At 35.2% G+C, this 72089-nt stretch overlaps 4 protein-coding genes across 4 annotated transcripts; 2 read left to right on the top strand and 2 right to left on the bottom strand.

Annotated features, from left to right (window-relative positions):
* Window positions 1–19803: 19803 nt before the first annotated feature.
* Window positions 19804–21654, top strand: K441DRAFT_537157 (uncharacterized protein; the record flags this gene model as incomplete). The annotated part of the gene is made up of 2 exons (XM_067642459.1): window positions 19804–19869; window positions 21487–21654. Coding segments are annotated over 2 exons (234 nt in total), but the record flags the coding sequence as incomplete, so codon positions are not given.
* A 19076-nt stretch (window positions 21655–40730) lies between these two features.
* Window positions 40731–40892, bottom strand: K441DRAFT_535797 (uncharacterized protein; the record flags this gene model as incomplete). Its single annotated transcript, XM_067642389.1, has 1 exon — window positions 40731–40892. A coding segment is annotated over one exon (162 nt), but the record flags the coding sequence as incomplete, so codon positions are not given.
* Window positions 40893–58200: 17308 nt separating this feature from the next.
* K441DRAFT_651884 (cytochrome P450) lies at window positions 58201–60682 on the bottom strand. The gene is made up of 7 exons (XM_067647273.1): window positions 60391–60682; window positions 60086–60341; window positions 59938–60014; window positions 59242–59771; window positions 59043–59176; window positions 58714–58986; window positions 58201–58658 (listed from the first exon to the last, which is right to left on the bottom strand). The coding sequence occupies exons 1-7, from the start codon at window positions 60499–60501 to the stop codon at window positions 58492–58494; spliced, it is 1548 nt and encodes a 515-aa protein (XP_067509209.1). The 5' UTR covers window positions 60502–60682; the 3' UTR covers window positions 58201–58491.
* Window positions 60683–65944: 5262 nt separating this feature from the next.
* On the top strand, window positions 65945–69718 carry K441DRAFT_692519 (uncharacterized protein). The gene is made up of 4 exons (XM_067652577.1): window positions 65945–66459; window positions 66510–66645; window positions 66705–66955; window positions 67009–69718. The coding sequence occupies exons 1-4, from the start codon at window positions 65990–65992 to the stop codon at window positions 69437–69439; spliced, it is 3288 nt and encodes a 1095-aa protein (XP_067509208.1). The 5' UTR covers window positions 65945–65989; the 3' UTR covers window positions 69440–69718.
* Window positions 69719–72089: the final 2371 nt, after the last annotated feature.

The following is a 72089-nucleotide window of genomic DNA, read 5'->3' as shown; positions in this document are numbered from 1 at the left end:
AAAGCGTAAAGCAAAAGATCTAACCCCGTTTAATAGTAAGGGATCACTAACTAAAAAGTAAGAAAAATTCAAAATATAGGAAATAAAGGTCTAAGGCGTCTTCTAAAGGGATATAAAATGCTTTAAAACCCTAATAGACAAAGTTCTCTATATATTAGATATGCTAACAAACAAGGCTTATAACTATATTAAGCATAGCCTTAATACGCTACGTATACACCCAAACAACTTAAGTAAATAGATCTTCTCCAACTAAGAGTTTATGCTTATATATATAAGGAAGCACTATAAGACTATAAACACAACCCAAGCAGTAAAAAATAAGTTAGATACCCTAAACTAGGGCGAGCGTAACTACTAGTCCTAAAAAGCAGAGCTTAATAAGTTAATAATTAAAGCAAATAAGACTAAGAAACAAAAAGTAGATTTACTTAAAAAGAATATTTCCTTAAAAATAAAGAACCTAGCCCTAACCCTTAGCCGCAAAATTAGTAATACTAACTATATAGAATAGAGTAAGCAGATAGATGTGTTCGCTTATAACTTACAGAACTATACTTACCACACTAAGCTAAATACTACTAAACTAAGCACCGCTAGCGGCTATTAACCTATATTACTATAGAATAATCTAATAAACCTTAACGCCGCTAAATTCGGTAGCGGTAGCGGTAGTCTCCCTAACAACGTCTAAAGATATCGCATAGATAACAGACTCTGCATAGCATATAGTCAACCTAGCCACTAAAAAGACGCTCACAACCCTAGTAAGAACCCAAATCCCCTTCTAATACCATAGCGCCAACCCCTTTCTAGCCGCGGCGGATTTTTTAATAGAGGGGATAGTAACTAAGGCAGTAACTATAGACGGGAACGTAGGTCCGGACACAGAGACCTACCCCTATAATTTCCTTCCCTAATATAGCCCTAGTTAATAGCCCTATACGGGAACTATGGATAAATACTCTATACTAGTATAAACCGTAAGACCGGCCATATCCTTAGTAAAGTACCCCCTAGTATATATACACTATTAGAAACTAACACGTTAGAACATACCAGCCAAGACTATAGCCACTAGCTAAGCCCTATAATCTAGTTATTAAAAGGCCAACCCTTAGACTAAGTCGCCTCTAAGGGTTAGAACCATATAGGGAGGAGGATAAAAGGATTAGATCTATACTATTAGATTAATTAAACATTATTTTAAGCTAGTAGCTACTTAACCTTAAAACAGCAAATAATAATAGAAATACTATCCTTATTTAAACCTATTTCTTCTTACTACGCAACCCACTCCTAGAAGTTTTCATTAAAATAATAAGCCTTATTAATAGTGGTAGTATAACACCAGCGTTTACAGACGAAGACTTACTTATAAAAAAGCACAATATTATAATAAAAAGACTCCTAGTTCTAAAACCACTCCGCCTTACCAACGGACTCCTATCCAGCTTTATTACCTATTACTTTATAGCAAAAATAACAATCGGCCACTATACAGAATCTATACTTTTCTACGTTATAAAGTTATTACCCCCAACACCAGTAATCCTTAAAATGCCCTAGCTTAAAAAGCATAACCTAAGCATAAACTTCCCCGCCCTAAAGCTTAAGTTTAACTCTAATTACTATACCTATAACTATCTCCTATAGCATATTCCTAACTATAACCGAGCAGCACTACGCGGACGCATTATATAGCTAACACTTAAATACCATTAACTAATAGTAGAAGAGGTACCTAATACTAGTAAACCAATATATATAATAAACAAGGCGGAGATCCTAGAAAACTAGACCACTACCCCATCTCTAAAAAAACAAATTCTACTAAATTCTACTACAACTATCCACTAAGTCCTACCGCAACTTTCTACTAAGTTCCACCGCAAATATCTACCAAGCTCCACCGTAAATGTCCACTAAACCCCACCACAACTTTCCACTAAGTCCCACCATAACTATCTACTAAGTTCCACCGCAACTATCCACCAAGTTCCACTATAGCTATCTACTAAATCCTACTATAATCTACCGTCTCCTGCCTATACCATAACACTACTAAAACCATAAGTCCCCCACATACACCCTCTTAACCTAGGTTAGGTAATAAAACACCTAACTTTAAGACATTTACTATACGCATATACAACCGCATATATAACAGTTAAGGGCGTTATAGCTAAGGCCAAAACCAGAGCAATTAAGACCTCCCCCCTATAACGCCCAACCTTATACCTATCTCCCGCGCGTACCATATAGAGCCGCCGCCTTATTTCCGTCTCCCTAGGCTAACTAAGTTATACTAGCCTAGCCGTAGTACCAGAGAACTAGATACGCCCTAACCTAGACAACATTAAATACATTTATGCCGTTAATTTCACCCAGTTCTATAAACAAAAAGGCGTAAAGGTAATAAGGATCCATATAGCGGAGCTAGTAGAACTAGTTAAATAAGAAGAACACTAATAGCTGCTTAAAGAGCTGCCTATAGGCCTAATAGAAGTACCGAACCTATTAAAAAGGTCTTTCCGCTAGCTAGTAGAAGGCGACTATATAATAAAGGAAGCCCGTAAAGCGCTACCCCCTTATTTCTATAACTTCCTTAAAATAAACCTAAAAACTAAGTCCAAGTTTCTACGCCAGAAGATAGTTAATACTAATATTAAGAAATTCCTAAAAAGTAAACTAGGATTAACCCACAAAAATATTTTATAACGCTTATTAAAGGAGCTTCACAAATATATTAAATACTTCCTCCCTAAAAATATAGATAAGCTGCCCCTTTACTAACTATAGGACTATAAAATTAAGATTATACCCAGAAAGCAGGCCCTATATTACAAAAACAGACCACTCTTACCCGCTAAACTTAGTTATATAAAAAAGTGGATTAACAAGATACTAGATAAGGGCTTTATCCGCAAATTAACCTCACTAGCCGCTGTATTACTCCTCCTTACTATAAAACCTAGCGGTAGTATACGAATCTACTATAACTACTAAAGTCTAAACACAGTTACTATTAAGAATTAGTACCTATTACCACTAGTCTATAAGACACTTAATACACTCTATAATACTAAGTACTTTACTAAGCTTAACGTAATTACTACGTTTAACCAGATCCGGATTACGGAAGGCCATAAATAGCTTACAGCATTTATCACCCGGTTTAAACTCTACGAGATATTAGTTACACCATTTAGTCTCTATAACACACCCGCTACATTTTAAAACTATATTAATTATATTTTATACAACGCCCTTAATAACTACTATACTGCATACCTTAATAATATCCTTATCTTCTTAAAAACACGCGCCAAATATATAAAATATATAAATGAAGTTATCTAAAGACTTAGTAATGCTAAACTCCAGATTAATATTAATAAGTCTAAGTTTTATGCCACTAAAACAAAATACCTCGGCTTAATTATCTTAACTAAAGGCATAACCATAGACCCTAAGAAGGTGCAAGCCTTACAGAAATAAAAGGACCTAACGTTAGTTAAGGAACTATAGCAATTCCTTAGCTTCGCGAATTTCTACTAATAATTTATCTAAGGCTACTCTAAGGTAGTTAAGCCTATAACTAGGCTACTAAAAAAGAGCACTAGCTGGTTATAAGGCCCTAATTAAGCACAGGCGTTCCAAACCCTAAAAATAGCGTTTACTATAGCACCAGTCTTAGCATACTATAACTATATAAAGAAAACCGTAGTAAAGATAAACGCCTTAAACTAGGCTTTAGAAGGAGTGCTTTACCAAGCCAACAAAGACGGCAAACTTAAGCTAGTTATATTCTTCTTTACTAAGCACTCCACCCCTAAATATAACTATAAAATATATAATAAGGAGCTCTTAGCAATTATAAAGGCATTAAAAAAATAGTACCCTAAACTATAAGAAACCGAGCAACTATTTAAGATTATTACAGACTATAAGAACCTCTAAACCTTTATAATAATAAAACAACTAAACTAACGCCAAGTCTGCTAGGCCAAGTTCCTCTCCCAGTTTAACTTTATTATTACCTATAAGCCTAGCACTAAAGCCATAATCCTAGACACTCTTAGCCGCCTTTTAGGCGTTATGCCTGCTAATGCTAATAATAAATACCTATAACACCGAGACCGCGTTATCTTACCACTAAAGAAAATTAACCCTATTATCCTAGAAGAGCTACTAAGTAAATCCCAAGATTAAAGCATTAAAGACTTTATTACAGTAATAGACCCAAAACCTAAGAAAAAACCCCTTAAGAAGCTTATTAAGAATACCTATAAAGAAAACGAACTCGCTAGGGATATATTAGCTGCGCTATATAAACAGGACGGCCCTAAAGTACGTCGTTAGCCTAAGTAGATTAGGAAGCTGCTCCGCTATAATAAATTTAAATGCTTAATTATTAACGGCTTAATCTACTATAGGAATCAAGTATTTATCCCTAATTTACCTAAACTTAGACTAGAAGTTATACACTACATATATAGTTTAGGCCCTATAGGCCACCCAGGCCGTATAAAAACCCTAAACCTCCTTAATCGAACCTATTAATAGCCAGGCATTTCACAGTTTACAGCTACCTTTATAAAAGATTACGCTCTCTACTTCCGTATAAAAACCCTATACTTAATACCGCCCGGTTTCCTAAAACTACTAAAACTACTAATCCGCCCGTAAATCAATATCTCTATTAACCACATCATTAACCTACCTAAGTGCCTTTATAACAGTAAAATATATAAACATATCTTTATTATTATTAACCGCCTAATAAAGATAAGATATTTTATTCCTGTTACTAGCCTAAATACTAAAAAACTTATTAAAGCATTTACCTATACTATCTATAAGTTATATAGTACTCTAAGTACTATTATTTCTAATAAAGGCTCTTTATTCATTTCTAACCTCTAGCGCCGCCTAAACTAGCGCCTAAAGGTAACCCTAAGCCCTAGTTCCGCATAGCACCCTAAAATAGATAGTTAGACCAAGATTATTAATACAGCGATAAATAAGTACCTACATACCTTTATAAGCTTCACCTAAGATAACTAGGTAGATTAGCTTCCCCTAGCTAAGTTTACTATAAATAACTAAGTTAATAAGACTACAGAAATCTCACCATTCTTTACCAACTATGGCTATAACCTATATCTAGGCGTCGAACCAGCGAGCCCCTAGCCATTAGCCCTATCCATATATATAAAAAAGGAGTACCTATAAGCTAATACTATTACTAACCGCTTTAAGCGTATCTTAACTTAGCTTAAGGCCCTAGCTCGCATCTCCTAATAACGCTATAAAAATAATACTAACATAAAGCGGGATAAAGGTATAATATTTAAAAAGGATAATATAGTTATAGTTAGCCTTAAAAATATAAAGACTAACTAACCTAAGAGGAAATAGGATAACAACTAGGACGGACCTTAGCCCGTCTTAGCTACATATAAAGGAGCAGTTATAGTAGACCTTCTAAACCATATTTATGTTAATAAGTCTTTCTATACTTTAAAAGTCCGCCTCTAGTTCCCTAAAGAGATCCCTGGCCAAGCATATATTAACAAAAAAAACGTTATAATATTATAGGCAGAATAGCCAAAAAGAATAATAACGGTAATATCACAAATAAGTGGGAATTTAAGAAGATTCTTAATATATACGATAAATAAATAGATAAGCATAGCCTAATATACTATATTAAGTGGAAGTATTATAATAAGGAAACCTAGGAACCCAAAAAATCTCTAAAAGGGTGCGAGCGCATACTACTAAAGTTCTATAAGCAATACCCTAAGAAGCTAGGACCCCCAGACTGGGTATAAGATAAGAGAGAGTTATTATATTAAGGCCGTGGCCAAACATATAATAGTTAAAATATTATAAAACTTTAACCGCCAGTTAAAGTTATCTAATTAGTTAGATTCTTGCTAAAGGCGTAGCGCTAAATTAATTTGGGTAGCGGTATAGAATCCTGCCAACTCTATTTATTAAACCAACTAATTAGGATTTTCCATCCCCAGGATAAAAAATCGCCATTAGCTCGGCTAAGGGCGGTAAGCGGAACTAACATATTCGCGACGAAAATCAGACTGCCCCCACGCATTACCTATTTTCAAAGTCACCTATTTAGTATAGGAGTTAGTTACTCAATTTAGGGACTAAACCTTTTTTAAAAGGGGAGTACTATCACAGCACTAACCTATCGCATACTATTTTCATACTATCTTATACTATTTCCTACCGTTAGCTAGCCCACCACTAGCACCTTAGCGGCTAGCCCTACTATCTATGCATAATACCCCTTTCTACCTCCCTCTCCTCTTTATACTATAACGTAGTTATTTAGTCTACTTTATTACAGCACTATAACATCCTTCTTTATTAATGCTACCTAACCTTTTTTCTTTTAATACTCCTATACCTTTTTTATAGCATTCTTTAAATTTTCTAGTAGCTCCTAGGTAGTCTCATTATAGCCTATCTACTTTACTTTATACTATATTTTATTGTTAATATCTTTATAACTAATAATCTTTAAAACTTACTATTTATCCTCTTTTTACCCTTTATAGGTGTCTACTTTATAAACTAGTGGCTTAATATTCCTATATACTAGCTCTAGCATCGCAATATACTATATAGGGTAGATCTTTATTTTAGCTAGTAGGTTTAACTTAAATATAACCGGTAAAATCCTTTTTATAATTTTAAAAGGTCCTAGTCTAATATAGTCTAACTTCTTACTTAGTTATTAACTTTTAAAACCTTTATATAGTAGCTATACTTTATTCCCCCCCTTAAGATCTAGTCCCTTAGATCTTTTAGCATTATAGTACTTTTTTATTCTTTACTATACTACCCTTACTATTTCTATAAGGTTTATATAAAGATTTATTAATATCTCTATTTTTTACTTAGCTGTACTACTTATTTTCTTTACTTAACGTAGTAATAATAATACTCTTAGCTTATATCTATAAATTACCTTAAATAGTAATATTCCTATTCCTTCTTAGGGTATTATATTATATATAAACTATATAACTGGTAATAATAATACCCAATTATTCTATACGTAATTAATATAGTGTCTTAGATACTATTTTAGTATCTAATTTAATCTTTCCATTTAACCGTCTGTCTGCGGATAATATACAGTAGAAGTTACTGCTTAAACTCCTTATTCCGCTAAAAAATACCTCCTAAAATACTGCTATAAATCTTAGATCTCTATCCAATATAATTTTACTTAGTGCTCTATATCTTANAAACACTTCTTTAATATAAATTTTAGCGATATCTTCTACTAAGATTTCTTCTATATATGCTATAAAGTATCCCTACTTTATTAGCTTATCCACTATTACTAAAATTACGTTATAATCTTGCCCAATAATAGGATCTCTTAATTTTAGCAACTTTATAATAAAGTCCTATAATATAACCTCCTATAGTCTCTCTAGTATTTTAATAGGTTATAGCTCTCTATATAGCTTATACCTTATTAGTTTATTTCTTTAGCAATTTAAATATTCCTTTATAACTTGTCTTACTAATTCCTAGATTTTATTAATAATATACTCTTTTTAGAGTCTTAATACTAAGCCTATAGCTCTATTATATCCTTAAGTTAGTCCCTTATAGAATAACTTAATAAATTCTCTTATAATGTTTCTAGGTATATACGTTACTTCTCTATTTTTATACTACTCTAAATCTAGATCCTCTACCTATACGTCTTAGATCTTTTATATTTAATTACTTTCTAGTAATTTATAGATTTAACTAATTTCTCTTATTGCTATAATTTTCGGATAATTATACCTAATTAATCCGTCTATATCTTTTTGCAGTAAAGCCCCTAATAGCTTTTTATTATTCTATAGTTTAGCTTTTCTACTTAAAGCATCTACTTATACGTTATATATACCCTTAATATACTAAATCTTAAAATAGTATTCTATAAGTATCTCTGTGTATCTAACCTATTTTTAGTTAAGTTCTTTTATTATTAGGAACCCCATTAGGTTTTTATAATCTATCTTAACTATAAATAGCTTCTCTATACCTTATAAGAATGCTCTCTATTTTTAAAGTACTATAACTATACTTAACAACTTCTTGTTATAGATATTATAGTTTAGTTTTAGTAGTGTTATCTTCCAACTATAGTATGCTATTGGGTGCTATCCGTCTTTATACTTTTATAGAAAGTATACCCTTAGTATAAAGTTTAATGCATCTATTTTAACCACTGTCTCTAGTTTTAATTAGTAGATTTTAAGAATTAGGTCCTAAGTAAATAACTCCTTAACCTCTTTAAATAGTTTCCTCTGTTCTTTTCCTTATACCTAAGGTTCTTCTTTCTTTATTAACCTTATAAATGGCTTAATATCCTTTAACTATTAAGCTATAACCCTTTTATAGTAATTGCAAAACCCTTAAAATAACCTTAATTACGTAACATTCTCTAGTTCTTACTAATTTACTATAGCCTTAATCTTCTTTAGATCTATACTAAGTTAGCCTAGTTTAATAATAAATTTAACAAAATCTATCTTCCTAGCAAAGAACTCGTATTTCTTAATTGCTACTAGCATCTATTCTTCTTATAGTCTTTTTAAAACCCATTTAACGTGTTCTCTATGCTCTTCCTTACTTATTAAGTAGATAATAATATTATTAAGGTATACTATAACAAATTTATCTAAGTGCTCTCTTAATACATTATTAATACGCTTCTAAAATATTACTAGTGCATTTATAAGCCTAAACTATATTACTAATAGTTTATATAGTCCTTCCTTTAACCTAAAGGCTGCCTTTTATTCGTTGCCTTCCTTAATTCTAATCTAATAGTACGCCTATCTTAGATCTATCTTTATAAAGATTTATACATTACTAATCCTATCTTATATTTTACTAATTAAGGGTAAAGGATACTTATCCTTTCTAGTAATGCTATTTAACTGTTTATAGTTAATGCATAACCTAAGTTTTTTATTTTTCTTTAGTACGAATAGTACTAGATATCCTACTAATAACTATAATAGTCTAATATATCCTTTTTATAAGTTCTCCTAAATAAACTCTTTTAGTACTCTCCCTTCTTCTTTAGTAAGCTTATAAATTGGAAAAAACCTTAAACTTATTCCTAGTTCTAATTCTATCTTATAGTCCTATACTATATACTCTAATAGCTTCTTACTTTTTAGTAACTATAGTTTCTTGCCGTACTTATAGTATCTTTTTAGTATATAACTTAATCCTTTATCTATTTCTTTATAGGTCGCCCCTACTTAGTACTATATTATCTTAGCCTATTATTATATTTTATGGTGTTAAGTATTCTTAATATTAACCTAACCTATAATCTAATTAATCTTTAGATTATATTCCTATAACTAAGGTATTCCTAATACTGCCTTATTATTCCCTAATAGTAATATATCAAAAGATATCTTAATTTATCTCTCTTTAATGGTTATCTAAATAGGTCCTATTTTAAGATTAATAATGCCTCCTCTATAGGCTATTGGATCTCCTAAAATTGTAACTAATAAATAAGGGTGCTCTTTCTATCTATACGGTAGCCCCATCCTTTTAACTACTATTAGTGAGATATAGTTCCTTATTACTTTACTATTTATTAATACTTTAAACTGTTAATCTTGCCATTTAACTTACAAATTTAGGTGTTGTCCTTAAATTCCTTTAAGGGTCTAAGGCTCTACTACTAGCTCCCTCTAGTCCTGTAGGCCTTTACTTTTTCTAACTATTAGCTGCTAGATCCTTATATACTTAACTTACTCTTTAGCTAATGCCTAGTTCGCTTTTTATCCTTAATATACTATAGATATATATTTTCTATGTATTTCTACTACTGTTGTCTATCTAAGCATTCTTCTATAAGGAATCTTTTTGGTTAAAGTACTAAACTTCCTTCTCTTAAGTTTCCGTTAGATGCTATTTATATATATACTTTATATTTTAGAACTCTTTTTTGTTTATTATTTAATGTATTCTTACTAAATATTTCTAATTCTTCTCTTTTAAATTCTTATGCATCTCGTATATATTATCTATATATATAATCCATGCCAATATATAATGCGCTAGATGTCTTAGGTTAACTCTTAATTTATCTATATCTGTAAGTTTAAACCTCTATTATATTAATCTAAATATTGCGACTTTATTCGCGGGTATTAAGATTCGCCTTTTACTTCTTTAGTCCTTTAATTGTTCCTCTAAATCCTTTAATATTATAATTAAGGCTCCCTTAATATAACTTATAGCTTTTTTAGTAATTAGCTAATTTTAAACTATTTATTTAGCTAGCCACATATAGAAATCTTCCCACTTATTGTTGTGTCGCTGCCTATACCACTTTTAGTATAGCTATTAGGGTGTATACGGTTTATTTATAAGGAAGTATCTCTTTATTACTATATTATAACAGCCCTTTATATGTCATTCTTTAAATCTAGTTAGAATCCCTAGATCCTCTTCTTATTCTAATTTATCTAATCATTTTACCCTTGGCGTGCCTATCTTTAGCCTATTAGTAATTCTTTATACCAGTGCTCTGTCTCGTATACAACCTAGCGTGCTAGATTTTATATCTAGTTTCTTTTCTTACCATAAAATAATTTTTGCTCTAAATTTATTTATTATCTCTTTAACTGCTCGCCTTATAAGTAGATCCTTAAAGTCTTCTTACTTCTTAATTGTGGTATTAACTCTTTAATCTTTAGTCTAAACATTATATTTTACTAGTAAGTCTTCTAAGTCTATATATCTGTCTCCTAGTCTAGTTACTATTTATATTGCAGATTCTCTAATCTATAAAGAAGCCTCTTACCGCTTATTTATAGGTGTCCTTATTTATACTCCGAATTCTTAGTCCCTTAGATTCTTTAATCCTAAGCTTACTTCTTTCTTAAGCTGCGCTCCAGCCTTAGTCTAACTAGGCTTTACTAGTATTCTTATTTTATTTTAAAAGTCTTAAATCTTACTTATCTTACTTTAAGAATCTTATGCCTTTAGGAAACTTTATTTTAAGCTTATTTGTATATTACTAAACTAAGCTATTACTCTACTCCATTGGTTATCGTCTATTATGGGTCTCTAAGCATGCCTTATCTTAAGAATCTTAAGCCTTTAGCCTTTTGCCTTTATTAAGTAGTAAGCTAGCACTAGCAGTCGTTTGCTTACTTAATCGTCTCTAAATATTACTCCTTCCGTCTTATAAAGCAATAAATGCCGTATTTAATGGTATTATAATACCCGTTACTAAACCTTACTCTATAGCGGTTTTAGTCTCTACTTTTATTATATTATTAAGGTTTAAATACCCCTAGTTAGTTCCTCCTTTTACCTTATTGCTGTTAATTAATAAGTACTTTAACTCTATTATTATTATTACTAATCTTTATCTATATATTACTGTAATATCTTAATCTAGCTTATAGAGTTAATTTTATTTTTTATCTAACTCTCTATTTTCTTTAAGTCCTCTTAACTCTGGCTTTTATGGCTAATAGCTTATACTATACTTAGCGTCTTTATAAATTTAGTATACGTTATTATAACAAAATATAAAACTTTTAATTAAATATTCTTTTATTCCTTACAGTATACTATTATCCCTCTATACGTATGTGTTATATACTATTAGTTTAGTTCCCTTTACTATATAGTAATTCTAACCACTTTTATAGTCTCTAGTAAAATAACCCTATTTTCTATAATTTATATAAGCTCTATCTCTAAACTATTACTTTTACTGTAGAGTCCGCTTAAACGTCTTCTACTATTAAGATCCTTGGTTTAGCCTATGCTCTTTAGTCTTATAATTACTTAATCCTTAACTTCTAGGTTTCTATAGTTGTTTTCTCTATTTTTTATAGGTTTTTTTAGTACTACTTAGGTCTATTAGCTCTGCGCTATACCATAGTTTCTAATTTAGCTTTAGTTATTGCGTACTCTACGCCTTATATAACTATAAAACTCTGTCCTAGCCTCTCTTAGCCTATTCCCTTTAAAAGATCCTATTGTTAATCTTAATTGCTTAATCTATTAAATCCCTAAGGGTGTCCGTATCTTCTATTAGAATAATTACATCCTAGACTTTAGCCTTAAGTCCCTATTTATACTATACTATAAGCGCCCTATTGTTTTATTTAACCTATATAGCTAACGTCTAAAACTGCGTTATATACTTAATTACTAAAGTTCGCTATACTAGGTCCTAAAGCTTTTTCTTTACTATAGTTATTACTTCTAGGTCCCTAAATATTTGTATTAATCGTTCCGCGAATTTTATCTAGCTTGCAAACATATATTATATATCTTAATTAGTGGTTATTATACTATTATTCTGCATTTCTATAAGGTAGGGTTCGAACTATTTAAGCGCTCTTTCCGTTAGGAATAATCCTGCGTACGCTACTTAATCTATAGGTATTGCTAACTTTGCTCCTTTCTGTATAACTTTAAAGTGTATTTACGTAAGAAATCCTTTAAGCTTTAATCTCTCTCCTAAGAATTATTTAATTAAAGGTAACTTAACCTTAGCTACTCTTATTCCGTTAACCCTATTTTTAAGTGCTTTATTATTATCTATTAACTAATTAACTATTATCTATAACTGTTTAACTGTAACTAGTTACGAGTTAGTATTTACTATACTAGTGTCGTTACCTAACCCTAAGGTCGTTGCTACCGTTAATAGCGTTATTATAGCTACTTTTAGTAGCATGTTGTTTAACTTCTAAGACTATAACTATAGTAGTAATTGTGTAACGGAGTCTTGTAGCAAGAACTATAGTGGACTTATTAATAGGCTAGGTATATAGGTAATACAGAAAGTTAATAACGTAATAATAACTAGTAGAGTGGTTGCCTAACAGATTAACTTTAATTATATTCTAAGAATTACTATAAGGAAAGAACTATCTAGGTAGGGACTAAGGGTCCTTAAATATATAACTATACTCCTATAAAATCCTTACTCCGTCTACTCTATTATAGATTATATAGATCCTATAGATTATATAGATTACATTATATAACCTTAGCTACTATTCCTCGTCACATAGTTCTATTGGTTCTATCCTAGACCGTGCTCTAATTAACTAACTAGCTTCTTCCGACTCCTCTCTAAGTAGTTATAATATCGTACTTAAAGCGTCCGTAACACCTATAATGGCTAAGACGTAGTTATTTGCTGCGAATTTACCTAGCGGAAGGTGGTTTACCTAGTTGTTCTAACTATAGGCAACTACCTATTATAAGTACGCCTTTATACTAGCGTTAGCGTTTTTTAGTTATCCCGCAGTTTTATAGTAAAAGGATATAGATATCTTAACGGAGATACTAAGGCGTTAGTAGATCCGCCTCTATATATCAGAGTTAAATTATGTGCCTTAGTTGGACGTAATAGAGTTAGGTAACCCGTGTAGTTAGTAAACTTTATAGAGGAAGGTATTAGCAACGTCGCTTATAGCTACGCCTTTAGTTAGGATATAGTGGCGTTCTTTTATAAGTTGGTATATTATTATAAGGATGTTCTTATAAGTTCGGCTATATCGTTTATAAGGCGGTAGGTTAATAACGAAATCTATAGCGATATCTGCCTATTATTGTATAGGTACTAGTAGAGGGTGTAGTAGTCCTTAGTGCTTTATATAAAATGCTTTAGTACGTTTATAGCCATAATAGGCGCTTATAAAGCGTTTAACTAAGTCTATTATTTTAGGCTAGAAGTAGTATCGGCTGAGGAGCTTATAGGTTCCTTCTTTACCTAAGTAGCTGCTTAATCGGAGGTTATAGGCCATTTAAATTAGTTGCTGTTATAGGTCTTCTAAGTTAGGGATAAATAGACGGCCTTTATAATAGAGCCTATTTTTTTTACTTTTAAGGCTGTTATATTAATCTAGCCTAAGCTTTAGAGGTTAGTAAGCAGTATATAGGTGCCGGCGATCTTTCTAGTAATTAGTTAATATAATAATAGGTTAGTAGAGGTGTTATATACTACGGTAATAAGTTTATTAATTTTAGGGGGTAACTTTAGTTCTATGGTATAAAGCTAAGGGGCGGTTGGTTCTGTTTTGGGTAGTATGCCTAGGGCTAAGTTTTATGCTTTTAGGATTATTTATCATTAGAATTAATTATAAGGGTTATCTTTTAACTAAGGAAGGTCTTGTAAATGGTATGTTAGGCTATTAGGCTTAGTACCTTATACTTCTAGCCTATATATAATTTTAAAGTTAAAACTGGAGAGGAACTTATTCTAACGTACTTAGCGTTAGTTTAGTTATTTTATAGGTATAAAGTACTTAAGGTTGCGATAATCCGTAAGGACCTTAGTTAGTTAGTTAGGTTCTACTAAGGAGAGTTCCAGTTAAAATTCCTTAAATACTTATATAATTGCGAGGAGTTCCTTATTATAGATCTTATAGTTATATTCTTATAGTATAAGCTTAGACGAGTAAAATGTAACTAGGTAGAGGAAACCGTTATTACCTATCTAGGAGAGGACGCCCGCGTTAACGTGGTCTAAGGAGTTAGTCTTAAGATAGAGTTATTATCCTGGTATAAAATAAGCTAGAATAGGTGCTTTAGTAAATATATCTTTTAAGTCTTAAAACGCCTTTTTATATTTAGGTATCTAGATAAAACGTAAATATATTTTTCTTCCTTTTATAAAAAGGCCCTTTATTCGCATTATTGCTATAAGTGGTGCTATAATACCTAAGAAGTTGTATATAAATTTCCAATAGAAGTTAGTAAAACTAAGGAAGGCTTGTACGTCCTTAATATAGATAGGGGTTTACCATCTAGTAATTATATATACTTTTTTAGGGTCTATACAGACACCCTTAGTAGTAACAATTAGTTTAAGGTATTTTACTTCTATAACTAAGAATTCGCACTTCTTTAAATTAATATAAAGTCCTACGTCTCTAAGGCGCTATAGGACCTTTTAAACATGCTTAGTATGCTTAAAAGGATTATTGCTATAAATAAGTATATTATCCAGGTACGCAGAGTAGAAGTCATTAAGGTAGTCCTATAAGGCGTTATTAATATAGCTTTAAAAGCTGCCTAGGCCGTTATATACGCTAAAAGGTATAACGGTATATTTAAATTGGCCGAAGCGTGATATAAATGCGGTTTTCTATTTATCACCTTTCCGTATTTAGAGGCGGTTAAAGGCGGCGATAATATTAAGCTTAGTATAGATTTTGGCTTAGCTAAGCCGTTTAAGGGTCTTACGTATAAGCGGTATAGGGTATTAGTTCTTAATTGTAATAGCGTTAAGTCCTCTATAGTTAATATAGAATTAAATACCTCCTTCTAGCTTTTTAGTAAGGAGGATAGGGGCGGCTGCTAGGGATATACTAGGATAAATAAACCCTTTATTAAGGTGCTTGTTAATATACTTTTTAACAACTAAGAGTTTATCTTTTAATATTAGGTAGGGTCTCTTATAGGGCGGCGTTTTCCTTATTTAATATTAATGGTATAGCCGTTGGGTTAATATAGGGGGGGTATATTTACGCTCTTTTATAGGTATATGTTGATAAAGTTATAGTATCTCTTAGAGAAGAGCTTACGGAGTTCCTTATTAGTAAGTCCTTTTTTAAGCTTTATAAACTTCTTAAAGTCCAAGGGTAAAAGTTCGTGGAGTTCTATAGAGGCATTATTTTTTAGAAGGTTAACTATATCTATTCTATTACTATAAAGGACGTAGTTCTAATCTTTATTAAGCTTATATAGTTGTAATTAGGAGGCTGCGGCAACGGTTTAGCCTTTCCTATGTACTATATAGTAAAAGGCCGCGGCGCTTATATAGTAGTAGTTGGTTATAGGTGGGGTAATAAGGGTTTTCTTAGGTTAATATTCTGGGGAGTAGATAGAGGCGGCTAGGCTATACCCTAGGTAAGTCTCTCTATAGTATTTAGAATTAAAGATTACTTCTCTCTTTTACTAGTTAATGGTGGGGTTATATTATTTAAGCTAGTTTATTCCAAGGATAATAGGGTAGTTTATAAGTGGTATAATATAGGCCTAGAGCTCCTCCTAGTGTCCGTTTATATTTAGGTAGAGTTATACTATATAGGTAATCTTTTATACAGTATAACTACTGTTAGCGAGTTGTAGGGCGTGAGCTTTAGTAAGGGGTAGGGTAGGTAGGTTGTAAGTACGTATAAATTAGATATTTATAAATTTATTAATAGCTTTGCAGTTAATTATAAAACGGGTTTTATATTATTTTTTGGCGGTAGTTCCCTCTATAGGTAAAACTATTTACTTTTATTCTTCTATTTTTACTAAGCTATCTATTAAGCAAGCTACTATATAAATCCCTCTATTATTAGAGTGTCCTAACCTATAACTTAGGGCTAGGACTTTACATTTTCCGCTTCCACGTCTAATTCTACTACTATTACTATATCTTTATTTTATGCGGTAGCGGCGCGTAGCGACATATTTAGTGTCTAGGGCATAGGGCTAGGTGTTTAACGGCGGCTACTAAACCTAGCAATTGGGCAGTTTGGGCTATAGCTATAATAGCCTTCTTAACAGCATTTATAGTAACGCCTTTTAGAGTAGCTTGCGCTCTCTATCTAGTAGCTTCTTTAAAAAGGCTAGTATAGAGAGGTCGATATTAGGACTAGTAGTATTGCTTAGGGTAGTAGGCGTTAGTAGTTTAGTAGGTCCGGAGGGTTTCTATAAGGAGGTCTTTAGGCAGGGGTTTATAGTAGTAATTTAGTTTAGCCGTTGTTTAATCTTTTATAGGGCTGCTACTATATTGTAAACGTTGTTATAGTTATGGCTAGCGGCTGCGTAACTAAGGTAATAAGTAACTTTTTTAAGGAGATCTTCCTAGTCTTTAGTATCGTCTTAAGAGAGGACTTTAGTATATTCCTAGAATTTAACATAAAACTTATTAAATAATTTAATAGGATTTATCTTTAGGGCGCGTAGTTTAGCTTAACTGGTGGCTACTAGGTTATAGTTACAGTATATTTAGTTAAGGTTATTAAGGACTTTTTAGTGGGACTACTATTTCTAGGGACTGCTAGTCTCCTATTAAGCGAAAAGCCTATTAAACAAGATACCCTTTATTTATCTAATAATATAGCTAATCTTAGTATCTTTTATAGGGAAAAGGTAGGCGCTCTAGGTTAATTTTTTGTGGATTTATATCTTCTAGTAGCTATATTCCTTACGGTTACCCTTAAAGATTAGGGGATTAGGGTAGCGTATATTAGACCCTATAGTAGTAGTTTAAGTTTAATTATTATAGCTTTTATTATCGCCGCTACTATAGTAGAGGTTCCCGTTAGGTAAAGCTACTTAGCGCTAACCTTCTATTAAGTATTAAGTAGGTAAGGTTGCCAGGGGCGTAAAGACTTAGGTGGCGTTATATACAGTAAAGAGGTGTCTAGTATTATTATAAATATGCTCATTAAGCTAAGATTATAGGTATTTAATTATACCCTCTCTTTTAGTAACTGTAGTAATAAGTATAATCTTGGTCTTCTTTAATTATTAAATGTCGTATTTAGACGCGCGGAGGTTATCTTTAATCTTTTAGCGTATATTATTAGCGAGCGCCTTATAAGCTTATAGGTCTTAAATAATATTATAATCTTAGGCAGCACGTATCTTAGCTTACATAAGCTTTAAATAGTAGTTCTATAAAAGGTGGTAGTATTTATTAGGTTCTCGTGCTACTATTTTTATAAATATCTTAGCGTCTCGTATCTTAATCTTAATAGGTAGTAGCCCTTTGGCTTATTTATCCGTAGTTATATAGTTAATAAAGAATAAGACATTATTAATGTCCCCCTTATAGTCGTTGTAGTCTTTTAAGCCACTAGGCTTCCCTTTAGGGGTTAAGGCTAGGGCTAATAAATTAAATCCTTTTAGGATTAATTGGTGTCGTGGTTTTAATATAGGTATTAGGTTATTCTTTAAGTTTAATATAGTAGCTAGTAAGGAATTTTATCTTACTATTATTAATTCTTTAGGAGTATAAAGTAAGGTAACTTATAGACACGCTGCTTTTAGTAGCATCTACGGTATTATAGAGACGTAGAATTAGTCGTAGGCTAAGCATTAGTAAAGAAAAAGGCGCAACGTAATGTTATAGAGCGTGGGTAATGGCTACAAAGCGTGTGTATTCGGGGAGTCTACAAGACGTTACGCAATCGATCGTAAGGGTCGAGGGCGTAAGGAGGTGATATACCCTTATATGCTAAGGCCTTTCCTCTTTATAAACCTTTAGTAGTATTAGAGTAATCCTTAATAGCTTACTCTACAAAGTCTGTGTTAAAAGTACTCCCTCTTATAGTAGTATTAGCTTTCTCCGAGGGTCTTCTAAATCCTTCTTACAGCTCCTTTACTACTCTGCGGTATTTGGAAGATCTTAACTTCTACGGGTTATTTAACTTAGTAGTATACTTTATATAATAGGTATTACTAAAAGGTTAAATAACTTCTACTAATTCTTAAAGCTAGATCCTATCAGATATTTAAGGGATCTTATACTTCTCTCCTAGCATTATTATATATTCCCATTAATCTAGCTACTAATTTAATTTTAACAAGTATGTAAACCCCTTAAGAGCTTCTGTGTACTAGTGTTATACCTTCTTTCTAATAAATAACAAGGTAGGTTCTATATTCTCCTTTAATTAAGATAGCCATTCTTTAACTATAAGGAAAGGGTTAAGCAGTAGCTTCTTCTAAATTAATACTATAGACGTAATCTGGGTGCGGATCTGTCAAAGATAATCTTCCTGTCTTAGGAAATACTTTATATCCTAGTCGTAGTATCGTCTACTATTCTCGTACGCTCTCTATTAATTCGTCGAGAGCTGTGCATATAAGGTTGCATTCTCATTAAAATCTGTAACTTCTAGATAGGCTGGTTCTTATAGTAGACCTCGTTAAGGTGCTTCCTTATCTAGGTCAACATAGGCCCAAATTCGCTAATCCACAAGGGCTCGGAGTTGCCATAGCCATTGCTCCCAGTCTTCTGGCTTATTGAGGATGATCATAGTCGATAAGGTAGTCGGTGGAGTCATTTAACTAATAGGCAAAGGAGGAATTGAGATGGTATTTTGTCGTTAGGATCGTCCTTGTCATCAGGATCGTCCTTGTCGTCAGGATCGTCCTGTGACGATTGAGGTGGAATCTCGTGAAATCTCGTGTCAGAATCGTCCTGTAACAATTGAGGTAGGATTTCTGTCAGAGTCTGCGTCCTAAGACGATAAGGTGTCAGTCTAACGATGAGGTAGAATTTCTTCAAATAATTAAGTAATAGCTGAATAGCTTCTTATGTCGGCGGACCGGGCTTATAACTGTCAGATAGTTCATATAAAGCTATTCATTAATGAAATGGGTTAATTAATTGATAATCTTAATCGTGTCTTGATGGTTTAATTAACCTAGGGCCCCTAGGGCTCTATGAAGAGATTTACAATGCACGTGACCCATGCACGTCCTACGCCTCCAAGAATACAGATTATCTGACAAAATAAGATTACTATAAAGAATTGCTACCTATTACTTTTAATAGGGGAGCTTATTAATAGACTATTAGGCGTAAAGATATTTACAAAATTAGATTTAAAAGATATATACTATTAAATCCGGATTAAAGCTAGTAATAAGTGGAAAACAGCGTTCTAAATATAGTACGGCCACTTTAAGTACCTAGTAATGCTATTTAGGCTTACTAACGCACCGGTAATATTTTAAGCCTATATTAATAAGGCATTATTAGGCCTATTAGACACGATATATATAGTCTACCTTAATAATATTATAGTCTACTCTAATAACTATAAAGCATATACGCACTATATATAAATAGTACTAAAAAGACTATAGAAATATAAGCTCTATATGTCGGTATCACCCAAGTGCACTTGATTGGCCTATTAACTGTTGAATTGATTCTTGTCTAATAGGTATCGAAAGCAGAGGATCGTAAGGATCGCGGTGCCTAAATAGGGGGCTGATGAGTCACCCTAAGGGTAACTAATCAGAGACACGACGACGACGCGACGATGACACGACGACGACACGTAACCACGTAACTTCTGTCCATATATTCCGACACTGGCAGTTCTTTCTTTGTGCGTAAAACAGCTATCCTAAGACACGTGACCACGTAACCTTTATCCATACATTCCCACACTGGCAATTCTTTCTTTATGCCATTAATAGTTTGTAGCTGCCGCAGGCGCCAGCAGATTCGAGAGGGAGGAGGATGGGGAGCGCGCTAGCGTTGTAGACGCGCTGTTGACGTGATCTTCGACGTGGCAGATCTGCAAGGAAGGCAGCAGACGGTGTCGGGATTTGTACAAGGCAGCTGTCGAACTATAGCTGCTGATTTTGTAGAGGTAGAATCGACGGGGTGTTGTACGTCGAAGGTAGGTAGGATCTCGTAGGTTTGCTGTCAAGAGGTAGGCAATTTAAGATGTAGTTGACGCGTTTCGGACGTTGACCTGGGACCCTAGGTTTAGTAACACTTCTGACCTAAAGTACTCGACCAAATCTTCGTAAACGTGGTTGTTCTGCGTAATGGACGCAACTTGGTATCTCCTAGTACTTAGTGACACTTCTGTTACTAGTTTTCCGCAAGTCTAAGGTAGCTGGGTGTTTTGGTGCTGCTAATGCTGCTAGGTTGTTGGATGCTGTAAAAGCTGGTATGCTGTGTACGGCTAGAGCGCTGCCGTAGTACTGCTGGGGTAGCTGCTGAGGTAGCTGCTGGGGTACTGCCCGAGGGCTGTTGGATGTTGATTTGTATGCTGAGCACACTAGGTAATGGTTTGCTGCTGAGTTGCGTAGCTACGCTGGGGTACTGCGTAAAGCAGTTAGGTANTTGGATGTTGGGTGCTGTAAAAGCTGGTGTGCTGTGTACGGCTAGAGCGCTGCCGTAGTACTGCTGAGGTAGCTGCTGCTGGGGTACTGCCCGAGGGCTGTTGGACGTTGGGTGCTATTAAGCTGGGGGTACGGCACTTAGTGAAGAGGTCGTACTGGGGGTTGATGCTGTTGAGCTGGGGGTACGGCGCTCAGTAAAGAGGTCGTACTGGGGGTTGATTTGCTGCTGTAGAATGTCTTATGCGTTGCGTATTTGTCGTATATTCTAAGCTGCTAGGGTTGGGTGCTGCCGGAGCTGCTGGTGTGGTTTTACTGCTAGGTACTAGAATACTGCTTGCGATCAAACGAAGCTGCTGGGGCGGCAAGTGAACCTTATTGCTCTATAGCCAACCGGTAAGGTTAACCATTAATCAATGTCAGTATCACCCAAGTGCACTTGTATGGCCTATTAACTGTTGAATTGATTCTTGTCTAATAGGTATCGAAAGCAGAGGATCGTAAGGATCGCGGTGCCTAAATAGGGGGCTGATGAGTCACCCTAAGGGTNACTAATCAGAGACACGACGACGACGCGACGATGACACGACGACGACACGTAACCACGTAACTTCTGTCCATATATTCCGACACTATATAAACCTAAAAAAGTGTATATTCTATACTACTAGCATTAATTTTCTAGGCTTTATTATTAGCGTTAATAAAGTATTAATGGAGAAAAGTTAGGTGGACGCTATTAGGGAATAGCCCTACCCTATAATATTTAGAGAAGTATAGATTTTCTTAGGCACAGCGAACTTCTACTAAACGTTTATTATTTATTATTTATAAGTAATACTCCTAATTACTAATCTACTAAAAGGATCTAAGAATGGTAAGAAGTTAGGACCCTTTATATTTAGGGAAGCTGCTAAGTAGGCTATAGACCGGTTAAAGAATTTATTTATATCGGTGCCTATCTTAATATACTTTTACTAGGAGCTATATATATACCTTAAAACGGATATATCCAGCTTCGCCCTAGGGGCAATTATATCTTAATTAAAAGACGGAAAATAGCATCCTATGGCGTTTTAGTTAAGAAAAATAACCCCTATAAAATAGCGTTATATAACGCATAACTAGGAGTTACTTATAATAGTCGCAATAATAAAGCACTAGCGATATTATTATATAGGAAGTAATTACCCTATTAAAGTCCTTACAGACTATAACAACCTAGAATACTTTATAACTATAAAGGTATTAAGCGGTTAATAAGCTAGATAGGTAAAAGCACTATTATAGTACGACTTTAAAATTATATACTGCCTAAGAAAGACAAATCTTATTAATAGGTTATTAAAATATTTAGATTATAAAATAGGAAGGATCCAGAACAGTATAGAGGAAATAATCCCTATATTATAAAATTTACTCCATTAAAAAAGAAAATGGAGATCTAACTGCCGTTTTAGGAGGGTTCTGTCGCTGTTTTTAGAGGTTACATCGCTAAAATTCCCCGCCGCCCTAAGCCTCTTGCTTACCAGTCTAACGTTAAGCCTCTCGCTTACCGCCCTGTGCCCTATTTTATGAGGAGACTAGTTTATCTAGAAATGTAAACCTTCTACGTGCCTGGCGCTAAAGCTATATATACTCTATAGCTTCTACCTCTGATCCGTTTAACCTAGGCCCTATTTCTCTTATTCTTTACCCTCCTCTCTCCTTAACCTTATATTACTCTCTAGATCCTTCCCGCTATTATTACCCTAAGTTCTCTTTTACCTCTATAGAATGCGGCGCGCTTAACTATTAGATTATAGCTTATTATTTAGCGTTACTAATAATAAGTATATAGACATGGATAGCGATAGTAATAGCTACGGGACAGAACTAACCGTCTTTAATAGTAATACTGACAGTAATACCGATAGTAACGCCAACTGCGACGCCGACAGTAGCATTAACTATAACGCTAATAGTATTGCTAGATCTAACGATGCTTATAAAGCGCCTACTTAAGCATAGCTTTATAAGGATTAAGACTATCCACTAGAATACTACCTTAAATAGTTAAAAGAGTTTAAGGAATCTAATTTTATGACGTAGGACTATACTAATAGTAGTACGAATCTCTTTAACCGCATTAAAGAGCACTAGTATTAGTAAGTAATAACCTATTTAGCGGCTTCCTTTTAGGCCTAACTTAGCGGAGAGCTAATAATTTCTAGATACTGCACCTATATAGGGAAAGACCCTAAGAAAATATACTAAGTCCTCTCGCTTCGGCTCCTTTATAACTTCTTTAACTAATTTCTAAATTAGAAATAAGGGAAAGGGGGTAGGAAATAGTACGGGATAAAGGCTTCTAGCTTGCTTAGCTTATACTAGAAATACTATCGCCTTATATATAAGAAAGCGACTAGTAGGAAAATTTCTAGTAAACTAAACCGCTAAATATATAAGGTAATTATATTCCTAGTTAACCCTTTAACCTAGTAAGGTAGAGCGGAGCTAAGATATCTTTCTTAGGTACTTTGGAAACTGGTAAAGAAATATAGCTTAAGCAAGAAAAAGTAAGAAAAGACTGTTATGGACGCGGAGGATCTCGCCCTAGTTTTTAAGACTAACTTAGTTATAATAAGGAAGAAATATATAGTTAGACGATATCGGATATAAGTCTATTTCTTACTATAGCTAGGCTTTTACATTGCAAGCTGACCTAAAGCTCTTCTTAATCTATGCTACCGACATATAATAGTTACACTTATTTATAACCTAGAAGGCGGGCCTTATAAAATTATGCTTAAGTTTATATTTAAATTCACTAAGGAATATCTTAGCATAAAAGAAGCGTACGTTCTCTTTCTACCCTATTCCTTTTACCTTATACTTATAGAGAACTAGTAATACTTTCCTAATTCCTAAGATTATCTTTAACCCTTTACTTATTCTTAGCCCTTATATCTTTCTCCTAGGCCTTCTCTTTACTAATTAAGCTTTTAAACCCCCTAATCTAACGTCCGCAAAGCAGCTTAGTAAGCTATATATTAAGCCTAGGCGTAACAAGTTACCGCTACCACTCTATTTAGACCTAGATAATATCCCTATATTTTAGCAATTGATTAAAACCCCCTACGGCCACAAGGTCTTACTTAATTAGCCTTTACTATACTTAACTCTTTTGCCCTAGATTAAGGACCTTAGCGCAATTACGGGATTTCGGTAGGTTGCGCGCCCATATAGTCTCCATTACGGCGTAGGCAAGGCATTTAATAAAAATAGTAAGTTCTATTATATAGAGCTAGTTCTACTAAAACCTTTCTAACGCCTATACTACCTAGGTAACGTAAGTAACGCCCTTTAAAACCTAATAATGCAGCACGCCGACGCTCGAATATTCCTAAAGCACTACCTTTTGTGGCGTGTTGGCGTAGATATATAGGTAATCGTTTAAGGCTTAGAGCCTTAAGAAAAGTTAATAAAAGCGGTATACTAAATAAGCCGATTAATTAACCTATAGCGGCCACAGCACCTAATAATAGAATAATTCTTATTAGTAAACGAGAACCTATATATTTATACTTTAATTAAAATTTAAAATAAGCTAAAGCATAGCCTTAAGGGCAAAGCTATAGGGAATATAAAATACTAAAAGCTTAGCCGGGAAATTATAAATGAAAGGTAACGTTAAAGAAATATACTATTAGAAAATATTAAGAAGAATTAGGATAACAAATAAGCTATAATTAATATTAAGCGGCAGCTTTCTGGGGATAAATTTAGCGAGGATATTAAAGCAACCTTAGAATCTAGTAATAATAGATTAGTTAAATACAAACGCCTTATTAAAGTAATTATAACGCTTCCTAGCGTATTACTAGAAGATAAAATACGTAGGCGTAATAATACCATTAATGCGGTTATAGATTACTGTAATATTAAGGAAGGCAGATTATATTGGCAGAATTATTACCAAAAAGAGTTTAGGACAAATGTCGCCCTTAGTAAAGTTAAGATTAAAGAAGATACTAAGATTTTAAAAGCTGTTAAGGCGCTAGAGAGGGCAAAGTCATCCCTATATAAGGAGAAAAGACTAAAAATATACTTTATCTGCCTTGGGAATAAAAAGCTTATAATCAGTAAGCGCATATATAAGTTCTATACTTTAGCTGCTCTTATAAAGCATTTCTAACAAGCGCATCTCTCTAAACTCCTATAGTAGGGTAAGATTAAATGCAACGTTTATAAAGTAACCCTTAAGCACAAAATGCATCTTTAGAACTATGCGCTTAGTATATATAAAACCTTCTCCTAGTTATTACGCGCTTATCTTATTATTCTTTACTACTTTTTTTTATTTTAGTCTGTTATCATCTAATCCTATTCTAGTATTTAATAGAATAGATATAATGACTAGGATTTTGTAATTCGTCTAAGGGGGCAAGGGGTAATAGGTAAGGTAAGGGTAAGGTAAAGGATAAAATAAAGGGTAAAATAAGGGGTAAGGTAAGGGGTAGCTAATTAGGGATAGATAATATAGTTACTATATAATATCTAACGGACCGACTATAGATGAGATATACATTTAAATTTCTTAGATTAACCTAAATAGAGAAAGGGAGGGAAGTATTATATAATAATTCCTACCTAAGCTGATCTTTTAAGCTATACATCTTTACTTATATATAACGCTGGTACTTTTTACAACAAAGTATATAAGGGTGATTAGGGTTGGATAGATAACTGCTGTCCTTAATATAATATATAAACTCGGCGTTGTAACTAATATTATAATAAGTCCTAGTAGAGCAGAGGGTGTAAATAGGGTATTAATAGGTTTAATAACTTTGCGGCTTTGATCCTGCGAGCTAGGCGATTATACGAGCTAGATGCTTGTGGGAGCTAGCTAATCCTACGAGCTAGGTGATTATGCGAGCTAGGTAATCGTGCGAACTAGGTAATTATGCAAGCTAGGTAATCGTGCGAGCTGGGTGATTATGCGAGCTAGGTGATCCTACGAGCTGGATGCTCGTGGGAGCTGGCCGATCCTACGAGCTAGGTGATTGTGCGAGCCTGGTCCTCGTGGGAGCTGGGCAATCCTGCGAGTAGGGCGATCGTGTGAGCAGGGCGATTGTGCGAGCAGGGCGATCGTGCAAGCGGGGTGATCGTGTGAGTAGGGTGATCGCGCGAGCTGAGTGATTGTGTGAGCTGGGCGATCGTGCAAGCGGGGTGGTCGTGCGAGCAGAGTGATCGCGTGAGTAGGGTGATCTGACCTAGCGCCCTAGCTTGTGAATAGGAAGCAAATATTAGGAAAATATTAAAACTATAAAAAAAAAAATATATAAGTCCTAGATCTAGAAATATTGAAGAAGTTCCTATATAAAGACTCCTATGAACTTTGCAACGACTTGAAGCCCCCTTATATATACTTAGAGAAGTTTATACGTGAATAGCCCTATAAGCGTAGCCACTAGTCCAAGCCCCCTCGCGTAACCTAACTACCCCTCCCCACCACACCGGAATAGATGAATAACCGCTGTATACTATAAGTAGAGAAATAATTTAAACAAAAAGAAAATACTATAAAAAAAGTTATATCCCTGCCAAAACTTACAACAGTTTACTAGGAAAAGATTTGAAAGATAAAAAAAGCTAGAAAGATGGACATAGTAAGGTGGCCCTATAAGTGCTAGTGGGGGTACGGAGGAGGTAATAAATATCACGGCAACTAAACATTTAAAAAGAAATTAAAAGAACGATGCGATTTCTGCAAGGAGTTGTATAAGAACTGCGTCGTAATTAAATATTACGACAGCGCTAGCTGTAAGGGAAGATGCCGCTTCTATAGAAGCTAGGATAAGGAGATAGCAGAAGTGGTTATAAATGAAGCCCCTGTTCAACCCGTTACACCGGAGAGAGAAACATCTCCTATACCCGCGAGGCCGACCCCTTCCAGGTCGACTTATATAGAGGACTCCCTACTTAGAAGGCTGGTCCTCGACCCTTATGCACACAATAGCTCCTAATCCTAGCAGGCCTCCCTATGCCCTAAGGAAGTTATAACTAATACTAAAGAAGAAGCAGAAGCTGATCCCCCCAGGGAGGGGATAAGCACTCCCGCCCTAGCAGCCTAGACAGTCTTATAGGAAGAACCCCTATATACCGAACTAAACACAGAGAAGGAAGGACAGGCTAGTTATAATCCTAGAGTAACCAGAGGTTCCAAACCCTCCGCCCTATTAAAGTCTCTATTGAATATACAAGAGAATAAGAAAAAAACCCGCCTTAGAAGGGAGGCGGTCCTTAAGACGTTTACGGAATACCTTATAAACAACTTCTAGAATATAGAAAGGCTAACCTAACTGTCCCTAGGGGGGACGATACGGAGGGTCTTCGCGATAGTCTTAGACGTAATAAACTAGGTAGCCCCCGCTAAAGGGGCGGGCCAGACTACCGGAAAAAAGAGTGAAATTAGAGGGGGTATGGGCCCACAGGAAGCGACTAAGGAGAGAGAGATATAGTCCTAATAGCGCCAGCCAGCGCAGAACCAATAATAAGGCAAGGCCCCCCAAGACGCGGGACCAACTCCTAAGGATGGAAAGATTAGTATCTAGAAGAAGGAGAATAAATAAGCGGAGGACACGGTTACCTAAGTTAGACCCCTGTAGACCTAGGTCCTAAAGAAGGACTTTAGACTACAGAACTAAAAAAAGGAGAGAAAAGTAGCTAGGGGAGTTATAACGAAAGAAGTGACGAGGCATAACTTAAAAGTCTTCTTAAGGTTTAGTAGATAAAGACTAGACGAGGTAGTTACGGAATACGCCGTTAGGGCTTACCTAACCGCCGAAGAAAATAAAGGGGTTGTTAGAGCTAACTAAACTAGAAACGCTATTGCTCTACTAGTTAAGACAAAATAAGACGTCACAAACCTCCTAACTAAATAGGAGTTAATTAAATAAGCTATAGGTGTAGATAGGGTGGAATTTAGCGAGAAGTAGAATAAGTTTATCTTCTGAGGAGTAATAAGGTTAAGGTTGGTTAAAGGAAATTAGGCGGCGTTAAATGAGGCGGATATTAAGTTTGAGATAATTAAGAACTAAAGAACTACGGATTTAAAGAAGATCTTAGTAATTTAGCTAACAGAATACGCGGAGAAGTATAACGTTATTGTCTTTATGGGAGAAGACAATAAGATTAAAAGGTCTACTACGCTGTTTAGGGATAGGGTTAGAGCGGTAAAAATAACTAATAAACTAGGGCTAAGGTTCTGCAGGAACTACAAGATATACTATATAGGCCTATGCAAAAAAGAAAATAAGTACGAAAACTGCGGTAAGGCAGAGTACGGGAAGTGTAAGAAAAAGACTAGGTATATGGTATACTACTAAAACTATAAGAGTTTAGACCTAAAGTGCCTACTAAAACTAAGGAGAGTAGGAAACTAGTAGCTATACCTAAATAAATAGATTATTTAGGCTAAAAGGAAATAGACTAGAGTAAACCTTAAGGCAAAGGCTAAGAAAGATAAAGAAAAGGAAGTAGAGAAGATAGACCCTAAGGGAACTAAGTTAAGTAAAGGAAAAGGGCCGGCTAAATAGAGCTAGATATACTTAGTAATAATACAGCTAGGTTAAAATAAACGCAAGTAGCGTTTCTAGCATAAGCGGTAGATAGGAAAGTAGATGTAATATTAGTTTAAGAACCAGCGGTCCTTTATAACTAAAATAAGATTACTATCTCTCTAAACGGATATAATATGTTTAGCCTATCGGAAGATTAAAAGAATAAAAGACTAAGAATGTTAACCTTTATAAGGGCGGGCCTAAGGGTAAAGGCCTTACGGAGACTTATAAGAGACATTACAGGCGTAGAGATAGAAGACGTAAAGGTGTATAACATATATATACACCTAGAGGAAAAAAACAAGGGACAGACCGCTTAGGCGGTAAGGAGCATTCCAATAGAGGGGAGAGATATACTAGTTATAGGAGACTTTAATAGATCCTTTATATAGAATAAAGGAAGAGCCTAAAGATTAATTAAGCTTAATAAGTAGGCGTTAGAGCTTAACATACTAAATAACGTTAAGATCCCAATAAGAGGAAACGCGACTCTAGACTTTGTTTTTAGCAGCATTCTAGAGGCAACTAGAGGCCTTAATAAGATGCAGTCTGGCTTAGACTATAGAGTTATATAAGCGCGGACGGCGCTCCTTAGTAGAAAGTTATTTAGGATAAAAATAAAAGTAAATATTAAGAAGTGCAAAGAACAATAGACCTAAGAGGGAGAATCTTTAGCGGAGTGGACGGAGAACCTTGCGGAGGTCGTTAGGGCTAACTTAGAAGAAAAGAAAATAGCAGTTAAAGAGACTCTATAGTGGAATAAGGACCTTATAAAAGCGGTTAGGAAAGTACAAAAGAAGGACCCTATAGCGGACCCAAAGGGAAGAGCTAAAGAAAGGAAAACCCTAAGAAGTAAGGTCAAAAGGGCAAGAGCAGCCTTTTAGACTAAGGCGATATAGAATACAAAGTCCAATTAAGACGTATATAAACTCGCGAAGTAGAGGAACTAAACCTAGACTAGGGCACTAAGACAGCTAGCGGGTTATAAAAAGGAGCCGGAGGAGGTGTAGGTCATTATAATCGCGGAAACTCTAGTAAAATTGGGAGGCTTAGCAGGCCCTAACCTAGAGACGAACGACTGGACCAAGTCTGGAAAGACGAGGTCCCTAGCTAAGTAGAACGACTTAAGCGTAAAGAAAGTATTAGACGCGTTTCTAAAGGTAAAGAATAGAGCGCTAGGAAGAGATAAGATTATAATTAACCTATTTAAGGAGCTAGACCCAAATATATATAGGGTGGCCCACCTTATTAACAAGGACTTAGGGAAGGGAAGGGCGTCCTTAAAAGAAGCTAAACTCGTTCTAGTACCTAAGCAGAGTAAGGATATAAGTACGGCAAAAGGCTAAAGGCCGATTACGCTTCTTCTAATAAATAGTAAAGGACTTAAAAGGGCCTTAGCTAGGTAGCTAAGAGAAACCGGACTTATAAGAGGTTAGTTTAGCGAAAACTAAGCAGGAGGGATCCCTAGGAGGTCTATAACAGACATAGCCCTAAAGATACTAGCCAACCTAAAGATAAAGTAGAAAGGCGTAAATAGGTATAAGACTTAGAAGACGCTAGTCTATATAAATATTAAAGGAGCCTTTAACGCGGTAAAAAAAGACTTTATATATAAAATCCTTAGAGATAAAGGGGTCCCTAATAATATAGTTTAACTAGTAGTAGACTTTATAAGTAATAGGACTATCTACCCCAGAAAAGGCCGGGTAAAAGGGAGTAGTATATACCTAGATAATAGCTTCCCCTAGGGGTCACCAATATCTCTAGTTTTATTTAGCCTTCTATTAAGCCTAGTAATCCTAGAATAAAGGTTAAAGTACTTATACGCGGATAATATAGCCCTAGTAGTAACCGGAGCCTTGCTTAAAGAGTCCTTAAAGAACACGGAGATTAAGGCCAACGCGCTTATAACTAAAATTACACGGCTAGGCCTAGAGGTTAAACCATTAAAAATAGAGGTAATAGTATACCACGGGATAAGGACAGAAAGCCCTATAGGAGGAGAGATGGTTATAATAGGCCACACGGTAAAGATAAGCCGGGAGGTTAAGTACCTAAGGGTTATACTAGATAATAAGCTAAGCTTTAAGGCTTACGTAATAAGGAGGACGGTAGTAGGGTAGGGTATAGCTAGACTTATTAGGAACCTCTTAACTAAGATAGAACTAAGGACGGAAGCCGTAGTAAAGATTATTAAAATAGTACTTGTACCCTCCCTAGTATACGGGTCTAAGGTATAGTAAAAAGGAAGCCTAGACGATAAAGGAGAGATAAAGGCCTAGAGATAAGCAGCCCTAGTAAAGGAGCTAGAGGGGCCACTTAAAGTGTGTAAATACTTCGCCCTTAGCGCGGATAAGAGCATTCCGCTAAAAGTACTAGATTAGGAGACGGGAATTCTAAAGATAGAGGATATTCTTAAGAACGTAAAAGATAAAGCCTCTCTAAGGCTAAATAAGGTCGCTATAGATCACCTAATTATATAGAGAAAGGTAAAGGCCTTTAAAATATATAAGCTAAGAAACTATATAACGAAGGACCTAGAGACCCTATAGGCTAGAAAAGCCAAGTATACCTTAGCCTAGGTTAGGAGGATAGGGGAGGACCTCCTTAAGAAGAGCTACCTTAGATAACCCCTAGGGTTAAGATAGATATTCGTCTCCGTTAAGGATTGTATAGTATACTACTAGGTTAGAGACTAGCTATTAGTAGTAATAGCTAAAGGGGCAGTCTGCTTGGGACTCTATAACACCCCTATAGACGCGGGCCTAAGGGCAATATATGAGGCTTATACAGCTAAAGGAGAAGTAAAGAACGGCGTGGTTTGGTTTTATACGGATAGTAAGGAGTTAGGGAGAGAGCTAAGTAGGGCTAGACCGCTAAGGACGTTATGTAAGGATACCGTGAAGCTAAGAGGCCTAAGCCCTAAGATATATAAGTTCTTTTTGTTAGATAGATGCCCCAAGTACATTAGTATAGAAAGGGAAGAACTATCTATAGAAGAAGAAATAGTAACCCTCTAAGGAGGGTTTAACGCGTAGTTAGAGAGCCTATATGCAGAAAGAAAAAAGAAGAGGTTAGGAATAGAATGGGAGGACGGCGAATCCCCCCTAGACTATAAAGAAATGTAAAAAGTAGGAGGAGGAAGGATCCCTAGACTAAAAGGCGAAAGGAACCTAGTTAGATATATACTGGCAGAAAGAATAGGGATAGGTAGATTAAATACGCATAGAGAACAGTAAGGGAAGGAAGGAGTAAAGTGCGTATACGGTAAACCTAAAGAGAGAGGTCACTACCTAGAATATGAAAAGTTTAATAGTAAAAGCTTGGTGGGACTTATACCGAAAGGCTTAAGAGGGCCCCTAGGGCTATAGCTAGCTAAAGAAGGCGCGAAGGATTTTATGGATTGGCTTGTAAGAATAGGGTACCACAGTAGGTAGAATAAAGGCTTAACTCTAGGCTGTAAAGCAGGAGCAGCTAAAGAAGAGAAAGAGGCGAGAGTGTCTACTGTAGGGGCAATTACACTCCTATATTACATAAATAGACTGTAAATTTCATAGGGAAAAAGGCGTTTTAGGCTAAGACTTATGGCTAAATAAGCCGCCAGATAGTCTTAAAATGTTACTTACTTACTTACTTACTTATCGCTTTTAAGGTAGTAAATAAATTTATTTAAGTAAAAGTATAGATTATCGCGAATGCTTTATAGCTCGCTATAAGTCAAGTAGGCAGAGACTCTAGTAGGAATAGTGAAATATTATTTTATTTCGTAATAGGCTAAATAAAGAGAGGCTAAAGTTTTAACCCTTTTACCAGCTTTTATTAGAACTCTTCTTTATATTTTAATCCTTTATTTATAGATTTAAGACTATAAAGTCAAGGCTACCGTATTTAACCGTCGCCTATATAGCCTCGTCACTTAATATCTCTTTATTGCTATCTGCCCCTATTTCTTAATCTTTAGTAAAACTATTTTCTCTGTTATATAATGTCTCTGCGTCCTATTCTTAATTCTTATTACTAAAGTTACTTTCCTAACTAGCTAACGCCTCTACGTTGCCGTTATTATCTCTAAAGTCGGTTTCTTTATCTATAAACACCTACTTACTAACTAATAATTTAGGGACGCTGCGCTTATAGGTACTTAGGGTTACGAGATACCACTTAAGAAGAAATTATAATCGATATTATTGGGATATAGAATAAGCCTATAGACCTTTAAGTACCGGCTACTTAGCGCCTTAAGTAAAAGATCTCCCCTAATGTAAGGTAGATTAATAGGAGTTAATTACCACCTATATAAGGTGGAGCGCTTATAAAGGGCTTAGCTAGAATGCTAATTAAACCACCCTATAACGCACTAATAGCTCCTTTGCTATAGATAGGGGGTTAATATATAAGATTAACTAGCTAAGATAAGTCTACCGCTTAGGCAGTGTCTTACCCTAAGAGGGATAGGCGTTGGAAGTAGATTATATAATGCTATTCCTGCTAAGAGAGGCGTTATTAGGGGTCATTGTTAACTTCCGGTTCTAGTTTATAACTTTATATAAACGCTTCTAAACCCTACTAAGGTATACGGCGTCCGTTAGGGATTGTCAGCCATTTAAATTCAGTAACAGCTTAGCCAATAGCTACTCCTAATAATGCCTTACTTATAGATCACTCTAGGTACCTATAGTCTTAGGCGCAGATAATACGTAAGCTAAGAGTAATTATAGCCACTAAATATTGTACTATAGATACCATATAAAGTAAAAAGGGGTGGCTAGTATACTCCGCCTTTCCCTTTTACCTTCTGTCCTAACTCCGCCTTAGGAGAGAAATAAAATATAAACGTCGTGCTCCCGGTTCTCATATACTATTAATTTAACTTACCTTTAAATCTAACCTCTTAACTATATATCCCTTACTATCTTTATAAAAATACCAGATATTATATATATTACCTTAACTAAGCTTAGATATATTGCTAATATAACCTATAAGTCCTTAATTAGTGCTTATAAAAACATTATAATATACTATCGCCCCAAAGATAATATACCTAATTATTAACCTACTAGAAACCTTAAATTATCTTAAAATCGCATTAACAATAAAGACACGGCATCTGGTAGCGGGGAGGAGAAATAATTATAGCTTTCCGACCCTATGCAGAAACAGATGCCTTATACGCCTGTTTAAATACCTAATAAGGCCAATTCTTACGAAAACGACGATAATATAAAGAGTAATACACAAGAGGATACGGTTTAGGGAGGTGTATAAAAAATATACCTTAATTATCTTAGGGGATTGGAAGGCCACGATAAAACTAAGATAGACTTACCTAAGCCAATAGAGGACCACGGCGAGGCCAAGATAGACTCGCCTTAACTGAAAGAGAACTATATTAAAGGCTTATCCTAGCAGATAAATACAGTTGTAGGTTCTAAATATATTTTGCTGGTACCTAGAGGTATATTTATAAGACACCTATATTATTTAGTAATACTAATAATTAAGTAGAGAATAGTGTCCTTATATATCTATCTAAAGTGTTAACAATTTCTAATGCTAAGATCTTAAGCGGATAAGTAAAGTATCTTATATCCTGGTTACCTACTTATTATATAATAAAGGACATAATATATCTCCAAAACCCCAGTTATAGAGGAATCATATCTTTATACGGTCCCATTATAGTAATATACTAATATCCTACCTAGGTTTTAGCGGTGGCTATACCGCAAAAGAAACTTTTATTATACTATACTGAGAATCCTTATTACCTCCGCCGTTATACTAAGATATACAAACCGCTTAAAGATATTATAATTAAGATAGCTAAGATAGGCAAACTATATAAGTAAGGAGATCAACTAGAATAGTAGTAGATGCCCTCTATACCTACTTATATAACTAAGGAGGTTAACTCTTATAAAATTGATAATAATATAGAGGGTAATATATAAGAGGATATGGAAATATACGCCAATTACCTTAAGAGCCTGGAAGGCCGCAGTAAAACCAAAACAGTCTTACCTAAGCTAATAGAGAGCTATAGCGAGGCTAAGACAGACTTACCTTAACTAAAAAAGGTTTATATTAAAAGTTTACTGGTGCCTTTAGGTATATTTATAAAACACCTATATATTATTTAGCAATACTAATAATTAAGCAGAAAATAGTTTAGCTAATCCTATAAACTTCCTTAGAGATATACCTCCCCTGACTAAAGTGTTAACAATTTCCGATACTATAATTTTAGACGGATAACTAAAGTATCTCTTATTATAGCTGCTAACTTGCTATATAATAGAGGACTTAAAGCGTCTCTAAAACCCTAAATATAGATCAGTTGTATCTATATATAGTCCTATTACAATAGTATACTAGTATCCTACCTAGGTTTTACCCACGGGTATACCGTATAAGAGACTTATATTATACTATACTAAAAATCCATATTACCTCTATCGTTATGCAAGGATGTATAAACCGCTTAAAGATATTATAATAGAGATAGCTTAGAGGGGTAAACTATATAAGCAAAGAGACTAACCAGGAGAGGCGCTAGACGATCTATTAAAAGATCTATTAAGGAGAGGGACACGTAAGAGAAAGGTAGATTGTACCATAGATAGAGCCTCCAAGAAGCTAAAGAAATAAGAAATTTCTTATAAGGAAACATTTTCGCAATTACGTTTATCTATTTTAGCATTTATTGAGAATTAAGGCGTTAATTAGGATTTCCTTAGCTTGGTATTTTGTTTCTATCTAGTTGCTTCTATGTTAAGAATATCTCGTTATTGTTTACGTGTAATAAAGGATTAAGTTTTTACATATTAGACTAAAGTTAAGTTCTCTACCTTTATATACTTGGCAGCGATATATTAGCTAGCCCGTAACTCGTTTAGTCTTACCTCACTACTAGATGTTTATCTAATTATAAGCTGCTGTCTAGTATTTAAGATAAGTTTGGTCCTCCATAAAGAAGAGACTTGTCACTTTCCGATCCGGATATCTTAGAATTAGCCTCCGTCAGTCTACCCTCTTTAATATAGTTAAAATATGCTAATATCTTCTTAACTAGTGCAGGATAGAACTTTTCCTTTAAAAGCAGTTAGTAGTTCTATAGCTATAAAGGGAAGAGGGCCTACTAGGTCTTGTAGATTTAGAGGCTATAAAGGTTAATCTATAAATATATAGGTATAAAATCGACTGTTACGCCGTATTAGGATATAGCAATCTACGTTATAGTCTTACTTTAATCTATTAGCCTTTTATAAAAAGGTCTCCTTTTACTTTGAAAATTCTTATTTATAGCTCGCTTTGACCTTAGTAGTAACCCTTACTTTTAATATATAACTATAGTACTAGATAATTAATGGCCTAGTAGCTCTCTGGCGTTTTATAAGGTAACTAGGGTATAGGGTAACTTTGAATTTTATATTAATAAGGTAGGAATGTTAAGAATAAATATAAGATATATCCTTTAATATTGACTTAAGTTGCTAAAAACGGGATCTTATTTTAAGAACTATATCTAATTCTAAAGACTATATTCTAATTCTAGAGACTATATCCTAATTCTATTTTCGGGAAATAGGCTAGTTAACTAGTGCTAAACTAAAAGATCCTAATTTGGGTTTTAGGAGATAAGCTAATTAACTGCTATAAAAAGGGCGCGATCCTAAAAACCGGATCTGGTTTTAAGAACTGGATCCTGATTTCGGGAACTAGGTTAATTAACTGCTGTAAAAAGGGGTTAACCGTATCTGTAATTGGTATATTGAGTTTAGCTCGTTTTAGGACTAGCCACGTAATTGTTCGTGGGCGCTTGTAGGATTAACTCTATAATTAACCCGCTCTCTACCCACGCCTTACCTAGTGCTCTTTAGCCTCGCTGTATAAGAGCCCTGTTGTATTAGAGCTTTATGCGTTGCGGAATAAACTAAAACAGATAAGTGTAATTAGTTATAGACCGGAAAATGTTGTATTTTGGTTTACTAAGCCCTGCTTAGCCTTAGTCTAAGCCACGTTAGATCGGCTTAACTTTTCTATGGCTAATCTTTAATCTCCCTACGTTCTACTTACACCTTACTTCCTTCCTTATACTTTTCTTTCTTATTATTTTCTTATTATAAGACGCCACTGACGTATCCTTGACCTCCCCGAACTTATTCACTTCTTTACTATTATACTATCCGTTATATCCGAGCCTCTTTAATCTCTCCTTTTTGCCTACCTACCTACCTACCACGTTAGCGCGTTCGCCCGCAATGGCGAATCTCTTTAGATTAGAGATAATTAAAATGAAACCTATTAGGGAAGGACTGAATGACTTTCGTAATTTATTTAACTTAACTTATTAGAATCTAGGCATCTCTAGCTCTTTGGACTTGTTATACTAGAGAGGCGATAAAGGTAATTATTAGTCTACTATAGGTCCTGTCTAATATATATAGGGCTTAAGAATCTTGTTATTAACCTTGTCCTAGCATTATAAAACCTTCCCACTGCTTAACTACTCCCGTCTAGCGCTAGCCGCGGTACTCTTTGTAGTGACCTTCTCCGACTCCTCCCTTTAGTTGATTCTGATAACTTTAATATTAAACGGTTTACCCCTCTTCTAAAAACAGTTCTTAATTATGAATTAGATAAGGACGTTTGGGGTAATACTATCGCTACTGTAATAGAGTCCACGCCTCCTCCCTGACCGCTGCTATTCCATATTTAAACCCTATATCAACATAATATAAGCAGCTTCGCTAACTTGTCTGAATATAGAAAATATATAAATGATGTTCTAAAGGAGGAGCTAAGCCCTCTTTATATGGGGATTCCTGGCTTATATAAAGTATTCTTTAGGGAAGTAGAAGGTCTTAAAGAAGCAAGCGCCGCTATTTTTAAGAAATGTAAGGAAGGGGACAATCTACTATACGTTGAGGGTGGCTGGCGTAACTGGCCTAAAGGTGTAAAAGAATATAGAGTCCTAAAGTGGTTTAATAAGCTAATTATATTATTTCTAGACTTTATAAAGGAGTATAGGTTTGTTCTAAAGGTATAACAAAGACTAGTAAAGTATACTTAGTAGCCCTTATAAGGATCTACGGCCGACTAAAAGCTAGATATTAGCTTTATAGATAATCTAATAGCCGGCAAAAGCTCCTAATACTATTAGTTGTATATACTTATACTAAGAGAGCTAAAGAGTAATCTAAATACTAATATAGCCTTAAAAGCATGGTTTAATTTAGGGAAATATATAAGGGAAGTATTCGCCACTTAGGACAGTCGTTGCTTTATCCTAGGCTTTACCCTTTATAGATCTATTATGCGGTTATAGAAGTATAACTAGGTAGGAGGCATTATATTATCACTATTTAATATTAATAAAGACGGACTATAATTTACCTTAGCAATATTAGGATTTCTCTAGATAAATAAGGAGCAGCTTGGGTTTAACCCTACTATTCTAATATTAGACGACGGTAAACGGTATATTGAAATTGTACGCAATGACTAGACTAAGCGTCTTATTCTTAACAAACTTATAAAGCGGGCACGCTATATCGCTAGTTAAGCAACTACTTACTAGAAAGTATACCGTAAGGGGACACCTAAGATACCCCTTATTATTAAAGACTTATAGCAGTACCTAGAGCGCGAGAAAGAAGGTAAACTGCTGTATAAGATATTGGAGAAGGGAGTGGTTAATATAGCTAGGTACTATTACTATAAAACTATTTACGTAAGTAGATAAGATAATAATATCTTTAATATTTATAAGGGGCTAGATATTATAAAAGCGACAAACTATAAGCTAGAAGGTTTAATAATACCTCTAAGACTAGCTAGAGTGTAAGGAAGTATAAGAAAAGGTTAAAGTTTTAGCAGAAAGAGGTCTTCCAGCTATAGCGCCCTATTACCGCCTGGTAAGTATCTATATTTAACCTCTCTAACTAAGCGCCCTATTATATAAAATCGCGTATACTAACGCGTTATTACTAGTAACTATAAAAAGCCTCTTTATAAGGCAAGCTCTTGGGCTACAATACTTACTATACTAGAGGGTGGTATTAAAGGATACGAGTCTTTATATACGTAGGCTAGTATTATCTAATATAATATTTTAATAGGCAACCTTATAATAAACGAGGAAGATAACAATCCTTCTTAGCCGGCATTCTTAATTAACTTTAATCTCGCGATTAAAGAAAAATAAAAAGGACCTTTAGGAATATAGGGTAAAACTAGTATAAAAGCGTTTATGGCTATAGGAGTACTTCTAGGCAAGAAACACTCCTTTAGGCATAATCTAGAATCGTTCTTTTAGGTGCTTTTCTGGATATACGTATATTATAATAGGTTAGGTAAAGATATCGGTCTAACTAAGTTTAAGTATTAGAACTATAAGAATACTATAAAGCTAGCTAAGTTAAAATTGGGGCTAGTAGGTAGAGAAGGCCATTTTCTTAACTATATAGCTAAGGTATTTACACCCTACTACTAACCGCTAAAGCCGTAGGTTAATAGGCTGCGGAAGGTAGTTTTCCCAATAAATAGAAAGTGGGAGAAGGAAGATAGGGCGCTTTATTCCTAGATAAAAGAGATTCTTTAGCAAGTATAAAAGGATCTAAAGGTGTTAGCAGAGTAGATAAAATAACATTTTATTACCCTATGCTCTTTTACCACACGAGTTAAAGGTTTACAAAGATTTGGGCGGCTAAGGCTAGGTAGTAGCCTTAGTTAAAACGCATGTAAAATAGCGTAGGGTAGGCTAAATAAACCTAGGAAAGTAGATAACCTAATCTTCCACCAGATTATTAGGTCCCTATACTCCACTATCCTATATAGGCTTTAAATTTCTATAAAACACGCAATCTACTCTCTAGCCTATTAGAAGCCGCCTTATACCGCCTAAGTAAAGGCTATTACTCTAACCAATCCCCTACTCTAACTAATCCCCTACTTGAAAAAATCCCCTACAGGAGCTAATGCCTACGTGTTTCGCCGCCCTATAGGAACTAGTCCCCTACTCTAATAAATCCCCTATAAGATTTAGTCCCCTACTTTAATAAATCCCCTACGCTAATAAATCCCCTATGGGATTTAGGCCCCTACTCTAACGAATCCCCTACGCTAATAAATCCCCTACGCTAACGAATCCCTTACGGGTGCTAATACCTATATATTCTACCGCCCTATAGGAACTAATCCCCTATGGCTTGCATTTCTATACGGCTTTTACTCCCCTGCAGAAGCTAACAGCTATGTTTTCCTCTCCCCTATGGAAATTAATGCCCTATAGCTTTTATTCTCCTATTCTTAAATCTACTATAGAATAAATCCCCTATAAATTCCGTTCCTATATATAGTAACCGTATCTTTTACTGCCCTATAAGAACTATACCCTATAGCTCCTACTCCCATACGGCTTTTACTTCCCTATAGGAACTAATAGCGATTTCTTCTAATCCCCTAAGGAAACTAATCTCTTATAGCTCGCGGTTCTCTGTAGGGATTAATACCCACTTTCTTCGTCCCTTTATAGCTTTTAGTTCCTTATGGGAACTAACACCTATGTCTTTTACTCCCCTACGGGAACCAATACCCTATGGCCCCTGTCCCCCCATCCCTAAATCCGCCTATATTATAGCCTACTATATAGGCCTTGTTATTATAGGAGTAAGGAAGTATATAGGCTTATATCCCGTATAGAAATGGAAGCTATTTACGCACTAGCTACCCGCAATTAAGGTTTTAGGACGGTAATAGGTACTTTAAGTTATCTAGTTGTATTTGTTAGAACCTAAGCCTATAACTAAGGATTTAATATATAACTACCTAACTATATCTATATCTAAAATTGCAGCCGCCTAGAAGTCTTAAAAAGTGGGAAATACTTAATAGTAAGCGTCTAAATTGCTAACTTGGCCTAGACTCTTGTAATTATAGTTAAACTTATTACCTAGTTATAGAACTATTTCCAGATACCAATAGGATAACGATTTTTTTTCCTCGTGCGCTAAGGCAAGGGCTACTCCTATAGCATTTTTAATCTGCGAAATATAAATAATTTAGTATAAAAATTCTCTGCTAGGACTTTAGTATTTCTACCTATTAGCCGTTAAGCTCCTATTATGCTAATTCCTTAAGCTCTTTATAACTAAATCTTGCCCTACTAGTAACTGCCTTTGCTAGGAAACTGGCCTAAAGGCCCCGTCTCGTATTAGCGCCTAAGGGAGGGTATTTTATAGCTATACGTATTCTACTTCGCATTATGTTGTTAAAGTCTTTTATATAATTAGTAGTGAGGATTATAATTCCTTTATAGTATTTAAGTTTCCGTAGAAAAATTAAAGTTAGGTTATTGCCTATATAATCTAATAATCGTTGCTTTATAAATACGTCAGCTTTATCTAATAAAAGTATAGCATTCTAATAGCTAGCCAGCTGGAAAGCGCAAGAAAGCTAAATTTTAACCTCCTTTATATTAGTAGCTAGGTCCCCACTAGATAACTAGAAGAGTTAGGCAAATAGTAGCAGTTTAAATAAGTAGGGTATACCGTATAAAGTGGCTTTTATAGCTCTTCTAAAAGTCCTTTTATAGTTAAGGTCTTTCTAACTCTAGAAAGACTACTAATGCTCTATATTAGTTTTCTCTAAGTATAAAGCAGAACGGAGCTCGTACTATAGTAGCATAATTAGGCTACGTCTTTTACCTAGTACAAAATCATTAAACTAAGCCCTATTTGCGTAAAAAGCTATAAGAGCCCAAATAAGCTTCTTTTGGTTCTTTAGGATGGCAAGGTTCTAAAAGAAGAGAGCATTCCACTTAATGTCGCTAATATTATTAACAGCAAACTCTACTACGGGATATTAAATTAGCTTTATAGTCTTCTTAGCTCGTAAATCTAGGAACTTACACTAAAGCTTATTATTAAGACTAAACCCTAATATAGTTAGGCTGCAAATAAGCAAGTCCTTATATTTTAACTCGGTAGGCTCCTTACTATTACTCTTAACTTTATTAAGTTTTTTCTTAGCTGGTTTACTAAAACAAATCGTCCAAATATTGTTGGTTTGGTATTTTCGCTGCTTATTAATGCTAGGTTTGGCATAGTTTGGATTATTCTCTTAGAAAAGTACTAGGTTGACTATAATCCGACTATTAATAGACAATCTAGAGGGCTTTCCTTTCTCTATATAAAAGGCTTTACCTTTATACTATCGGTGGTGCGTCCCTATTAATAAAATTAATTTATAACCGCTATTAGCAAGTTCTTGCTTCTCCTCCTTTACGTTAGGGTGGTATTTAAGGGGAAAATATATAAGGCTATATATTGGCTTTAAACCTAGGAACTTTTAAATAGCAGCTGCGATTACAGCTTTACCAAATTTTTTGCTATTAAAATCCAGATACTAACCTTAAATACGGAAATATTTATCTTCTTTATTGTCCTCTTTTACCTCGCCTAAGTTAAATCTTGTGCATCTATGCTTCTTAGTGCTATAGCATTTCCTATATACTAATTCATTTAACTTAAATAGAGTCCAGAGCAGATTAAATGTAATTTCTTTGCTATCTTATAGCGATACAAGGCGCTGTTTTATTAAGGCATATATATCCCTAATATAGTTCACTAAGAGGTCGAGGTAGGTACTATTTTCCGGGGCTCCCTTATAAGCTTCTAGCTTGGGAAAGAAGTAATATAATATATTCCGCTCCACCTAATCTTAAGTTAGCAGCTAATCTAGGGCCTAATAGATAGGGTTTTATACTATAGGTTTATCTTCCTTAAGGAAAGTTCTATCCACACTTTATAAAACGGACCTAAGTATATCCCGTAGGGCTTTAGACTTAACGTCAATAAGGTATATTATGCGTTTAGTCTTCTTATCTATTATTTTACCGTTAGTAATATAAATCTAGTAGCTATTTTCGTGCTTACTAATATATATATGAATAACAAATATATATTTGTTATATACGTCCACCTTAGAAGGTATTATAGAGGATTCAACTATTTTATACTTTAAGGTTGTATTATTCTAGCTATATATAGTAAATCAGCTAGGGTTACACTTTCAGTTTAGCAGGGATATACATTTTATTAACTATCTTATACTCTACCTTTAAAGCTTAGGCTCCCGCTTCTTTAGGTTAGAAGTTATCTACAACTTAAGGCTTAGTAGCCTTAGGAGTGTTTATACCGCTAGATATTACTTTTACTACCTTTAATACGTCCTTAAGCAGCTCCGTAAGGTAAAGAACAGTAACTAGGTCTAAGGGCGGTATAACTAAGCTAAAAGGAGGCGTTTACGGACTTCCGCGACTAGGAGGGGTGTCTAGAGACACCTTATATAGCTTCATTACCTTAAACTAGTTTAATATTATTGCTTTATAAAGCTTTAGTAATAAAATAGTAATCTTAAGTATAAGGTTTAGAGTGAGAAGCTAAGCGGATATTAATATCATTTTTACATAAGATCCGCCCTCTTTTATACCTATTAATATAGTATAAGCTATACCACAGGTGTTTCTACACCCCTCTTCTAGTAATAGGCTACCTTCCCTAATTAATCCTAGTAGGCTTTAGTTAATATATGTTAATATTGTCTCCGTTATAGTAAATAAAGCTATAGTATACGTGCTTGCTGGCTTGCATATAGGATTTTAGCTCCAGTACTAGAGTAAGCTTAAAAAAAAGATATTACCTAATCTAATTATAGAAGGCATAATTAATGCAAAGCGCCACTATAAGGAGACGGGTTAAAGTAGTTGCTTTAACTGCTAATGGCCTTCTAATCTGATTTTAGTATTATTTTAGTAGTTTTTTAGTAGTTTTCTAATGGTTTCCTAATGATTTCTAATGGTTCCCAAACGCTAAAGGTAAGGCGGAGCATAATAGATAATCGTGCGTGTGTATATGCAATGTAATTACTACCTCTCTATACCTCTAGCTGGATCCCTACTAAAAAAGCATTAAATAAGCGGCTGATTTATCTCCCTAGCACTCTAGTACTTACTAGCTTAGCTATCTAAACACCTCTATACCTATAATAGCCCACTAATAGATTTTTTTACAGGCAATTAGCGTTCCATTCTTATTTTCTAGGTTATTTAAAGCCTCCGATTTTAGACCTACGCATACTTTTATATAAATCTCTTCACTTTTTAACATTTTTAGTCTTTTAATTTGTCTAAGTTAAGGTTAAGGATACGGCATACGGTCAATCAAAAACAGTTATACGCTCGGCTTTAAGAACACTCCCCTAGCGTTTCTAATATTTATGAAATCGTATCCCTAGTAATATATTCTATATATAATATATAGAACAATTACCAGCCTTTATATATAAGTTTTTATAGCTTTATATATTGCAGCTAATCTAACTTCTAACGCTAAAATAGAGTAAAATCAGCGACGACTAAAAGAAGGAATTTAAGAGATAACGCGACATTATTTACTCTTATTTTAAAGACTATAGGTTAATAACGGACGATAAAGAAGATAAGGCTTTCTAAAACCTTATTAATTACTATAACGCTTATAATAATCCAGAGAAAGTTTAATATTTAAAGGAGATGCTACTTAACCTTAATTAGGGTAAGACCCATTAAGAGATATTTACTAAGAAAATATTATAGAAAAGATAGGAGACATTAAGATATAGAATTTAGATATACTGCAGGCCTTAAGAAGCTCCTAGATGTAACTTAGTAATAGCATAGCGGTGCTTAATAGATCATCCCCCCTATTATAGCTAAATATGCAATATAACTTTTATTTAATTTATTTAAAGGGGTATTATCGCCAGGTATACCATAACATTATTACTTTAAATGCTTATTTTTTATAGCCGGAAAACCTTCCTTTAAAGAGCGACTAAAACCTACCCCTTGCTAATTTAGGTATTCTATTTTAGTGGGCAGAACGCCTATATACTAAGACTAGCCCCTAACTATTAGTGCTAATAGTAAGCCCTATAACTAATAGAGTAATTATATAAGGGTAAGAGCATTTACTTAACTTAGTTAGGTAAAGTAACTCCTAAGTAAGGCAGGCTAAAATCTTAGCTGCGCGGTTAGAGGTAAAGCTAGTTTTACAAGCGACTATATCTAAGAAACTACTTCTTAAGGAGAGTAAAGCGGTTAATCCTCTTTTTTACTTATATATATATATTTAAATCGCACTCTCCCTTCTAATAGTGCCTAACTAATAGGCAAAGTCTTATGTGCGTAAAGTGTGGCTTAGTAACCATGCTTAGTTTAGGCAGGCAACTTTCTATATTATATATATATAAGCCAATGCCCTACTATACCGCAATCGGGTGGGCGTAAGGCAATCTTACTAGTTATTAGGCAGCACTGCCATAATTTTTACAGGTTCTCTACTAATATAATATATATATCCCTTTATAGAATAGTACCGAGGGCTAGTAAATCTAGGCGTAGTCGCGGACGCAGCTATATACCATTTAGCAAATTCGGAGCATATTAGGGCTATAAAAAATTTACAATATTTTATATACTTATATCTATAGAGCTCTTATTCTTACGCGAGATCCAAACTCCTTAAATATCCTTACCTCCTGTATTTTGAATATTCGGCCATATCTCTAGCTCTTACGCTATAATATCCCTAGGGGTACTTAATTACTTTCGGCTAACTAGGAAGCGTAAAGCGCATTACTAACTAAGATATAGTGCGTATAATTAAGGCATTAAAGTCTTTAACTAATAATAAACTTATAGAAATATGCAAGACAGAGGTAGGTTTCTCTTTGTAGTTTAGCTGGGAATAATTGTGTTATAGACTAATTTTTAAGTAGCTAAATTACAATAAGTGCTAAATTAAGTCTGGCCCCTTTACTAAAACTATATATTAGACCTCCCTACCCAAAAACACTATAGCCGTTATTATCGATATCTCTAGTATTGGTGGCTCTCTTAATATCTATTAGAAATCAAATAATAAATAAAAAAATATTTTTATTAGCATGGTTAGGATAAAAGATAGTAAGAATAGTAATAGATTAGTAAATATTACTGTAGGAAGCTAGATAGTACTACCGTTCCCTTAGGGCTATTAAAATTAAATATACTATAAAGAAATAGGCTAATTTTATATTTGTATATAGATACCTTATATAAGACGGTAACGTTATTTACTAAAGTAGTTGTATATTGCCTTTAAGATAGCTATTATTATAAATAGAAATAAGTGGTTTTGGTATAGTTCCGTTAACCACACTTTACCCTAAACTTAGTTAGACATAATAATAGCTTAAACGTCTTATAATATTAGCTAGAAGACCTACCCAGAAAATAAGTCTAAGGTAAATATTAGTTAGTAGCAAATATTTACCTAATAAGGAATATTTTATATACTTAACTACTCGCCCTAAAGCTGTTGTTTTTTATATCCTTCTTTAGATTTAGTAACGCCTAATAAAGGTATAGGATTGGAGGCCTCTAAATACTTAGTATAAGGTTACTCGCGTATATCTAGAGAGCTTAGCTTTAACGCGGCTAACCGATCCGATTTTATAAGCTATAGTAGTAGAGTATCCGCGGTCTATTAAGACGCCTATATAGTAATAGCTATTTAGTTTTCTATAGTACCGTATATACTTAATAGGACTAGTTTAGTTAGCTATTAGGTATTATTAAAGCGGGACTTTTTAACCTTTTATAGTATATTCCTCTGCTAACATTTAAAGAATTAGGGATTCTAAGGCTTTTTTATTTTCCTTAATCTCTAAAGGGAGGCGGAGTCTATTATACTCTCTTATACTTATAATAGTTAATTACCCAAGCCTAATAGCACTAATTATTACTATTTAAGGACTATAGTCATTGTTAATCCTCCTTAAAAAATGCTAGTAGCTCTCCTACCTCTTGCCTATTTTTAAGCTAAGAGGCTTTACTAGCTTTATAAGTATATTAAAGGCTTCTTAAATACATTTACGCTTATAAGGCTTTACGCCTTCCTAAAGTTTAATTGTCTTAGCAGTTATAAAGAGTTTAGTTATAGCGCTATTAATTAATAATAGTTAGTACTAATTTCGTTACGATGCCTAGATTAATGCCATAGTATTAGGTTTATTAAGGAGAGAAGGAGGTTATTCTAAAAAGATTCTAAGTTAGATAGTAAAAGAGGGATTTAAGTAGAAATTAGTTAGAAATTAGTTGGAATTCTCTTAGGCTAAAAGGTATATTTTATTAGTCTTTTAGTAGGGCTTATAGCAGTTATTCTTTAGCGCACTAGTGATATAAAATAAGCAAAAGGTAGGATATAAAGCAATCTATATAAGCCGCTAGAGGAGATAAGCTAGGATGCTAAAGTGTTCTTAATTAGAGCGGCATTAAGACTAAAATATAAAAACGTAGTATAACGTAACTAGCTAAGCGAGAATATGGCTTACGCAGGCGGTAATTAAAGTTTTACCGCCGTATATTATATAGAGCGTGTAAAGAATTTAAATCTATTAAACTAGCAATTATAAGATACTCCTACTAAATACACTAAGGATAAGAATACTAAACTAAAAATAAACCTCTAAGCTAAAAAAAGCACCACTATCTAAGAACGGGGATATCCTAAAGTGTCACCGCCGTCCCTTACGCACAGTAGCTCTACCCTTTATTTTCGTAAAGTACACCTATAGTAATCTAACCTTAGCATGCCGGACGCGTCTTTAGTAAGACTTAAGGGCATCTTTGGAATTTAAAAGCCCGCTTTTATAAACCTAGGTAGGCTTTTAAGCCACCTTATATTCGCGCCCTAACTTAATTATTCTTTCCCCTAGAATATTGTTAATCTCCCATTTGTTATCCAAGTTTATTTTATTAAATTTATCTTTTTTAGCCTAGGTACGGCGCTTTACAGTAGGCTCTAGGTTTAAAACGTCGCTCTAATTATTGGCAACGCTATTACTATTACTATCCTCCTTATTATAAATATAACTGCTAGCCTCGTTATATAGTGGTTCAATATAGTAAAAAAGGGTAGGCTTATAAAGTAAAGGGCTAGTAGGATATAGAGTAAATACGGCTTAATAGTTAACTTATGGGTATTAAGAGTTAAGGTTAAGGATAGGAGGGATAGAGGGGCTAGAAGACAAGTCTTCGCGATAAGTAGGTAGCCTTTATTACTTCTAGGGACGTAGACTATTACTACCCTCGCCGCCCTCACCACCCCCACTACTCTCTTTAGTAGGGTTATTAGAATTATAATTAGTAATATTATCCCGCTTAAGCTTCCGCTTCCTTAGCATAAAGAATAATTCGCCTCCTATATTCCCTTTCTTATAATTACCCTCTTCCCTAATAAGCGGATTATCTATATCATGGTTATTAGGTTATAGTAATAATATTTTAATATTTATAACTTACTAATATCATCTATATTATTGGCTATTAAGGAGTTTTAGTTAGTTACTACGTAGGTCTCTAACTTCTATATAGCCTAGGAGATAGTTAGAATATTAATTCCCTTAGCTAGGCTATCCATTTTATTAAATTTTGCTATAGGTTTAAGATAGTTATATGTAGATACGCCAAAGAGATCTTCCAGCTCCTCTAAAGAAGGTAACTCCTTATCCTTATTATCCTTATTGCTATGGTTATTTCCGCTACCTAATAATTATTAAGTAAGGCTATTATATAGGGGGGAAGTATATACCCAATCCATAAGGTGCTAGTTAATCGCCAACTTTATTAGCTTTATTACTAGTATTACTAGCTTTATTACCTTTAGCTTTAGGTTTTAAGTCTAGGGCGACTATATTATCTTTAATAAATATTAGATTTACTACTAGCCGTTAAAAATATTTATAGTTGTTAAAAAAAGAGGGAGGGGATAATTACTAAATTACCTTAATTGCTTCCTCTAGCGTCTTAGCTGTTACTTTTATTCTTATAAATATCTTTATACTTATTAAAAGCCTTAGGATCTATAGGTGCCTTATTAGGTAAAATATTTAAAAAAGAAAATATAGAATAACTTGCCTAAAAGTAACCAGCCTAAATATTTTATAGAATTATCTATTAGAGGAAAGCAAGGTACTCTCCCCTTTTTTATCCTTCTCTTTTTAGGCGTGTTACTTATATTTACCTCAGAAGCTATAATTACATAATACTAAGAAGCCCTTAGTTTTTCAGGAGATATAGTGTAGAAATTAATCTTATTAAGTGAAATTTCTAAATAAAAATAAAGGGGTTAAGAAGATACCACAGTTACTACCGCCATTATTATTAAAGTTGTTATTGCCTTATACCTTTTTAATAGCCCTAAAGGACGGGTTACGCTAGGCTTTTAAGTCCACGCCATCCCCTCTTCGCTACCAGCTTATATCCGTAGTATCTATACTAAAATAACCCTACTAGCTTAATAGCAAATCAAAACATATAATCTACGCTCCGTTAGTAATTACCGTTTATAATATATAAAGGTTTATATGGGCTTAATCTCTATTATAAGATTAACGCCTATTAGGAAACTGCGATTAAGACCTAACTAACTAAGCTGGCATATTCTGCCTCTAACAGGGGTATTACACTAAGCCTCCTTATTAAGGAGGTTGGTAGTAAAGTACCTCCTCTACCCTTATTCCTTAAGGTTAGGGCTAGCGCTAACGTGTCCGTTTTCTAACCTAATTATACTAAAGAGCTAGACCCTCCGCGCTAGATCCTTTATAAGATTATAATTCCTAATATTAGATAGGTAAAGGGCGTACTATAATTCTACTATAAGCATTAAAAGACACTCTAAGTAATAAGGGCATCCTTAAATCTCTCCCCTAGATCCGAGGAACCTCCTTAGTTATACTTTATAGAGCTTACAGCCACTACTTAGCCTCCTAAATATACGTAAAAGCCTCGCTTTTACCCTTGCCTATAGCCGGATATCACAAACAACATAAGGGGGTAGGTAGCGCGAGTAGATTAGGCGATCACGTCTGTATCCATCCCACTGCGCCCTTTTAGCTAATGCAGCTACCGTATAAAGTCCGTCTCCGTTAGGAGATTAAATACGCGAATTTTCCTCTAGTATTTATTAGCTAAGAGCAAGATTATAACACTAACTCTACTAGAGGTCAGGCTGTGCTACTAGATAGGCCGTTTACCTTTAGATTCTGCCTTATAAGTCTTAGTCTATATAAGGGATATTTCCGTATAACCCGTACCTCCTTAGCTAAATAAGGGGCTAATTTAAACTACAGCTTAGCGGCTTCTCTGATCGCAATGTAATCCTCTAATTATTAGGGAAAAGTAAGGTCTAGGTTTAGGTTAAAAAGGCGCTAAGGAGGATAAAGGCTTCTAGTTTCTGGCGGCGCAGCTTTAACTAAGCTAAGTAACTAGTATCAGCCTATAGTTTCGCTAAGGACCCACTTTGGCGTCCAGCTTCGCCTTTATCGTGACGCTATAATATAACACTGCCTAACGCGTCCCGCAGCTTACAGCAGCTATAACCCGTATAATCCATTGCTAGGCGGTTCTCGGCACAGTTTTATAGCCATTTATAACTATTTTAACAGGGATTAAGTCGCGCACTATAGTCACGCTTAAGACACTACTAGATGCGGAGGTAAAGAAGAGGATAAACGGAAATATTATTCCAGTGCACTAATTAATAGGGGACGTAGGCAGGAGAAGAGGAGAGAGGAAAGAAGAAAGGAGGAATACGGTAGAACTAAAGCACGCGTTAATACTAGAAAAGAGTATAAATATATCCCATAAAAAGGGCTAGGAGTTATAGCACTAGGTTATCGTTAGTATAAAATATATAGGGATTGGGGAAGGCGGGCAGAGCACCTATATAGACGCTAAGGGGATAGAAAATGCCTTACGGCTAATAGCTAGAGTCTAAGGTAGCACGGTAGCGGGAAAGAAAAGAGGAGATAGAGTATAAGGGCAAAAGCAGCGAGGAAGAAGGCCTTTTATAGTTAAGGTTAAGGTTAGGTCTTAGCCAAACTAGGGTAAAAAAGCGAGCGCGCCTTGCCTATAAAGGAACCTCTATTTCCTAATGCGTGGTTTCCATCTTATTTTTTACTTAAAAAAAAAAGACTCTTTCCTTAGAATTATAGAATTTTGTAATAGGGTAGAGGTCCTAGCAATATAGCTATAAAGCGCTATAATTATAAAGCCGTAGAATATAGTTATAGACTAGGTTATAGGCTAGGCAGATATTATAAAGTTAATATACCTTAGAATTAGCGAGAATTCTATAAGATATGCTAGGGGTATTACGGCACCTTTAACTTAACAGTATATTAGCTATAAGTGTCCAGATCTAAAGGGGATAGGTAAAATACCTACTCGTAGTATAGTATATTATATAACGGTAGGAGAATCTACTAGCACTAATAGTTTGAAACGTCTTATGCTATATCTTTTATTTATAATAGTAGTAGGCGAAATAAAAGTAAGCGATTTATATAAAACCTTTTTAAACCTTCTTCTTTAAGTATAATAGAGGGACGCCTTTATTTCTAGGGAGAGGTAAAAAGATATAGTAGAGACCAACTTGGCTAAAGTTACTAAAAAGCTATAGTAGTAAGACTAAAAGGGTTTATTGCGCTTTAAGGGTGCTATATATATCCTAAAGGATTAAATAGTTTAAGGTAAAATTCTAAAGGTCTTCTATAATAATCCTCTTAAGGGTCACTATGGTGCTAATAGGACCCTTAAGGCCGTTTAAAGGAAATACTTTTAGGATAGAATGTTTAAAGAGGTTAAGGACTATATATTAAGATATAATACGTGCTAAAGGGTATAGATATCTAAATATCGCCTATATAGCGAGTTATTAGTGCTTTCTATTCCATAGGGACCTATATTAAAATTAATAATAGATTTTATAATAGGCTTACCCCCTACTAAAATAAGAACGGAAAAGGTTGCTAATACTATTCTAGTAATTGTTAATAGATATATAAAGTTTTTAGGGTACTTTGCTATTATAATAATAATTATAGTAGTAGAACTAGCAGACCTGTTTTTAAAACAGTGGCTCTTATTTAGCACGCTAAGGGGAATTACATTTAATAGAGGTACCATATTTAATAGCGTATTTTGGTTTTTATTCTATCTTTTATTAAAAATATAGTAAAGGATAAGCACTACTTTTACCTATAAATAGATAGGCTAACGGAGCGTTTAAATGCGTTATTAGAACACTACCTCTGCTACTATATTAATTATTAACAGGATAATTAGATATTGTGGTTAGCTTTAATATAATATATATATAACATAAGTATCTATAGTAGTATAAAAATAACCCCTTATAAAGTATTGTTTAGGGTAAAAGCAAATAACCTATAGAACGTTAAGGACATTATTCCTAAAAGGGAGGCATTAGCAGTGTCTAAAAGAATTAAGTAAATAAGAATTTATAAAAAAGAACTTAAAAAGCACTTACTAAACGCCTAGGCCGTATAAAAAAGGTACTATAATAAAATATATATACTAAAAGAATTTAAGATAGGAGACGAAGTCTTATTATTTATAAAAAATATCTAAATAAAACGTATTAAGAAGAAGCTAGATTACCAGTGGCTTGGACCCTTTAAGATAGTTAGGAAAACTAAAGGAAATTAAGCCTATAAATTAGAATTGCCGAAATTATATTTAATATATTCTATATTTTATGTTTCCTTACTAAAGCTATACTAGAGAAGAGATAGTATAGAACTATTACCCCCTAACGAAATTAATAGGGAACTAAAATGGAATATAGAAGATATTCTGGACTAAAGATGGCGCTAAAAGAAGCGCGAATTCTTAATCTATTAGGAAGGATACTCCTAGGTATATAATAGTTAGGAACCTAAGGAGTACCTTTAACTAGGATATAATATAGTAATTAAAACCTTCCTAAGGACTAAAGGTAAAATTTTAATAACGGTTCTGGATATGCTATAGATAAGATAATAGGGAAGACCCTATAAATTAAAACTATAAGGTTAAGCACAGGTATTAAAAACGGAAATGTTTTACTATTATAATAGGGATCCTAGAACCCTATAAGGGGAAGCCTATAAGATTTATAGAAGAACTACTAGGGATACTATCTAAAGAATATGCTGTTTAAAAATGAGTAGTAGTAATATAAGAAGAGGTTTTAGGGATTTAGAAAGACCTTTAGGGATAAAAGGGGAGTATCTAGTCTGGCACTAAAGATATATAGTAGAATTAATAGTATAAAGAGGAGCAAAAAGACAGCCTATAAAGAATTAAAAAATTTAAGAAATTATAAAGCACCTATAGGAATACTACCCGTTTATTATATATGGGGATTATAGTAGTGTACTACCTTTATATAAATTGCTACCAAAGCTTAGAATAAAGGCATCCCTAAAGTATAAAGTTAATTCCTAATAATAGGGTATCTTAGAGGTACCCGAGAAGTACTATATAGAGCTATTCTATAAGAAGAAGGAAAGAACTAGATAATAACTTAAATACTAGCAGTAGTAATAGAAGCCTCCCCTTCCATCTTAACGTTATTATTAATGGTATTATTAGGACTTCTATCTCTAGAAGTATTAGCACTTCCACTAATATTCTTTTTAGTACGATAGGAACTAAAAGGACTAGTACAGGCGGGAGACCGGTAAGGAGAACGTTTATCTTAACTTTTATTGCTATCCTTAGTATTCTTAAGCTCTAAATTAGTATTTAAGCAGGGATCTAAAAGCTATTAGCTAAGAAAATTAATATAGTTCCTAAATATATTATTAGAGAAACTTACCTAGCTAAAAAGGCCCGCATAAGAGTGTAAATGTTATTATTTATAAGGGTAAGCTACTTGTATATGCGCTCTTAGACACTATATATCCGAGATTATTATATCTCTATAGTAGTAGAAACCCTTATTAAATTAAAGAGCCTATAAGTAAGAGTGGATACCTTCTATCCCTATTTATCGCTATTTAGATATAGACAGAAATTCTAAATAGCGTAATAGAGCTTATAAGTCTTATGCGTATAGATGGCGGGGATCTAATATAATTAGTAAAATTTAGAATAGGATAGAATAGAAAATACTAGAACGTAGGTCTTTCTCCTACTACAGTAATAGGAATACTTAGATTTATTTTTACCGGAATAAGGTATTTTATAGGTATAGGACGGGTCTAGCGTAAGCGCGTAAACGTAACAACGGTAGTACTTTAGAGAGATTACTATAGGAGCAATAAAGGTGGTTTAGGGTGGCACTAAAATAACACCGCCGCTAGTTAGGGGACGCGCAGTATAACTATAAGATATTATAAGAGAATACTATAGGAAGATAGTATTATTAATAGAGATAAAATAGGGATTCTGTTATTTATAAACGTATTATAAGAAGAGAATAGAGTAATTATAAAGGAATAGCTAGAGATATAGAAGCTAAAAGCTAAAATATAATAAAAACAGTCTGCTAAAAGATAAGATAAATAGTGTTATTAATAAAAAGACGCGTAAAAGGCGGTAGCTTATAAACTAGAAGAAAAAATTAAAATAAAGGCGTTATTATTAGAACCTATTTTAGATAAATAAGAATAGTGGCTTGTAGACGTGTTATATAGAATAACCTCTAGATTAACTTATAACAAACTCTTATAATAAGAAAGGTAAATCCTATCTAATTTTTATTATTATTATTTTAGTTCTATTATAAAGGCATTATAAAAAGCTATAGTGGAAGAAAAGTGGAGGAACTAAAGATAAAGTAAGGTTTTACGCTAGTAAAGAACTAGCTATAAGCCGCATTATAGAGTACCTTTTCACTAAAAATCTTCCCTAGTAGTTTTAGCCGGAACTCTATAAAAGCTTAGTAGAGGCGAAGTCTTAGAAAACTAAGACCCTTAAAGGGGAGGCAATTGTAATAGAATCCCCCAGAAGGTATATATTAGATTAAATAGTAGGAGGTTTTATCTATATCCTATCTGCGTCCTAGGAGACATAGTTAGATAGATAAGGGGTAAAGGGTTTTACTAGTATCTTAAAAGGATTATATAGGGAGCTGGTTCTCCTCTAGAGAAGAACTAGCAATTAGTCTCTAAATAGAAGAGGTTAGAAAGCATTTGTCCTTTATTACGTGGAGATTGTTCTACCTTAACTTATCTTCTACTTACCTATAACTCTTATTTTACACTATTAATTAGATAATTATACATTCCTGTTAAACTGGCCTCTTACACCTTATTTATATTATACTATAAGCGCCTTATTATTTTATTTAATCTATATAGCTAGCGTCTAAAACTGTATTATATACTCTATTACTAAGGTTTGTTATACTAGGTTTTAAAGCTTTTTTTTACCGTAGTAGTTACTTCTAGGTCCCTAAATATCTATATAAGTTATTCCGCGAGTTCTCCCTAGCTTAAAAATATAAATTTAACCTTTAGATTTATAGTTATGCTTCTGTTTTCCTATATATTAGTAAGGTAAGGTTTAAACTACTTAAGTGCTCTTTCTATTAGAAATAATCCTGCGTAGACCACTTAGTCTATTAGTATAGTAAGCTTTATACCCTCCTATATTACCTTAAAACGCATTTATACTAAAAACCCTTTAAGCTTTAACTTCTCCCCTAAGAATTGCTTAACTAATAGTAACTTAACCTTTACTGCTCTAATGCTATTAATTTATTCTTTAAGTATTCGGTTATTATCTATTAATTAATTAACTATCTTTTATAGTTAACCTACTGTAATTAGCTGCGAATCCATATCTTATATATTAGTGTCCCCACTTATTCCTAAAGTAGTTACTACTATTAATGGCGTTATAACTAGTGCTTTTAGTAGTATATTATTTAACTTTATTAATACTATAACTAGGTAGTAAATGTATAATAAAGCCTTGTAGTAATAACTACGGTAGACTTATTAATAGGCTAAGTATATAGATAACAAGAAAGTTAATAACGTAATAATAACTAGTGGAGTGGTTACCTAATAGATTAACTTTAATTATATTCTAAGATTTACTATAAAGAAGAGAACTATCTAGGTAGGGACTGTAGTCCTTTAAATATATAATATTACGCCTAAGAAACACTTAGGTATATTAGTACGTTAAATAATCTAAGTATAACGTATTCTATAAGCGAGCTACCACCCCAAGCGAGCCGCCACCCCAATCAACCTTCTGCGACGCATTACCTTTAAACTATAATGGCTTAACCATCTAATATATAATTGACCTGCAAAGAAGCAGATATTATTCTTGCTATCTCCTCTATTAATTGGAATCAGATTTAGAGCGTAAAGCGCGCTATATTAACGTTTAATGTCCCCCAATTAACGCTCTGTAATTGACGCGCCGGAATCGCTACACGACGCGATTATAAGCCTAATTTAAAGAAGCTTACCAAGTTTGAAGAGGAGGTGATTGTTAAACACATACTAGACCTAGATTCGCGAGGGTTTGCGCCTACTCTAGGTACTGTAAAAGATATGGCGGATAAACTGCTTGCTGTGTGCGCTACTAGGTAGGTTAGCAAGAACTAGCCTTCTAACTTTATTAATCAAACTGCTAAGCTTAAAACGCGATAGAATTAACCGTACGATTAGCAGAGAGCCTTATGCGAGGATCTTAAGATTATTAGTAGCTGGTTTACCCTTATATAGTATATAAAGGAGAAGTATAATATCTTAGACAAAGATACCTATAACTTTAACAAGACTGGCTTCATGATGGGTAAGATATTATCTTAGCTAGTTGTTACTAGCTTAGAGAGGCGCGGTTAACCTAAGGCGATATAACTAGGCAATTATAAGTGGGTTATAGTAATCTAGGGAATTAACGCTGCTAGGTGGGCAATCCTACCCTTTATTATCTTTATAGGCTAGTACTACCTCTCTACCTAGTACCAGGAGGATATACTATATAATTAGGTTATCTTAGTTAGTAATAACGGCTAGACTACTAATAGGCTTAGAGTTAATTGGTTAAAGCATTTTAATACCTATATATAGGATTATACTATAGGCGTCTATCGCCTACTTGTGATTAACGGCCATAAGAGCTACAACTCGCTTAAATTTTAGGAAATCTGCAAGGAGAATATTATTATTACTCTTTATATACCGTCGCATTTATTATATCTACTATAGTCTTTAGATATAGGCTGCTTCTTACTATTAAAAAAGGCGTACGGGAACTAGGTTAAGAGCTTAGTACGTAGCTATATTAACTATATTACCAAGCTTAAGTTCCTACTAGCCTTTAAGGCAGCCTTTAAGCAGTCTATTATAAAGAATAATATCTACGTAAGCTTTTAAGGCGTAGGCCTAGTACCGTATAATCTAGATACGGTGCTATTAAAGCTTAATGTAAAGCTTTATATACTACCACCACTAGCTCTATTAGAGGCTCTATAGGAGTCTAAAATACTAAGCAATGCGCGCGAGCTAGAGTCTTAGTTAACTCTAATTCGTAATTAGATTTAAAGGCATTAAGATTCTTCTCCTACGTTAATTATCTAGTTGCTTGATCGGCTTACTAAGGGCGCTAAGATAATGGTCTATTTAATGGTGTTGCTACGAGATTAGGTCTCTACCCTATAGAAGGCAAATAAGGCCGCTATAAAGCGTAAACAGCGTAAAAAGAAGCGAATTTAAAAGTAAGGCACCTTAACAAAGGTATAGGGTAAGGATATTATTGCTTAAAAGGACATTAATGAGCAACTTAAGGGCAAAATGCGTCAAGGTAAGGCGCGATTAGGTATAAGCCGACAAGCTATAGCACGCTACAGCGCCTGTAGAGAGACTGGGCATAACTTACATACGTGTAAGAAAGATACTAAGATAGCTGCTTAAGCTAGGATAGCTATTTTATTAATAGAATTCTAATGCGTTGTTGAATTACATTCGTGCAAAGGCGTAGAAAGCTGATTGGGGTGGCGGCTCGCTTGTAGAATACGTTATAACGTTTTAATAGATCTTATAGATTTTACGTTCCGAACTTATAACGTAACTAGCTATATAACTTAGCTACCCCTTATCCTATAGCTTAATCGGTTCTAGTGCCTCCTATACTATCTTAACTAACCCGTTTATATCTCTTCTTAGTAATTATACTACTGCTAATATAAGGTCCATAATATATGTTATAGCTCCCGCTATAATAGACCTTTTTAAGCTTTTTGTTACGGCACTGATACAGACCCTAGTCAGGGGCTCGGCCGAGCCTTGGCGCCATGTATATAGACGTGTCCTTTCCTCGACCTTCTCCAAGACCTCGTCTTGGAATTCTTGTTCACTGGCTACCAATAGATTCTTGTTCTTTTGACTGAGCCTTTACACTTTTAATAATTAAAGCTTATAAGCGTATCTATTTTACTTATTAAACTAAACCATATTCTTATATAATTAATTCTTTTAAACCCTAACAATTAAGGTATTATATCGATTAGGATATTTATTATCTAGCCTAAATAGCTAGGTAGTTAAAGCGTAGCTATAAAGGCTATAAATACCGCTAAACTATCGCAACCCTTCTTCTTTTTCCTTTCCTTATGTAATGTCTTAATTCCTTACCTGCTATTATAGATTAGCACTAGTACTAGCTATTTAATTATACTTATTATATACTATATCTAATAACTCTATAATAAGTATATATTTAATAGATTAACTTTAATTATATTCTAAGTTTTATTATAAAGAGGAAAGCTATCTAGGTACTATAGGTCCTTAAATATATATCCGTACTCCTAAGAAATTCTTCCTTACACGTGTTATACACGTTGTACGCATTGTACGTGAGCACGTGAGCACGTGCAATACGCGAGGTACGTGCATATCAGTAACGTGACTCATCACATGGTTCCACGGGATCCATCCTGGCCCGTGCCCTCGCGACTCTCTAGTGTCCTCGAGCTCCGCCCTGAGTAGTTGTGACACTTGTAATATAAGGTCCGTAACAATTACTGACACCACTGCTTTCTATTACCGCTACTTCTTAGTCTAATAAGACCTTGCACCCCTCCGCGCTCGCAACTACAATAGTAAGAGTTTGCTTTTCCTTTCCAGTAGACTCTTTCGGGAGATCCGGCGCCAGTCTAAGATTCGGGAAGGTCTGCAGGATGCGAACAATTCCATACGAAGCTTCCGTAAGAGCGAAGTCTTCTGCAGGCGATAATTAGCATTATAAATAACCCCACTGCCATGAGTTTAAACTTACTGCCAAGGCAGATTCTCGGCCCGCCATGGAAAGGCATGAAACCCCATCCAATATTCTTCAGCTCCTGCCCCTCCCATCTCTCAGGTCGGAATTCATTGGCATCCTCACCATATATCTCCTTAGAGCGATGCATATGGTAAGGAGAAAACCCAATACCGAGCCCTTTTCTGATGAGAAGCGGCGATTGACCATCCGGGCCACCGCCTCGAGGGATGATAGTGGTTTTCAAGGCTTCGCGGATGTTGTGGGGGATTTGCGTGTATAATCTGTTTGCTGAAGAGGAGAGTTTGTAAGCGAAAAGGAAAGCAGGTTGAGGGGAGGATTCTTACTCTCGTTTAAGACGCATTTGAGATAAAACATTTTATTTATTTGAGCTCTTGTCAGATCTTGTCCGTTGATAGTTATGGAACGTATCTCTTGGCGGAGACGCTCGAGAGTTACCGGGTGCCGGACTAAAAGATAGCTGAGGATATGAATCAGTACTGGCTCACAGCAGAAGCAAAGTTAGTGAAAAGGGTTCGAATTTACAAGGCCCAGGACATAAGACAGGCTGTGGTATCTCTGCCGGCAATCAACACATTCATGAGTTGATCGCGAACGAGTACCGGATCCTGAAGCTCTTTGAACAGATCAAGGATGAATGGGTGCCGTTCAAATGCCGACTCTTCCCCATTTTCGTCCTTGTCTTTCAGCGCATGGTTGACGTAGTACGTGGCATATCTCTTTACCTGCGTACATGCCTTTTTATATTTGAGAGGGCTATATAGGAAACAAAGGTCTGCGAGGCGCAATCGCATAGCTGAAATGAGGGAACAGTAGTCAAAGCTCTCAGCGAAGACTTCGTGATCCGTAGAGTCGAGTCCGGCAAAGGGTTCACCAAAGATGAGCGAGGTTGTAGTAGCCAGCGTGAAGCGGAAGAACTCAGGCTGTAGATCCATCACACCAGTTGATGACGAAAGTGTCGCCAGCAGATTATTGATGGGGCCCTCAAACACTTTCACATCTTGATACTGTATGCGCATAAACTGTCGGCGTAGCAACTCTCGGGAACGCTTCCACTGGATGATCAGAGTCAGTAATTTCCTATTAGGGATTATTTAAACAGCAAAGGAGTAAAATAGGCTGCTTTAGGGAGGATGTGGGGGGGCTCGGAACACAAAAGATGAAACAAGGTGCAAACAAAGTGCAAATCTGGGTGGGAGACAATGAACCAACTATCCTTACAGGATGCCCATCTTGGGTGAAGATACCCTCTCCAATCATGGGGAAAAGACCAGGCCGCCGAGATCCCAGTCCCCAATCTACAGAGCGCAAAATCAAAGCGTTAGCATCTCGTCAACTACCAACAATCGATCTCTCAGAAGCATCTTGCCTTCAAAGTTTGTCGAGAGAATAGCCTCGAGATTCTTGGGATCTGTTGTAAAATATCCAATCCTGCCTAACAATTTAACTTCGAAAGTTTGTCCCACTTTTGTCTTATCGAAATATTCGGCCTGAAAGTCTAGCAAATTTCCAGCCACGAGTGCATCGTATTGCCTCTTAAAGACATCGAGTGCCAAAGGCCATTTGTAGGGAAGGCGTTTCTGAATTGGCATGCAGCCATGCCGCTCGCCGAATACTTTGTCAGCCTGGTACCAAGTCAGCGATGTTGAAGCAAAGTTGCGAAGATTAACGTCCCTTATATTCCTTTCGTCTTTCGATGTAGGCATAGATCACGTATGCCAGAAAGAGAGTTACGATTCCCAGTCGAAGACTCGGCCCACTGCCTGTAGCAAACACATCGTCCATTGCGCGGGATCAAGATGTTAGCTTATTAAGGGTCGCAGTAGAGGGATAACGGTGGTAGCAATCGCAAGAAGTCTGCCGAATGCTGTGTGAAACAGTCGGACTCGAGGCGTAAAGCAGCAGAAGTGTCTTATCGTCTTAGCGCCATCTTTATTGCGATAGCTGCCGCGGCGGTTAGCAAGACATGGGATTTATGCAGCACCGTGCCCGTGTCAAATCGTGACGCCCAAGAAGCGAAAAGTCGATCCCTCTACGTCAGCCCCATTTTATGCCACCTCCTGTCACCTGGGAATGTGGACAGGTCACTGGCTAGACCGGCGTTTCACAGTGAGGAACTCGAAGGAGGTGGGGGCCAGAGAGCTCAAGCTCCTCCCCGGCGAGGCGGATGTCCAGTCAATTCGACGGACAAGCTACTCTCCGAGACTACCTCGGGAGAGCGCAAGCTGCATTTAATATGTTAGTACCTTTACAGGTCAAACTTTTATAGATTTATACTTCTATAAAAAGCTTAAAAGTAAATAAATACTAACTTTTTTTAAAAGAAATTTTAACTTTATATATATATGGACATGTCTATATAGCTAAGCGAGCACTACAGCAGCACCCCTGCATTTCAGCAACACTAATATCATTAACATTCACAAAATTAAGCCTTGCTTGCTTACTTTCTATATTAGTCTCATTTAAGAGCTAATGCCTTATTTACTTAATTTCTAATAATTAATTATTGCTGTTAATAACTTAATAACCTATATACTCGTCTAAACCTTCGCGAATCGTCTATAAAAACCTTAAAAACTTAACTAATAATAATACACTTGACGAGCTAAACTCCTTAAAGGTTACCTACTAGTCTCCCTTACCTTCCCCTATACCTTTAGGCGATATGCCGGCGTTATAGTTTCTATCCTCTATAATGGCGCCTCTCTCCGCGGCTTAACGCGAGACTTTAGCCGCTAAAAAAGCTAAAGAATGGCTCTAGTAACTACATAAGAAGGACCTAAGGATTAGAAAAGCTTAGGTAAAGGAGGTTAAGAATTAGGCAACTAACTAGAAAATAAGACTTCTTTAGGAATAGGAGGACTATATTAAAATACTACACGTCTAAAAAGAATAGGAAGATTAGGCAACTAAACTCTATATATTAAGCCTCGCTATAGTAATAGTAAGATTAGCTATAATAGTGTTATTCTTAACCCTAATTAATAAACTAGGTAAGTTACTCCTATTTATAGCTAATATCCTAAATACCTTCCTCCTTAGCGTCCCAAATAAAGAGATACTTAAGGTATTTTAAGGTACTTTCTTGCCTAATAACCTCTCTTGCCTCTAGATACACTAGCTCTAGTCTAAGCCTTAGAATAATATCCTTATTATTAATAGCGTCCTTTTTATAAGACTAAAAGAAGGGATAATAAAGGACTACCTATCTATTAAAGTATAGGTGGAGGGCTTCCTTAACTATATAATGATTTTAATTATTATATATAAGAATCTTTTAGTAAATCTTATTCCCTAAATACTTACCTTCTATAATTAAGTTATCTAGCTATCTACTACCTACTAAATTGCTTCCTTAATAACTATGGCCTTAAAGCACTACTCTATAGTTATTTAAAAGAACTAGTTAGAACTAGCTAACTAGAAGATCTTTAGTAACTTCTTAGATATTTATTATAATCCTAGTACTTATAAATCCATATCTATCTTAAAACGCGCGTAAGTAAGCACTAATATCTTAAGGACCTATTATAGCTTTAATAGAGGGAAGTATAACCTAAATAAGGATTACAAGTTCCTATATACCTATAGTAAGTGCGGTAGCCCGTATACTATAAGGAATTATAAGTAGTAATTACTAGAGGAAAGTATTAATAAGAAAAAAAAAGAGGAGGAAGAGGATTTTATTAAGCTATACCTATACTCTACTAAAACTGTGCTCTACCCTTATAGTATGGGTAGGCCAAATATTATACTATTATTTCCAGTCTTTCTGCCCTCCTTTCCTCTATAGGACTCTTCCTCCCCCTTAATTATTTAAGCGTAGGGGCGTTATTTATCCCTGTACCCTAGCAACCTCTAATATAATATTATCGGTATCTTAAAGTTTGGATGCTAGATTAGGGTAGACCTAAAAATTAAGCTCCTTTCCTAAAAGAACTAAGCCTTAATAGCCGTAAATATAGTTCTAATCTTAGAGAAGATTAGCGCCGATCTAGATATAGGTAGGATTATAATAGTAACGTCTCTTATTATATCCTTACCGCTAGGTTTAGTACCTAAAGCGGATAGGGGATAGCGCCGTATTTATAACTTATCCTTACTATTTAGCCAATCTATTAACAACTTAATCCCTATAGCATTCGCTACACTATAATATTTAATAGTTAATTAGGTTCTCTAACACGTTATATATATAGGCCGTAGTTATATAATTATTAAGAGGGATATTAAGGACGCCTTTTAGAATATCCTACTTTCTATTAAAGCTTAACGCCTTATAGGGTTCTCCTAGAAGGGTATAGTGTATTTTAAACGTTACCTTTTATTTAGCCTTTAAACTGCACCCTTTTTATTTAATCTTTTTATAGAGAAATTCCACTAAATACTTATCTAATATATCCTAAACACCACCTTAAAGCACTATCTAGATAACTTTATCTTTATACTCTCTAACGCTTTTATTCTCCCTTAATTGCTTAGTATATATAACTAATTAAGCAATAAATTAGGCATCCTATAAAATAAATTAAAGAATATTAAAGGCACTACGGCTAAAGTCCTAGGTTATATTATAGATACTCTAAAGTCTAAGCTGCGTCTTTCTTCTTTAAAATAGGCTACTATAATTAAGGAGATTAATAAAGCATTAAGTGGTAGATCCCTAACGCTAGTTTAGAGTTAAAAACTAGCTAATAGACTTGCTTAGAGCGCCTAGGTAATTAGGCTTAGGCATTTATATAACCGCTCTATTTAGGAGTTTATCTCCACTTTTATAAAGGTAAGTAGTTATCTTTACTAATAGCTAATAGCTAAACTTCGCTAAGACTTATTATGGTAAAGGGATGCTCTTACCCTTTTAAATAATATCCTCTTCTTTAATAATACGGATTAAAAATAATTCTATCTCTTTTTAGACGTATTTAGGATTCTTAGTTATAAGGCCTTCTTCTTCTTTAAGGATTCTTAAGGAACAATATAGCCGCCCTATTTAGTATCTCTACCCTAAGATAATTCTTTAAGCTACTACCCTAATATAAAACACCGCCTTACCCTAATTAATAAGCGGGAGGTTTAAGCGATTATAACCTTATTTTAGCTCTAGGTAACGTAATAGGAGTATAGCTTAGTCTATATCTATATGGATAATATAGTAGCACTTTTAAGATTCTAGAATATGGTAGTAAAAGGACTAGGTAATTACCTGCTCTATAAGATCCTCTAACTAGCTATAGCCTATAATATTATGCTTTATATAAAATAGGTTTCCTCTATAGAAAATAGGCTAGCTAATACTCTATCTCGTTTTAATTGCAATAGGATATTATTACTATACCCGTATTAGGATACTTCTAATTTACTATTACTATATACTTCTTTATTATATTTAATTTAATACTAAAATAGGAGACCTAATCCCTTTTAAAGACCCCCTACCTAATTTCTAAATTAAGGTAAAAGCCCCCTTAAAATACTTCGGCCAACTATTATAGTATAGCCTCTCTAATAGAATAAGAGATTTATACTATCCCGTAATTAAGAGTTAGGAGGGCTACTACGACCTTTATAAAGCGGTAAAGTACCTAGCGCCCCTTTACTACCTAGGAGAATAGATTACCTAATAAATTTTTAGTAATGCTAGTTTAGAAATAAGCCGTATTAAACCTACTATAGTTAAAGCCTATATCTCCGCAATTTAATCCTACTATATTAACGCTAATTATAACACCTCCGTTTTTAATAATTCTATTATTAAGAGGATCCTAGACGGTATAATATCTATAAATCCCTCTACTACGGCTAAAAGATTGCCAATTACTAAAGATATTCTTGCCTAATTAGTTACCCCAAATGCCTAATCTGTTAAAGATCTTAACTTTAACGCTACCGTTACCACGGCCTTTATGGGATTCCTTTATTTAGGCAAAATTACCTATACTAAGGCTTAGAAAGATAGCCACGCCTTCTTTACTATAAAATATACTAGAAATAATATAATGCTGGCAGAGGACTATATAATATTACGTCTAAAGTATAGTAAAACGGACGTTAATTACTAAGGAGTTTTAATTATAATTGCCGCTTTAGGGCAACCTAAATGCGTAGTTTAAGCTATAAAACACCTATTTAAAAATAACCCCTAACCCAGAAACGCCCCTCTCTTTTACTTTAAGAGATTAGCCTTTATAAGCTACGCGGTTAAAAATAAGCTAAAGTATAAAGTTACCGCTCTTAGCCTCTACTCTAAGCTCTATAACGGACACTTATTTTAGAAAGGTGCTGCTTAATATACTTAAGATAACGGTTTTATAGACGGCTAAATATAGTAACTAGGCCAGTGGTCCTTATAAGTGTTCTAGCTTTACTATTTATTATCCCTAAAAAACCTATTTTAGCTAAGTATAAACTTCTAATATAGAACGCTAATACTGTTCTTATTATTACTCGCCCTAGATATAATAGGCGAAGGTATTTAGGTATAACGGCGTATAGGAGTACCTATTTTAGCACTCTAATATATTAACTTAAATCTCTCCTTTCCCCCCCTTTTTTATTTTTTATTTTTTCTTCCCCTTACTCTACCTTATATAGTATAGGCGCTGCGCTTTTAGGTTTATAGGCATTACGTTTAGTTAAGGTAAGGTAATCCCCTATAAATAGCCTTATAAATATACCCATTCTTAATTAATGCCTTTAAGCCCATACCCACTAATTAGATTAATTAATCCTCTTCTCTATAAGCATATAAATAATAAATAAATATATCTATGTGGCTAAGTAAGCACTATAGTAGCACCCCTACATCTTAGTAACACTAATATCATTAACATTTACAAAATTAAGCCTTACTTACTTGCTTTCCCTCCTACTTACACCTTTTTCTTTAGTTGCATATTTTAGGCTTTATAAATAGATACTGTAGCGATATGCTTGCGTACGGGTCCATGGGCATTACGTTTAGTTAAGGTAGGGCAATCCCCTGTAAATGGCCTTGCGAATATACCCATTCTCAATTAATGCCTTTAAGCCCGTACCCACCAATCAGATTAATTAATCCTCTTCTCCGCAAGCGTGTGAATAATAGATAACTTATAATTATTAAACCTTTAAATATTTTGTAAATGAATTTAAGGGGATATAAAAAGTAGTATGCATGTGATTTCCGCCCCCAACTAATTCTTTTACGGAGCATTCGATCCTCACGAACTCCCATCCTCAGGCTTAGCCGCAACATTAACGATGCTAATGCACATGCCTTACCATTGCCTAAATGATGGACCCATTCTCAATTCTTGCTGGGACTGCTGGGCTGCTGGACGTTTCCTTCCGGGTGATTGGTTACCTCAAACAGGTCGAGGAGTCGGCAGGCAAGGTTGAAGAAGAAATTACAGCCTTATCCCAAGAGATCAACACTCTAATCACCGTGAATGATGCCGTCGATGCACTCTGGCTGGCTAATCACGATGCTGCTCCTGGGTCTCCGTTCGAGGAAACAGCCGAGGCCGAAGACTTGTGGAAGAAATTGGCTGGCCTTTTACAAGAGTGTCGAGATACAGTGCAGAAGCTAGAGGAATTGCTTAAGGAAGTCATTGGCAAAAATGGACCCAAAGTTTCTGGAAAGTTCGATGGCATCAAAAAGCAGTTGAGGAGGCAATCGAAAGATAAAGAGTATATGGATGTTCGCCATCACCTTTCAAGCTATCAGGCCGGACTTCAGATGCTGCTGAGCGCACTCAGCGTGTAAGCTAACGGACATACCATCCCAGATGCTAAATGCTGATCTTTTGCGGTGTGTATACGCGTAACATTTCCGCGTCTAGCGAACACGTTGTTGGTAGTTTGGAGAGGCTTCACCGACAGAATTCGACGCTTCAATATAAAATGGAGTTTCTACGTCGCAAACTCAACTCTTCTGATGGCGATAATGTAGGCCGCCCTCAGCCCAAAGTGTAATCTTTATGTTCCTAATAGGATTTTACCAGCAGCTTCGCAACTCCATCAATTCGGCACAAGCCGTGGCATCATTGGTATCCCTCAACCAGCATTTTGATCTCCCTCAGACCGTCAGTAGCATCTTCACTGGTCGAGATCTTCAATTGAATCAACTCAAACACATGCTTGACGTGGCAACGCCCCAGCAGCACAGTCACTCTCAAAAGCGCTTTGTTATCCACGGCCTCGGTGGCTCTGGTAAGACTCAATTCTGTTGCAAGTTTGCTCAGAACAATAGAGAACAGTAAGTACTGCCACACGGACTAGTGCATGGAAAAATTTAATGCAAGCAACTAGCTTTTGGGGCATCTTCTGGATCAACGGCAGCTCTTACGAAAACGCAAAACATACATTCTCCAAGATCGCCAAAATGGGCGGGGCCGAACCAAATGAGAACGCAGCAAAGAACTGGCTTTCAGGCCTGCAGCTTCCGTGGTTGCTTCTCATCGATAATGCCGATGATCCTGACATAGATATCACGCGCTATTTCCCCGGTGGTGAACGAGGCGTTATTCTGATAACAACTCGAAACCCTTCAAACAAAGTACACGGTACCGTCGGATCACGATTCTATCACTTTGAGAAGCTGGAAACCGACGAGGCCAGTGATCTATTATTGAAAGCAGCCGATCTCCCTAGCCCATGGGGACTGCAAACAAGGACTTCGGCAGCTCGAATTGCGGAGGCATTAGGTTTTCTGCCTCTTGCACTCATCCATGCCGGAAAAGCGATCATGGATGGCCTGTGTTCACTGGGAAATTACCTGGACTTTTATGGACGGACTTGGAAACGGATTCGCAGATCTCGAAGCATCTCTGGCTATCGCGGAGACAAAGACGCTAATATGAGCGTCTATTCAACCTGGGAGATTGTGTACCTTGGCCTCGAGGCTAAGAAAACAGAGACTTCCGAAGACGGTGTTGAGTTGCTGAAGATGTTTTCCTTTTTCTATTGGGAAAACATAGGAGTCGATATTCTGATCGCTGCAGCTAAGAATCCTAGACGTGAGCAGGAATATGCGAAAGAAAATGGGGATAGCCCTAGCACGGCAATTGCATTAGAATCCAATGATAAGTCGTGGATCCAATCTGTCCGGGAATTGGTTATTGGGTATATCGAACAGTTCCAGGAAGTCAGCACTATACTACCTGCTGTATTACGGGACGATGATCGGACACCATTTGATGAAGACAGGCTGCGAATAACGTTAACGTTTCTTGTGCAGATGGGCATGTTGAGCTACCACACGGAGTCCGACAGTTACTGGATGCACCCATTGGTGCATACTTGGGTCCGGGAGAGACCGCAAACAAGCACCGCCGAGCAAGCCATCTGGTGTCAAGCAGCAGCCACGACGTTGACACTGTGCATTTTCTTTAAGCCGCCCACTGAATACGCGAGTTCGGACGAGAGATTGAGAAGCGAAGTTCTCCCTCATGTTGAGAACGTGCGGAAGGCTCAAAAGATCATCCGCGAACGAATTACAGAGAATCAGGAAAAACGCAAACGATCTTGGCTACTTTCTTGGCTATTTCCTCCTGTGATCTTCAGCGAGATACAACCGATTGAATGGGCTAAGTTTAGTCTCGTATACCTTCAGGCTGGTAATTGGGACGAAGCCGAAAAACTTCAGCTCCCAGTGAAGGAGCTGGCCTGCCAGAGGTTGGGTATGGAGCATCCAAGGACCATTGACATTACGCAGCTCCTCTCCGTCACGCATGGGCACCAAGCACGCAACAACAAGGCATCGGACTTGCAGAGACAAGTCCTTGAAGCGTGTACGAAGATTTACGGCCCCAATCACCCTAGAACTCTGAAAGCGACAGACATTTTGGGTGCGACATGTCTCCTGCAAAGCCGATTCAGCGAGTCTCGGAGATTGCACGAACAAGCCATCAAAGGAATGACCGAAGTCCTTGGTGCGAAGCACGAAGACACCTTAATTGCAGTGGATAACCTGGGTCAAGTTATGTCTAGATATTTCTTTTATGACAAAGCTAAGGATCTACATCTGCGAGCAGTCAACGGAATGAAGAAAACACTGGGCCCCACTCATTTACGTACACTACAAGCCATGGAACATCTGGCTCTATCATACATGTATCTCGAGAATCTTGAACTAGCGCATGAAATCGCTGAAGAAGTCGTTAAAGCACGGGAGAAGAAAGTAGGCAGGGAGCACCCGTACACACTGATGGCCAAGTTGACCATAGCGAGGATCAAGAATGCGCAAAATAAGACTGATGAAGCGGAGACTATAATACGCACGGGTCTTCCTGCTGCAGAGATGAATCTCGGCCATGATCATCTGGGTGTACTCCTCGCACGTACCTGGCTATCCCAGGTCCTAGTTCGACAGAAAAGGTACGGCGAGGCAGAGGAGATCCTCACCAGTGCAATTCAACGGCACAGATATAAAGGCTCTCAGCGAGAGGACGGAGAACACACAGATCGGATTCAGGCGTTATGGTTCTTGTTGAAATGCTACCAGTTACAGGGAAAGATCGAAGAAGCCATTATCATCAGCGATGAGCTCTGGGAGGCAGTGCACAGTATCGGTGGAGAGGGATTAGGGCCGCAGCATATCTTCGCTAAACTCCTAGCGGAGAAGCGGGAAGAATTGCTGGCTGCGAGGCGTGGTTCTGGTGCGGAATCGATACCACCCTCTTACGATCCTGTCTCTCCTGGCAATGAGAGCTCAGGACCGAGTTGCCCAGTTCCTAATTAGGAAGGTGTAAGAACTTTTGTTAGTGATCTCCATCCCATTGTGTGGCAACCGTTTCTTGCACTTTTCGTATATGTAAGCCTCATAAGCCTATCTAAGGCTCTATACCGTATATAGCTTGGTATTAAGGGCCTCGAGTTAGTACAATTACTCGGCGGCAGGGGTGCTAGCGCCTCATTAACATCTTCAACGCTTAAATATTGCGGTAAACAGCAGCGACGTGGCTAGGAAGCCTATATAATATTTAGTATAGTTAATTAAAAAGCTTTAATATTGTCGCCGCCTATTTAATCCTTAAATTGCCAGCAAAATATTGTTCTTATACTACCTAAAAAAACGTCATATATCTTCGGCTCTAAAGCCTTTAAGGCCTCTAAAGCCTCCAAAAGCACCTCTAGCCTAGAAGTCCTATTTACAATCCTTTTAAGCGACGTAGTATATATATAATAGCTTATCGGCAGTAGTTACGCAGCCTCTAGAGGCTTTAGTAGCTTTAGTAGCTATATAGTAGGCAGCGGTGCTAATTAAGGATATTAAGGATAAATTAGGAGCCATTTTTAAGGCCTGTGGTAAAACTACTAAGGATAAGGTAGATAAGGTAGATAAGACTAAACTACTAAAGCTATTAGCTAAAGAAGTTATAAAAATGGGCCTTTCTACTGTTCCTACTTTATAGGAGCCTATAGCCGCTATTCCTAAGCTAGATCTTAAAGTTATTAGCCTTTTAGATAAGTTAATATTCGCCGCTTAGCGTACTAGTAAGCCTATTAGTGGCTTTAACGCGGGTAATAAATCTAATAATTTTCCTAACTAAGTTAAGAATAAGCGTATTGCTTACTATATACTAGCAAATTAGATTAATATAACGTTTAGTAGATATAAATCTAGATAGAATCTGCCAATTTAAGTATTTCTACTGTTTTTTAGTATTAGTATATTTAAAAGGCTTGCTGTTAATATAAACCTATATATAGCATCTTAAAATGCTAGTAAATATTACTAATTAGGATAATATATAGGTAAATAATTATAGGCGTAGAAGGAGACCTCTACTAGCGAATTAATAATTTAGGTAAGGCTTATTATCTATATAGGCGTCTTTAAAGGTACTTAGGTGCGAGATCTTTAGGCTATAGATCCTAAATATTCTAGATACTTAATTAGCTTATTTATAGGTTAGAAAAAATAGGAGTAACTTAAGCGCTTCTTTTATATCTTACTACCTCTACTAGAGGGCGTTAAATATAACGGAACCTTGTAGCAGGAACTACGATAGGCTCGTTAATGGGCTAGGTGTGTAGGAAATGTAAAGATAGTAGTTAACAACGTAATAATAACTGGTGGAGTGGTTGCCTAATAGATTAACTTTAGTTATATTCTAAGAATTACTATAAGGAAGGAACTATCTAGGTAGGGATTAAGGGTCCTTAAATACACAACCGTACTCCTATAAAATCCTTCTTATATATAATATACGTCTTATACGTAAGGTACGTAAGTTCCTCCTATCCCTCTTATTTAACACATAGCATATTATATAACCTTAGTTACTATTCTTCGTTATATAGTTCTATCGGCTCTATCCTAAACTATACCTAAATTAACTAACTAGCTTCTTCCGACTCTTCCTTAAGTAGTTATAATATTGTACTTAGAGCGTCTATAATACTATCTCCCTCCTCTCTATTTTTGTTTTTAAAGATCTAAAATATCTCTAAGTTATTTACTAGAGGTATAATATCCGTCTAATTAATTTAGTTAATATTATTACTTATTATACCTAAAGTAATTTCTTTTTTACACGCCTAACATTGTGCTCGCACCGTTACTGCAATATTATCTCTTAGTAAGATTATGCCGTCTCTATATTCCCGTTATTTAAAAGAGGGGTTAGTTTATATTATATTGGCAAGTCCATCTTTATAATAACCGTTCTCTTATTTAGAGTGCACTAAAGCGAATATTTATTTGTCCTGTGATGTTCGCTTTACCTCTAATACTAAATATACGCGACCTATTACCCTTAATAGTTATCTAGTTCCCTAATTAATTTGTCTTAGGGTTTTATATTTAATTTACTGCTGTACGGCTAGATAGTAAACTGTCTTAAGCCCTTACTAAGTTAGAATGTTCTTAGGATACGGAATAAAAGGCCCTAAATACTCGTATCGCGGCGTTTACTTACTTACTCTATCTTAAGAAGGTTTATAAGAAAGTTTATTTTAAAGAGTAGAAGCTTATAGAATAAGGTTTATAGGAACTTAGTAATAAAAGAACGGATTCTCTTCTAATAGAGAAGGAAACAGATCTAAGTAGTTCGGCAACTACTCTTTTTAGGTCCCCCTTAGGTAACTTATTCTTTAGTAATCCTTTTTTATTAATGCTGCCTAACCTAATTTCTTCTAATACTCCTATACCTTTCTTATAGCGTTCTTTAAATTTTTTAGTAGTTCTTAGGTAGTTTTAGTATAGCCTATCTACTTAACCTTATACTATATTTTATTATTAACGTCCTTATAACTAATAATCTTTAAAACTTACTATTTGTTTTCCTTTTATCCTCTATATATATCTGCTTCGTAAACTAGTAGCTTAACATTCCTATATACTAGCTTTAGCATTACGATATGCTATATAGGGTAGATCTTTATTT

Source organism: Cenococcum geophilum (assembly GCF_001692895.1).
Source record: "Cenococcum geophilum 1.58 unplaced genomic scaffold K441scaffold_3, whole genome shotgun sequence".
In the NCBI taxonomy this organism is placed as follows: domain Eukaryota; kingdom Fungi; phylum Ascomycota; class Dothideomycetes; order Gloniales; family Gloniaceae; genus Cenococcum; species Cenococcum geophilum.
Note: the sequence above shows the minus strand (reverse complement) of the source record. Positions and strands in the feature narration are given on the sequence as shown.

What these genes read in the sequence shown, in the direction of transcription:
- K441DRAFT_651884 (XM_067647273.1), bottom strand. Translation starts at nt 60,501, where the DNA reads ATGGACGATGTGTTTGCTACAGGCAGTGGGCCGAGTCTTCGACTGGGA. An exon ending in TCTCTCGACAAACTTTGAAG is followed by an intron (nt 60,015 to 60,085) that starts GCAAGATGCTTC and finishes TGCGCTCTGTAG; the next exon opens with ATTGGGGACTGGGATCTCGG. An exon ending in GCCGAGAATCTGCCTTGGCA is followed by an intron (nt 58,659 to 58,713) that starts GTAAGTTTAAAC and finishes TATCGCCTGCAG; the next exon opens with AAGACTTCGCTCTTACGGAA.
- K441DRAFT_692519 (XM_067652577.1), top strand. Translation starts at nt 65,990, where the DNA reads ATGATGGACCCATTCTCAATTCTTGCTGGGACTGCTGGGCTGCTGGAC. An exon ending in CTGCTGAGCGCACTCAGCGT is followed by an intron (nt 66,460 to 66,509) that starts GTAAGCTAACGG and finishes GATCTTTTGCGG; the next exon opens with TGTGTATACGCGTAACATTT. An exon ending in ACTCTTCTGATGGCGATAAT is followed by an intron (nt 66,646 to 66,704) that starts GTAGGCCGCCCT and finishes TTTTACCAGCAG; the next exon opens with CTTCGCAACTCCATCAATTC.